Source organism: Pinus tabuliformis, chromosome 2_2, assembly GCF_031772625.1.
Source record: "Pinus tabuliformis cultivar Carrire ecotype Pingquan chromosome 2_2, CPIR1, whole genome shotgun sequence".
NCBI classification, from domain to species: domain Eukaryota; kingdom Viridiplantae; phylum Streptophyta; class Pinopsida; order Pinales; family Pinaceae; genus Pinus; species Pinus tabuliformis.
In genome coordinates, this window is record NC_142300.1 from 886,975,722 (window position 1) to 887,047,810 (window position 72,089).

Sequence of the window (72,089 nt, forward strand, 5' to 3'; positions counted from 1 at the left end):
GAATCTTCACTCGAGGGGTAGATGAAGCATCGTCGTCTGCTCTTTATTTCTCATGTTCCTCCCTTGTCATCTTTTACTCTTAATATGCATACACTAAATATACCATTTTTGACATCCTATAGAAGGCCTCGTAAAGATCTCTGTCATCCTCCATTTTCTTTCTAGCTATACTCTTAATCATTCACACTCGCAATTCAGATTATGAAGAAGACTTCTCTGATACCAAACTTGATCCAAGTACTCTTAGCTACCAGAATTAACCAATATCTTTTACTTCTGTGATGTTAGTAAAATTGCATGTAAAATAGTATGAAAAACCGCTTGTGCATATTTTAAGGAAGATGAAACATAATGACAGCCATCAAATTAAAGAACACAAACACATTGATAATGCAGTTCACCCAGTGTGGGTTATGTCTTCATGCTCGGTGTCAAGAGTGGGGAGGTCACTTCATTAAATGCTAAAATATGATGATGATGTACATGGTATATTCTTTGTCTTTACAAGGAAAAACTCCCTCAACTAGAGTGGCATGTCTCTCCATGAGACGTCCTCCTTTAGGAACTATCACTCATATGAGCCCTCCTTTAGCATGACAAGATAATAAATTTTCACATGGCGTGGCATGCAAGTATCTTGCAACATAATGGTAACAAGGATATCAATAACAAAATCATCATCTCAACAAATCAAAAGAAAAACATGGAATCACTACAAGATATACCTCCACTTTTAGGGATGGCCTGAAAATGTAAAGCTTAGCTACAGAAATGGACATCACTATTAACTTCTTGGCACAAAATCATGTCAAACGACTATAAAATTGGTCCTTTTCTAACACCGTCAAAATATGGACCATCAATAATCTCAAAGATTTCCCCAAAGATTCATTCCTGGAGATGGGTGAAAAACCCATTGCTTGGATGAAAATTATGAGTACGCCACTATGCTCCATGTGAAATTGTGATGAAAATAAATATAAAGTCGGAATCATTCTACCTCTGTAAAAAAATCGGCCTCCAAGGGAATTGTTTAGATTCCTCAAGATTCTGTAAATATTCCTCATTGCTGACTGCCTAGAATTCTGTTGCTCATATGAGGAAACAAACTGCACCATCACATTCCCTTCAAAATTCTAGTTTGTTTGAGAAAAATTTGGCATGATTCTGTCACTGTGAATGTTTTCCCTCAAGGGAATCTTTTAGATTCCTCACTAATTTTGCATGGAATATTTTGTGGAATATTCTTGTCTTGAAAAACAAGACCGACCTGGGTGCGGTTTCTCCTCGGCTCCTAGTTCTGCACGCACTCTCCTTCCTCCCCCATCGAATGGTGAATTGAGAGTTTATAAACAAAATTTTGGGTGGAATTAACAAAGTCGAGCCACTTGGTGTAACGGTCGAAGGGTAAACTTGGAGGGCGAAGGTCTTGGGGTCAAACTCATGACCCTCCCTTGTTATAACTTTTTTGGAATTTAATTATTTTGTAGGTGCATTTTATTATTTTAATTTGGCATGGTTTAGAATGGCGTGCTTTGTATGTATCTCCACCATTTATTGTGGTGGTTGTTGAGTATTGGGGGATGAGATTGACGTGTTATTTTTTTGTTGGTGGTTTTGATTTGTGTTACCTAGAGCCACCGAAACGGGTGGGTCGACTGCTCTAGCACCGTTAGCTCCGTCTTTAGTGGTCATCGTTGTAATGACTGTGGGTTGTGGGTGGGGTCCCAGGTGATCCGCAGGCCCTAACCCATTTATTAATAATATATATCACCAACTGTTGGCAAGGTGGTGGGGGTGGTAGCCCACCACCTCATTTTTAATATTTTTATTTTATTTTTTAAGACCATATTTGACAAAAAAATCGACCTGTTTTTGGAGGTCACCAAAAAAATTAACAAGGCAACAAATTCACTCGTTCTGGCAGCCGAATTCCTTGTGCCGGTACTTTGCCAAATTGCTACCTCGTTAGTGATTTCCACTTGGCCTAGTTTGAGCATAACTTTGACCAGGAATATCTTGAGCATACAAACTCAGATTTGGGTAACGTTCACGCATTGGAATTAGGACAACGAGCACTACGATTTGGTCATGATTCCACTTCAATTTGGTGACTTTTATTTTTTCTCTATTCTAAGCTACTTCTAAATTCTAAGCATTTCTAGAGCCACCTGGATCACAAAATTTAACCAAACTTTCCATTGACAGTTTTGCTTCACCCAAATTTTAACCAAAGTTTCCAATTTGACCTCTTGCAGCTTTAGATATCCAGAAAGAATTTATCCAAATTCTAAATGGAAGGTACATTGGATATCCAATGCCGATTTTTCTGTCTAAAGTTTACACCATATTCACTAATTTAAAGAAATAATACATGCATATTCCAAATTTAATAAATTTTAATAGTTTAGGCGATTTTATGTAAGACAGGCACTTATTGCACTTCCCATTATTTGTTATATTTTTTGATGCCAGATATTGTACATATGTGTCTTAGTTTCATGCTATATTTCCCTATAGCACACAACCCTTTTCCTCTTCCTACAAAAATAATTCATTCCCCTCCTACCTCTTTCTATAGAAGCAAACCTAGAAAATGTGTTGCAATAGCTGACCAACCACAAAAAATATGTTGCAGTAGGTGACGAGAAGTTGCCACAGAAAAGACAACAACTTGTAGAAAAGAATAGCTACCTAGACGCTACCACATAAAATCACTTATCCAGAGGCGCATAACTACCACATAAAATCTAGACAGAGGCCACAACTAAAATTGTGCATCATGAACGCGGGTCTCCTCTTTTCTACTTCTCTTTTATATTTTTCAGCCATTGTCCTATTGTTTTTCTCCCAAAGTGTGTTTTCATTGAGTTGACAGTCTTTCAAATCTGCCAATAAATTAAAATTTGAAGGGTTAGAGTCTTCAAAGAATTTATCATCAATTTTCCAATCACTGGAGTGATAGTTTTAATTCTTTTTATCATAAATTTCTTATTGTTACAAGTTTAGGGATAATTTTCATTATTTTATGATAAATAAATGTAATGATAAAAAATTGCAACAATGATTAGTACATAGAAGATTGTATCTAGGCAGGGTTGTATATGATTTTATGTATTCAATGCAAAATAGGGTCTACATATTGTATTTGATTTTGAGTATTCAATACATAATAGGGTCTACATATTTTGTAATTGATTGTGATATTTTTCTAACAACATCCTATCATTATTATTGTAGGGGGAATTCATTTGAATGAACTGACAATGGGCTATTGCAGATGAGGTTCGTTTGAATGAACTGACAATGAGCTATTGTAGATGAGGTTCGCTTGAATGAGCAATGGGCTACGAGTTAACATCACTAATGAAAATTTAGTTATAGATTCTCAAGAAACAAATTGGTGTCTTTGGAAGGACTATCAAAAACTTCAAAACAAAATAAATCAATTAACCAATTATCACTATTAGTATGACTGACTCACCTTCATTCATTCTAAAATATCCCTGGCCTTTCGGGCCTTCTAACCTTTTGATATGTGCATTCGTTAATCTTCATGGCAGAGCGATCATGCCACTCCACTTACTTTGACCTGCACAATCATTTTCAACAAAACAAAAATAAAACTTTCATAATGCTCTTCAAGAAAACATCAATAAAATGTTATACTGACCTAATTTAATTTTCTCATCTCCAATGTCATCACCGTTAATTGTACTTCCACTTTATTCCTACAATTTTCATCTCAATTATTTTCATCTTCTGTCCTGAAATAAAAATCTTACCATAACTCTATTTCCTATCTTTCTTAGTTTTCTTTGAGTGTAGGTCCTAGCTAAAGCTTAGAAATTCCTGGCCCAAGCATATCAAAAAATCCAATTCCAACTTTGGCCCCATTTATAGTGATGGTTTTCCATTTTCTCCTGCAAATAGAAGTAAACCAAGCGCTCTCGGTGCGTCTGTTGTGCCTGACATTTACACCAATCCAAATTCTTTCAGGACTTTCAATATAGCTAAAAATAAAAAATATTTTGTGAAATTTGAATAAAATAGAAATCACATAAATAAGGAATCTTAATTCTAACATGTATTTCATCTAGTTAAAAGGAAAGTAGTCTCCTTTGCTTTCTCCATTGCATAATTCTTGGTTTGATGTGCTTTTCCTGCAACAATATCCTTAGCTTCCCCTACATTCTCTGTTGCAACAATACATAGTGGTCTCACCAATGAGCGATCTTCTCCTCATTCTCTATGGTTTAAAGGCCATTGATCTAAGGAAAATGGCGATAGAATGTTACCAGTATTTGGAAATTGTGTATCTCATGAATATTAGGTGGAGTTTAGTGGTCAATAAACAACTACTTTTGCCCTCCCAAGACACCATATAGCCTAACGCAACAGCTATAGGAGAAGAGCAGCCAAATGTTTCATATAGGAAGACACTTTTCCATGCACAATGCACAGTTGTTATTCATCAGCCTTGTGTCTTCCAAAATTGCATGCGAAGTTCTTTAGTGGCAGAGCCGTGGTGGGGCCAATGGTTATAAAAAATAAAAAGCAAATGTGATTCATTGTAGTGGTAGTTAAATAGTTAGAAATTACCAACTTTTTTATAAAGTAATTATCATCATTGAACGTAAATTAACTTATTGAATCTTCCTTTAAAAAAATATATTTGAACACGGGGACTATAAGTGAAGTTGATCGCCAAATAATTAATTTATTGATCAATGAACTATCTTGTTGTGTTGTTTTGGAAACAAGTATCTCCAATATAGTTCTCGAATAAATTTGCAGAAGAGAATGGAGACGGGCACTGTTGTTTCCAATATAATATCAGATCCATCCATATGTATAATATAAGATATACGACAATTGCTAATTGCATTCAAATTGTGGATGAAAATTATCTTAGTTTTATGTTGTGCCTTATGGGTTTTGCCTTTGGAAGCCAATTCTAATCAATGTAACAAAAAAATAAAACAACATCGCTAACATATTAACTTGTGTTCGTATTGCTTAATACCACGTCAGTGTTGATAGAAATATTTGATTCCAATGATTTAAATACTACGTCACTGAAGTGTTAGGATTATTTTATTTCTCAAAGTAAAAAAACTTGTTGGATTCATCTTTTGTAGTTGTTTTCCAATAAACATTGATGGACTATAAGACGGGTTAGTGTAGCCTCCATTAAGATTACAATGTTGAAATGTTAATGAATGGGTTAGCCAAATTGTCTGCCACTAAATATTTCAATCGTCAAATAAAACGTAAGAATTTCCTTGATTGTCCACTCAGCATCATCCCAAAACCGTCAAATGAAGATGTTGAAATAGTTTACAATTTCTAACTTGGATTGCTTCCAAATTCTAACTATGATTGAAAACTCTGCCAAGCTCTTCATTTTTGTTTGAATGTAACTTTTGAAAGTTAGGTCTATCTTTCATATTTAATCCAAAACATACTACTCATTGTTAGGTTCATTATCCTCCTAGCTATTACCTGTAATATTAGTGTTTCACCTTTATTTATTCATGTGTCACTCGAATTTAATACATCTCCCCACAAATGATCCCTCATATATTTCAAAGTAACATGCCACAACAATTAAATATGTGAAAGACACACAAATTTTAAATTTGTAAACTAATTCTATTTATTATTATTTTTAAATAAACATATGATGTTGTTTTCATCGAAAATTTAAATGTCACATTGTACATTTTCTTCGAGTTCTAAAAATAGTTCGTGACACTCGCACTAGCTAGACAAAGAACTCATGAGACTAACACAAGCCCATCTAGCTCAGTTAGTAGAGCGCTAAATTAGTTAGTAGAGCTCAAGGCTCTTAACCACGGTTGCGTTAACTTGTTTTTTCATTTTATGCCTGGAGGCTTGTCAGTGTTACATTTTTAATTTGAAAAAATAACCTTGTAAATTTCCTATGATTTCATCCATAGTGGGACTGATTTCATTAGTGGAAAATTGAGATCAAGAGCCCCTACATTCAACAGAGGTATTTTACTGTGGACCCAACTATTTCTACACGAAGCATCCTTCCCTCTCGATCCTAGAAAAGCTACTGCATGCATTAAACTTTCCTAGCTATTAGGAAAAGCTCCAAGTAAATCTAGACATCCTTGAACAACCAACCTCAACTATTTAATCTATGCATGCTTTTCCTCCTATGCATTTTCTTATGGGTTTCCGAGATCGAATCTCTTGAAAACTTAACTTACGTAAAAACCAATTTTGTGGATATGGTAATTTTTTTTAACCAGATATGGAGTGGAGCTACGTGAGGGTAGTGAGGCAATTCAAAGATAATTTTAGCTTCATCAATAAATTTAGCATCTGTATTCAAACAATTAATGTAATAAATGAGGCAATTTCTCAACAACTAGGGAAATCATGCAAGCTTCCATTAAACCCTCAAAATGTAGCTTAAGCACCCCAATACTTGGCAAATCAATTTCTTAATCTACGTGGTGTTCTTCAAACCTCAATGGTCTACACAACGAATGAATGAATAATAGAACTCTTCTATTGATGAGTACCATGATTCTCACAATGGGATAGTTTGAAAAACACATTAAAACACAATAAAAATATGAGAACATACACATAGATGACAAAGAAATTTGCAAACAAATAAAACACAATAAAAAAATGAGAACATACGTAGAGATTATAGCCATATTTGCAAACAAATAATACATATGTAGGGGTAAAATGGTAGAAATATGCCTCTTAAAACCCAAATGGTTCATTCTTTGAGTTGTTGGAAGCTCAAAGGTCACTCAAGTTACTAAATAAAGTTTTTTGCCATCAAATTTTCTCTTTTTCTCTTGTTCCCTTGTTGTCATGGTGAGGAAAGTGTGGTCCATCCAAATTTAATATATTATAACCAACAAAACGTTTGGCTAGTCCGACAAGGACTACTGCCGCCTCCATGGGGCCTTCACTCAATGAACCTATGGCATATCACATTTGTTCATGGCATACTAAACAATACCCTTAATTTGACTACAAATTGGAAAATACCTCTAAAAATCACATTATTTAACTCCCTACCAATACGAACCCAATACACCTTCCCAATATAAAAAAAACCCCTAATTTCACTACATATTGTAGGTATCTATTTTTTCATTAACATTTTTTATACCCCTTTATATTTTTTCATTAACTTTGAGCTCCATTTTTTATACTTACCAATATAGAAACCTTTTACCCCCTATTATATGCTCAATATATTATGTCATTTTTTCTCAATATATATCCCCCAATATGAATGCACGTGGTATGGTACTACTTTCCCAGTGAAGCCCCAGTGGCTTCCTCTAGCCCTTGTTAAACTATCATTCAAGATTTGCATTGGGATTGAGTTGTTTCATAAAAAAATTGTAAAACATTAGATTCTCTTTTGTGAGTTGTATATTATATTGATGGGATGCGTAGAGGTCTCTATATGAAAACAATTAATTCATCTAGATTGTTCCACATCCTTTCTCTTTTCAAATCATGCATAGTAGTCACCCAATCCATGGTCATCCAATGATTCAGTATTATCCATTCTTCAAAATAACATGTGGTCGTCCTTTTTTTAATAATTTTTTCTTCCATGTAAGTTTTTTCATGCATCACCATTTGGCTCTGAGCCTTGTCACTATCATAGAGTTGATTATCTAATTATATAGATCTCATATAGTGAATTGGGAAGATTAGAGTCAATTGGAATCCATGATGGTGGTGTCACTAATATGCATGTCTTTTGAATCTTTTATTCGTAAGAGCATTCCCTCCGTGCTAATTAATGTTGTAAGAGTTTCCAAGCTAAAAAATATTTTTTACACCCATCTGAAATAATCAAAGTAGTTATCAAAGGAGCATGGTGGACTCATGGGTGAGTCCCAAGAACATTATAATTTCTATATATATCTTTATTTAGATTAATTTTGGAGGAATATCTATAGTTCCAAGAACTTGGACATGGTGAGGGGTGGTGGCACTAGCATTGGAAACCTTGATTTCAATGAGGTTGTCGCTCATCACAAGACAATTTACATTAGCATTGTGTTTAGGAGTGCAAAAATTGATCTTAACATCTTAACATCTTGGATTTACATGATGTGGATTATGTGGCTACAATATCTTTGTGGGAGTTCATGATTAGGAATGGCGTTATGGTGCTTCATTTTACTACAATGAACCCCTTTGAGTACCTTTTACTAGTGTTACATGTCATTTTTCCGTATCAAGGCAAATGATGCCAAATCCAAATCTTTCACCATCTAATGAACTGTTGCTATGAATCCCTAAGAAATATGGAAGAAGTACCTATTATCAAGTATAAGAATCTTAGGTTGAATACTTTTTAAAACCCTAATTTTTTATATCGTTGTAGGTGCCTCAATCACAACTTGTAGTGGTCGCACCTTGCATAACAAACGATTTGCGACATCGTCACAACAAGCCTTCAATAAAGGTCTAAAGGTCTTATTACATGAGTAAAAATAAAAAAAGGTAAAGAAGATTCCATTTCTAGAAGCCTCAGGAGGGTATCTATCCGAAGCAGTCGAGGATAGGCTTGTGTTCCTCCTATCCTAAATCTCATTCCTCCCTTTATGGATCTCACCCCTTCCTTAGTGGATCTTAACTTCCACTCTTTCATTATAAGTACAATGAACTCAAAGAGAAAGGAGTTGTCATCTTTGACTCATGAACTATACTTAGATGTTGTTCAACTATGAATTGAAGACTTTTTGATTGCAATGGTTTTGATTGATGATCATTAGAAGGAGGCTTCCAACATCAAGGCTGGGCTATAATTTTCCTTTTCTTTATTCTTAATACAAAGACATATTTCTTTCCTAGACTCATTTGTCATGATGTTTGTTGTAAGATTCCTTAATAATTTACATACTTTATGATTGAATCATTGATGTATTATATGATTTGATTGTTTGCCTAGTTATGTTTTTGCGAGTTTCTTCTTAGAGCATTAAGAAAGAGGTTGGAAGCTATAAAGGACAACAATAAGGATCATCATCAAGAATTTTGGTAAAAGGTGTGAGCTATGCATCCCACTTACATATATGATTTAATCATAGATTAGGGAATGTTTTCATGTGTTTGTTTGTTTGTTTCAAGACTTGGTTTTTGAGTCTAGGGAGATTTGTATTGTCAGCAAGATATGATTTGTTCGCCAAACAATGTTGTGGATTATGTGGCTACAACATCTTTGTGGGAGAACATGATTATGAATGGTGCCATGGTGATTCATTTTACTACAATGAATCACTTTGAGTACCTCTTACTAGTGTTGGTGCCCAACAAGTTGTTGTTATTCATTGATATTATGTTCCTACATAAAAAAATACACGAGACTTCTATTAGAAATGGAGATAATAATATCAAAGATAAAATCATAGCCATGGTGGATTTGGATAATCCCATGAATCACTTGAATTTCTTAGTGTTAGGGTCCTACTCTAATACCCTTCCTTAAATACTTTATTATGTAGGAGGCCACATTCCTTAAATAAGACCCATTAAATAGTTAGTTAATAGTCACTCATTGTAAAAAAATGTAACTTTTATTAATAACACATAAATTAATTAGTGAATGCTCATTATAAATGAGATTGTTATTAGTTAAGATGAGACATTTAGCTCTTGTGGAAGTCTTATAACTCTTCAGATGTGGAAACATTATTCATATCAAGTTTTATTCCCACGATGTAGGGAAAATTTCAGGAGCTAATATTCAGAGGTGGACTCATTTTCCATGTTTTTTCTTGAAAAAGAATCGTTAATCTCTATTTTTTCCAAAAACGATTTTCCCAAATTTTATAGTATAAAATTATATAGACTCATATAAAATCATTAAAAATATAAACATTTTTACCAAAATATTAAAAAACATTTGACAATTTGCATATTAGGGACTAGTAAGATTCCTTCCTAAACTTTAAGATAAATTTCCATTCTTAAATTTTTTCATGCCATGGAGGTCGCTCAACCAAGTGAGGACAGTTATGTGGCCTTATGCATGGGTCCATTAGAGTAGGGAGTACATACACAATGAAAACGAGCCACTTGGTATAAGATGTTGGATGGCAAGGCTAAACCTTGAACTGGGAATTCACTTTTTAAAGTGAGTTGGTAGATGAAGGTAGCTCAATGAAGTGAGGATGGTTACGTGGCCTTATGCATGGGTCCATTAGAGTAGGGAGTACATACGCAATGAAAAAGAGCCTCTTGGTATAAGATGTTGGATGACAAGGCTAAATCTTGAATTGGAAATTCACTTTTTAAAGTAAGTTGTTGGATCAAATGGACAACGAGTAGCTGTCAATACATGGAAACATTGTTGATGTCAAGTTATATGGATCTAAATATTGAGTAGAAGGTTATGCAATGTTTTGTCAACACTTGTCATTGTATTTGAATATTGTTCCTGGAGGTTGCCCCTTTGAAGAGACAATGAACATAGTTATCTAATTTATATTATCAAAGAGATATTTCTTAGGGTTTATCTCTATTTTCTCTTGTGTCATTGGGTTTTGCATTACATTTTGTGTGATTGTTCTTAATTTTTGGGTTAAGTACTATTCAAGTGGAATAACTCTTTCTTGAATATGAAGTAGGAGAATTTTTAAATTTTATAGACTTTTGATTGCGCTGAGAGTCACTTTGTAGAAATCTTGTAATGTAATGCTTAACATTTTGACTAAGTCAAATTATATAAATATAAAAATAAAAATAAAATAAATAAAAATATTAATGTAATGTAAACATCAAAATAAAATTAAAAAATAAGAATGAAAATAACCATATAAAAATAAAAATGACCTATGGTAGAGAGAAATCATGGTATTGATCCATAGTATTCATGTGGTATTAGCCTATTTAAAATGGGGAATTAAACCAACCGAGATCCATCTTAACTCTATATTTACTAAGTGCAGAAAATAGCCAAATCTCTTGGGATACAAACCTTTTTATAGCGAAAATAAATTTGATCCCTCTAAATGCTTGGTAAATCCCAAATTAATATAAACCTAAACTAATTAAAAAAATAAAAAATAAAAATAAAATTTAAATCAATTTATAAAATTGGGAAAACCTATCAAAATATAAATTCAAAAAAATAAAACATCCACCCAAAATAATGTCTAGAAAGTGAAAATATAGTTATTTAAACTCAGCTTTTATAAAGAAATTCCTCCCACACCATGAATTTTACGTAGTCCAGCGATTATCAATATAAAATGAATAAGGTTTTATCCATGTCCCTCTCTCCTGATCGCAAAGTCCTGAATGCCCTGACTGTGAATTCATTTCATTGCCATGACTACATGCTTATAGTCGTCGGAAAAGTTGCAGAGGAAGATTGGAAAGATATAAAAACGACCGTGTTGACTGGGAAATAGAGAGGAGAAGAAAGTTACTTTAGTTGGTGGAATAAAATTCCAGTGATGTCAATTGTCCCGAGGGTCTTCACAGCGCAATGGTTTTTTCAAATTCATGATTTCATGATTTTGCTTTGACGTATCCCCGCACCTTGTGATGCGAAATTTCAAATAAACTTCTGAGTTCGGATGGGTTCTCGTGTTGTTTTTTTATAATTATTAAAATTAGTAGTTTTTTAAGTGTAGTTTTTTAGAGTTTTTGTCAGATTTTTAGTATAATCTAGATAAAAATTTTGTAGCTAAATCTTGATTTGTGTTTTTTAAATTGGTTTCAAAACTTTTGGGGCAGTCCGATTATGAAGAATTCACCAATCAAACTTGTGATTTCAATGAATCCCTATGGAATTCTAAACAAATTAGATCGGAAAATAAACCAGAAATCTTTCCAAAAAATCACACTCAAAGATTAATTTCTCAAAACTAAATATATTAAAAAATAATTATATTACAAATATTTATTAGTTAAATATGTAATTTAAGATGGTGGACTAAAGAAGGAAAAAATATGATTACGTTATTAAACAAGGGCTATATAATAGCTAGTACATGTTGCTTAGCATAAATATAGGTTAATTAAACTAAAAATAATAAAGACAGATTTCATCACAAAAATAAAACAACTAATAAAATATTGTATCGCTGAATGTCATCACCAAAAATTAATTAAGAAATATGATTAACTAATAGTGTTTATATATATATATATATGTGTATGTGTTTTATATATATAATTTTTATAATTAAATTTATTAAAATATTTTTTTTAGTATAATAATAGTTCATCTTAATTTGAAAAAAAAATTATAATTCATGTAAATGGAAATAATAGGAAAAAATAAAAAAAAATAAAAATGAAATAAAACTAAAAACAAAAAAATAGTAACTAATGGAAATAGAAGTTACTAAACAGCCCATAATAATACCTCAACTAATCACCTTAAATTTAAATAATAATAAAAAATAACAAAATGAATTGCCAAAATTAAACTATGGATAAGGGACATAAAATTTTGGTAAAAACAAACTATTACACTGTCAAACTGAATCCTGAAACAATATAATAAAAAATTATTATATTTTAAAATTTTATAAATTAAAATTAATAATTAAAAAATAAAAAATAAAAATTATAATTCAAGTTAATATAAAAATCTAAAAATAACAATTAGACCATGATAAAAGAATCGGTTAATAACAATAATGCCATTGTAAAAGAATCTGTTAATTAAACACTAGCAGAGAGCAGTTATAGCAGTAACTAAAAGACGGCAAGCCATAAATCCCATGCTATAGGGATTTTAATGCGCCCTTTTATGTATGATCATAGGGATTTCATGCCATGGTTACGGCAGTCTATGATGATGGATGGATGCTACGCCGGTTTGCATGTCCTGGAAGTCTGACAACGAGCCGCCGCCACTGTTCTACAAGGACGACTGAATTACAGGACGCATAAAGGACGACGGTTCTTTGCCGTTTTTTAAATGGGAAATTCAACCCTCGGACGGCGGGAAATTTTAACGTGGTAGATAGCGTTGGAATTTTGTAAGATTAATCGAATTACCTTGATCTAGCTTCTATTCTTGACCTAGGTTCTAGTTTTTTAAAAGTCGTGGGGTAGAGTTTCCATTTTTTTAGGTTAGGTATATGTGAGGTAAGCCCAATAAAGATCATAAGTAAAGAATATGTGAGGGAAGTCTAATAAAGATCATGAGTAAAGAACTTTAAAAATTGAGTTTATTTAAATGGTAATTTGTAATTTGTTTCTATTTTTTATTTTATGGTTTGATATATTTAATTTTTAACAAGATTAAAATTTATTTTATGGTTTGCTATATTTGATTTTTAATAATATTAAAAGTTATTTTTTTAATATTTAAATAGATTAAATTAAATATGTTTTTTAAATATTTAAATGGATTTAATATTATTATAGGTGTTGTAGGTATGGTATAATGTATTTAGTTTTGTTTTTGACTAAAAATTTATGGCGCTTATGCTTAGTTTAATATTAGGAATTCAATTTTTGTTATTTTATTATTATTATTTAAATTTATTTATTTGAAAGGTGATTGGTTGAAGTATTATTATGGGTTGTTTAATAACTTCCATTTCTATTCTACTAGTTACTAATTTTTTATTTTTAGTTTTATTTCCTTTTTATTTAACATTTTGGTTTTTTCTATTTTTTCTATTTTCATGAATTATAATTTTTTCACAATATTTTCTATTTAAAATGACTTATTGTTATATTAAAAACATATTTTAATAGATTTAATTATAAACAATTATATATATTTAAGTATGGGGGTTTACGCAGTGCATTATATTAGATATCATTTTGGGATTCAACTGCGTTAAGTAAGTCATTCACGTATGACCATTTCCATGAGAGGTAGTCGTAACTGACTAATTTCTCATGATTTTTGAATAGTTCACTTAGCACTCATTGCATCGGGTGATGCTCACAGGGGTGAAGAAGTGGGATTGAAACTAGTGAAATGAATCACATAGCATCAATCATCACTTCCGGGGCTTGCACCCAGTAACCAGGACTTCCGAGGAGGTCACCCATCCCAGAACTCCTCTGGCTCAAGCGCGCTTAACATCCTTACCCTTGTTACTAGACATATGAACTACAAAAAACATACATATTTTCCTGCAACTTCACTTAGCTTGCATAGTTGTGACAATCCTCACTGATGTAGGCTTCATCTTCCCTTACAAGATTCTCTTCTTTCCATTATCATTCTGGTAATCAATTTCATTGTCATAGCAATCTACTTTGGTCATGTGGAGATACAACCAATCCATACCATAAAGCATACTATATGATCCCATGGAAATACATTCAAATGTGTTGTTGTAGGCATACCATTCAACTCAAATGCTTAAGCTCTTACCCAATGATGAACTCTCTTCTTTGTACTCGTAGCCAGTTGCACCAACCAAGAATTTAAATGCACTTCTTTTCTCAAGCCACAGTTGTCCACCAAGTCATGATTAACATAGCTATAGTTAGATCCAAGATCAATCAAAATAGAAATAAATTGATCACAAACCTTACTATCCATCTCAATGATAGATGCCTGTTGATCCACCTGCCAATTGTCCACACCCGCATAAATTTGAGGAATGCTATGACCAACATCCCCAATTGTTTTCTACCAAAGGGTCGATCAGTTTTCTCTTCCTCCTCTTAATTGATCCTCAATTGACCCTATCTCTGTAACTCTGACAAGCTCTGAAGGATTATTGCATTAACCTCTACCATTTTTTCCTAAGCTATTGCAATTCTTTCTTGAGCCTCAACTGACCTGTCATTATCTTCTTTGCAAATTCTAATCTCTACCGTCAAGCTCCTTAATGTATTTGCTATGCAAAGGGAATACTCTTCTCCTTAATGCTCAACTGATCTGTAGAGGGGAGTCATGGGAATTGTAGTCTACCATTTTTATTTTCATCTTGAATTATCTTATTCCTAAAAGAATACCATGTCAGATAAACCAAACAGATACCAAAATCAAATCCCTACCTAAGTGATGTTCATAGGAGGCTTATCTCATCTACAAGATCAGCCCACATTAGCATGTACATGTATAATCATAAACATATCCATGTAATAACATAATATCACAAGAACATCATGCATGATCATACCAAGTCTATACCTTGATCCATGTGTGAAAACCGTAACCTTGACAACATCAAACTTATCCAAAAAGAATGAAACCATGCTATGATACCACCCTATGGTATTAGATATGACCCAAAGAGAATGCAACCCGCTTTGATACCACTGTGTAACTGCGTCCTCCCTCCTTTACCCACTTCCACCAGCTTGCCCAGGGTAAACATGAGTTTAGGGTCACTATGATATGAGTCAACCTTGTATGCGACCTTAAGGAAATGGAGTCGACAACTTAAGACCTTACTAACTTTCCTCATGTGTCACGTGACCTTTAGGAGTAACCCTAACCCTCTAGGTGTCAAACCTGTGAGACAACTCACTTTTTCCCTTAACTTGAGCTCTAATCACTCCCTTGCTGAGGCCTCCATGTGACTATGGGTTCCGAGTCGCTCCCATAGGCTTGCATCAATGTGACTCTTACAAAATTTGCCAATGCAGTGCCAACGACTGCATAAATTAAGGCTACTTTCTAGGGTTGGGGCCATGCCTTAGGCCATAAATCCATGAAACATCCAGAAATCATAAAATACATTAAGACAATGCTTACAAAACAAAATTGGAACTAGGATTTAACCTAACCATCCCCAACCCGGACTAACATTTTGTCAAACACTTGGTAGATATGAAAGGCTTAACATAAGGAATGAATGCAAGGTTGAATATAAGGGACTGAAAAATTAACTGAGGTTTAACCAAAAGGTTTGTCACATTAGTTCTCATATCATCAATTATGTCTTTCATTCATTACACGTAAAAGCATGAATAAAGCCATGACCGAGAAGTGTCATATAACCATGCATATAACCAGTATACAACCATTAGATCCATATAATAACCCATGCATTTCCACCTAGTTTTATATATATATATATATATATTTGAATTCATTTCTTATTGTTATGTAATTTTAGTGCGTCAAAATATTTTAATTAATAATTATAATCAAGAATTTTTTTTAAAGATTTACTTTTTACTTTTATGTAATCTTATTGAGTCGAAATGTTTACATAACATGACAATCTCTCGATGGAAAGTATCTCTCTTTTCAAAAATGTAATAAACTTAAATTCAAAAAACATTATAAAATATTTTGGTTGTGAAATGAGGGATGGTTCTTTGGCATGTATTTATGAGCAATAGTATTGGCCCATGGTATTTTTAAAAAGCTCATTTACAATTTAATAATATCCATGGTAAAGTGGAAGCAAATATGAGCGATTAAAAATGTTGTTATACCCTAAGTATTAAGCTTCTATGGGCTTTTTAATAAAATTTAAATATGATTGTAAAATTATTATTTTAATTTATATGGTAAAATGAATCTTAATTTATAGTTACTATTTATATATTTAATGTGATATAGGGTTTGGATATAATTCAAAAGTAATTATAACATTTTCCCTTTTAGATTTAATTAAAAAAAATGTCAAATTAAATTAAGATAATTTTTTTTATAAAATATTTTGATTGTGAAATAAGTTATGGTTCTTGGGCATGCGGTATTGATAATACATGGGATTGGCACATGGTATTGTAACAAATCCTATTTAAAAGTTAATAATATCCATGATAAAATGAGGATGAATATCCATGGTTAAGAAACTTATCGTATTGCTATAAAATATTATGATTGTGGAATAAGTTATAATGTTGAGCATGTGGTATTGATAAACCATGGTATTGAAATAAAGCCTATTTACACGTTAATAATATCCACGATAAAGTGGAGGTGGATATCCATGGTTAAGAATCTTTTCATATTATTATAAAATATTTTAGTTGTGAAATAAGTTATGATTTTTGAGCAATGTGGTATTGATAAGCCATGGTATTTTCCCATGGTATTGAAAAACAATTATTCATAAGTTAATAATAAAATCAACATATAAAAAAATTAATTTTATTATTTTTATCACTTTAAAGTTCTATTAGTAATTTACCAATCTATCTTAATCCTTATTTTATTTTATTTTTTAAATTAAATTTTTATTTTATATGTGATTTTACTTAGTCAAAATATTTTTAATTAATAATTATAATTAACAATTTTTTTAGTTTTACTAGTTATTCTTATGTAATTTTATCTAGTGAAATGAGGGATGGTTTTTGGGTATGTATTTATGAACAATAGTATTGGCCCATGGTATTATAACAAAGCGTATTTACAAGTTAATAATATCCATGGTAAGGTGAAGGTGAATATACATGATTAAAAGTCTTGTTATATTGTAAGTATTAAGTTTTTATGTGCTTCTTAATGAAATTTAAACATGGTTGCAAAATTATTATTTTAATTTATATGGTAAAATGGATCTTATTTTATAGCTATTATTTATATACTTTAATGTGATAAAGAGTTTAGATATATCTGAAAAGTAATTATAAACTTTATCCTTTTAGATTAAACTAAAAAAAGTGTTAAATTAAATTAAAATGAAATATTTTTAAAAATATGTTGATTGTAAAATAAGTTGTGGTTTTTTGGCATATGGTATTGATAAACAATGATATTGGCCCATGGTATTGTAACAAAGTCTATTTACGAGTTAATAATATCCGTGGTAAAGTGAGATGAATATCCATTGCTAAGAATCTTGTCATATTGTTATAAAATATTTTGATTGTGAAATAAGTTATGGATTTTTTGGCATGTGGTATTGATAGGCCATGGTATTAAAGCAAAGCCTATTTACAAGTTAATAAAATATTTTGGTATTGAAATATTTTTATGGATTTTGAGAGCGGTATTGATAGGTATTTGCCCATGGTATTGTAACAAAGCTTATTCATAAGTTAATAACAAAATAATTCAACATCTTCCATATATGTTTGTAGTAAATTATGAATCAATATTGTCTTTGTTTTATGACATGAGCATTGTTGGATTGTTCATTTCAAAATAAGAGAGAATAGACATTTAAAATGTTCAATCAATTAAAAATTCCTTACCAAAGAACTAGCTTAAAGCTATTTATTTTTTTTCATTTGAGTAACTAGAATGCATGGTCGAATTAACTAGAATTCAAACCTTCTAGATCCATCCTTGGTTCCAAGCCCTTATCGCATCTTAATATATTTTGCCCTTATATATTATTATAGGGTCATATTGTTATAGCACAATCAACTTTGTTCAATAAAATTAGGGCATTGTAATTTCTAGCACTCCAAAAATTTATATAGCTTACATTGCATCAAGATTTGTATAAATCTAAACATGAAGTGTGATGTTAAACTCTCAACCTAGCCACTTACCTTTTCATTATGATGCACCCATTGAGGCAATAAGCTGAAATATCCAAAATAAATAAAATTAGTGAAGTGCTTATTCAAAAAGCCAAAAGTCTTGCTTCTGATACAATTGGACAATCAAAAGTCTTGTTTTGGATGTAATTGGAGAATGGAATTTTACTTTAGTATCTACAACATGTTGGAGGAGGATTTGTTGAGGAGTTGTGTACATTATGTTACAGGGCTCCAAAGATAAATAAAGGAATTGTTAATATATATATATATATATATATATATATATATATATATATATATATATATATATATATATATATATAATAAAACTTAAATAATACTACACCACTTATCAATAAATTTTTCATCTCTAAATGTTAGTAGTTAAGTGGTAAAGGCTCAAATCATTATCTATTTTTGCAGATTTTCTTATATGGCATGTATAGTGTACTTTTCTTTTTCATAAATTCAACTTTAGTTTTCTTTTTCATAAATAAAAAATTAAAATAAATCTAAATCCATATATATGCTCTCTTCATGTACATGATACATCTATTATTATAACTAAGCAAAGTTCCTTGGTAATGATATGTTTTTTCATGCGTGCAACATTGAGTAAGATATAAATATAAAAGTAACTTAACTTGCAAACTTGATAACTTGTACATGAAACAAATAAATCCATTCTAACTACATTCCTCAAACCTGATGTAACATTGATAGAATATAACATCAAATCCACATCATGAATTTAAAAGTCAATGAAGACATTGTCATACACACAAGTTCAAATTCATGTATTTGTATTCCAAATTTGTCTAGTTATACATTTTTCTTTTCTACAAAATGGAACTTCATTCCCAACATAGATAATGGAAGTTCATGCCCATGAATGACATTATGGAAATGCCGCCTCATGACTGATCTAGAAATTGGGTGTATAAGTCACCATCGCCACTCTTGGCACTCCCAAGTGCATTTCCAAAGTGATATTGCTGCAAAAATTCAATAACCAATTAGTTGCAAAATCCAAAATGCATATAATCAATTTCATTAATTAATGATAAGTTTTTGGTCAACTACTCATTCTCACCATGAAGATCTAAGGCAATGGAGAAGACTACCCTTCCTGGGTAGATGGTGGAGCACTTGGTGATGGATATAGGCATGGTTCAGGGGTGATGGATAAAGGCATGGTGGGAGAAAAATTGGAAAAATGTAGTGGGTTGGGGCGATGATACATCCCTATTGGTTGTACGATAGTGGGAATAACCCTAGGGCGAGCGATCACCCTAGGGGGGGAAATTGGAATGTTGAGGGTGGATGATTGGAACAATGAGAAGGGCGGATGGTTAAAGGGGAGGGGTGGGAATTGGGAAAGGTTTGGGGAGTCGGTTATAGGCATGGGAGAAGTACTGATTGGAGAAGTGCTCCCAATGCTATAGTTTCTTTCATCGACATGCTCATCAAATAATTGGAGTCGACAAGTTGGCCTGTCAACTGTAACAACAAAAAAAGTTCATATAGTTATGCCTATGCATTGCAAATGATAGTATATCATATTTCACATGAAAAAATGCATAACATCAGATTTACCATTTTTGTGTATAATAGAATGTTGCACTAACTCAGGCATGTGGTCCACAGTTCTTTGTCGTTGAGAAGACAACTCCAGCTGTTCATTCATGCTCTTTTTTTTTGCACGAACTCGTCCAACCCTTTCAAATTGTAGTTTATCTTTCCCTGCATTTGACTTGTGACCAAAACACCTTTTCTTATTGACTGGGCTCAAGAAACTATGTTTTCTCTTGGTAGTGATCTTGGATGGAGTTATAGTATTGAAAAACATTTTGTTGTATTCTTGACATACTTTGTCTACCAAGTTGTTTAATGCATATGCCTGTTCCAAATTTGTAGGTATTATGGATCTCAATTTCTCATGAGTTGATGAGTTAACACGTTTCATCTCATCATCTTCAAATAATGCACTATCTGGTCGTACATTGGTCGTTTCAACATTATATGAGAAATTATCTAAATTATCATTGCTTGTTTCATTATGATAATTTAGAATGGGAGGAGAATCAAAGCATGGTAGAAGCTCTGTTTGGATTTCTGGGCCCAATATAGGTGACTCATTCAAATCAAATAAAATTCTAGGAATTTCTGTAGTAGGATTAGTGACATTAGGGAATACATTTTCACCCAAGCTAATGTTACTTGCCAACATCTCAACTTTCAATACATGTTTACAGATGTTTCCATTTAAGGCCCACTTGCAATTACAAAAGTGTAGAGTGGAATCTTTATATATGACATTGTACCCAATATCACGAGTATTGTTATTTTGGCTACGAACCCAATAATCGTTGTTACTCTTTTCATCAGGCACACAATCTTCATTTGGGATTTGGTTAGCTCTACACCTGGATGAATTCAACTGTTCCTCAATTTTTCTGGGTCGTACAAAACCAGCTTCTTTTAAACGTTGCATATGATTGTAATATAATACAACCTTTGTCAACAACACATAAATCAACCAATCAACCCGCCTATGGCATGCATTGTTTTTCTCACTTAGGTACCTCTGCTTGATATACCGATGGTAAGACTCAATTGCATTATTTGTATTTTGATTGGAATGTGGAAAATTTCTGTACGCTTTTGCCCACATATCTGTAGAAAGAAATTTATTGGTTATGAATTAATAACTATACATATGACATGCAAAAAAGAGTCATTAAAGCCACTTATAAGAAACTTACATATTTTGTTGTTGGCTAACCAAGTTGCTTTAAAATATTCCAAAAACTTTGTATGGTCACTGAATCCTTCAAATAAATTTTCAACTGCCTTTTTTACAGATTCATCATCTGCACATGTGTGCATGATTTCTCCTAAAGCACGGAAAATTCGGATTTGGTTTTCCCTTCCTTGGACTTTGTTTCCAACATTCTTCAACCATGCACGACGAACATGCCACACACATAATAATATTGTACAGTTGATTGAAGACCTGGAATAACATAATTTTTAGAGAGAATATACATTAAGAATATTTTTATGTCTCTTATAAAAAGAATAAACACATCACCTTAATGCTTCAATTTCAGCAGTAGCATCATCTGTAATGAAGGCTTTAACATGCCAATCTGGTTGCTCTTTCTTCCCAATGGCAAAGAGAGTTGACATCCATTTACAAATATCAACTATAGTATTGCGTGATGATATCACCCAAGCTACTGGAACCCCATTGTGATGTTTGTCGAAGACCATTAAAGTGTAAAGTTGATACTACATTACAAACAAAGTACATAATTATATTTATATAAGATACAAGCATTAAAATGGTGTTGAATAAATGAATTAGATTTAGGGTAATTTTGTACTCACCCCGTACTTATTTGTACCAAATGTTGAATCCATTGAGATTATATTGTTGTGAGAATATTTTAGCATCATTGAACGCATCCACTTTGTCTGTATGCCTATGATAAAAGGGATGTTTTCAGCAAGATCTTGTTTCTGGTAGAAGAAAAAGCTCTCAGTGTGTTCCTTATACCAACATTCTACACTGATTGGATCACTTTGATCTTTAACATACTCTAGCCTTATGGTATCATTGTAAATGTTTAATATATCTTGTCTTGTCATGTATGTATCTCGAGATGTCCCTGTGTATAACTCACCGAATCCATCCTTCACATCAGAGATGAACTTATCCCATATCATTGTAACATTAAAACCTCTTTGGATTAAATGTTGAACAATAGATCGCATATCCCTTGTTAAATGTGGTGCATAACTGAATCTCATAGGCCTACCGATTGCATCTTTTCCATGACAAACAACATTGGATTTATCAATATGCCTACATGCAGTATATATTATTACAGCATCATCTAGTCTAAGTTGAAGTCGCCGCACAATGAAGTGACATTGGCAACCAACTTTAATACTTTCACGTTGATTGTGTTTTTTGTTTTGATCTGAGGATGCACTCATAATTCTGTTGTTGCACTTCGGACCATATGCACACCAATAACTATATATAAAACATTTACAACAAATTAGATATAAAATTTATGCATATTGAAAAGAATGATACATATATTGAAAAAAGATATAAAGACTCACATCATGTACTCCAGATATGTTGAAAAATATGTTTGTCCGATATCCTCTGCTTTTTTACTTCGTTGAGAAGCAAGAAGAAATTGAGTGGGTGCCCGTTCACTCGATTCCTCTCCTCTTATAAAATCATCAAGTCGACAATATGGAATAATTGCAACTTGGTCCCCATTAATCTTTGTCCATGTTAAATCTTCTGCTGAAAATTCAATCATATCCTCCGGGTCTTCAACTTCCAACTCATTAATCCTCTCCCACTTCTTCATTCTTCAAATACCTATAAAAATTGCATCGAAAATAATTTGGTTTGAGTAGATATTATGGTCTTGATTAATGCATATCACTAAGAATAGAAATCACATTTTTAGGTAACTATTTTATACTTTTCAGGTAAACCACTTTGGTAAAGGTAATATTTGGGTCATTAATCAACTTATAGATTTCATGCAAATTTAGACTAACCATGTATGACATATGATGTCTTTGTGGAGGTGGTGTCACCATGTTGGTCTCATGGTACAACTTGTGATGAGTGGTTGAGGTGGAAGGGGTCGAAGGGAAATACAATTATAGATTAGTTGGGTTTTATGTTTTTTTAAATCTTAATAAAATGAGATATGCTAAAGTAGTGTCTATTGTTATTGATTATGAATTGATATCTATTATTTATTAGTCATCTAATTTATATGGTTGCAATAGTTTCATTGAACTTTTCTAATCAAACATATTGTTTTTCAAAAACACAAGCTTTGGAAGTAATTTTTTTTTACTTTGATATATATTGATATAAACTTTGCGGCTAGTTGTAAGAATTAGAATCCTACTTTTGTCGGTACATTTGATGAACTCGGTAGGTTATTTATTTATTCAATATGTGTGTGCTTTTATTAAAATGTGTTAGTTGTATTTCTTTCTCCACTTATAAATAAATGTTAAGAACATTGATTTGGCTCCTAAGACATAAAACTTAATAAACCATAACCGGTTTTATATCATTTGGTAACAAATTTCAAAATCTAAATGACAAATACGTGAATTATTTCCATTTTAGTATAACAAAATTTCCATTTAGATATTAACAAGAGTATTTTCGGAACATATTTCAATTTGTACAAAATAAATTATTTTATGGCCCCTGTGGGGAAATTTAGTTTGTTCAAGTTATGATTGCTTTTATGTGTCTTCCTTCACTTATGGTGTGAAAAAGTAAGCTCAAATAAACTATGAAAAAAAGCTCTTGAAACTTGATGCCCTTTGTTCAAAGTCCCACTCCTAATGAAGTAAAAATGCTTTGGTTAGTAAAAAAATATGTGTGGATTATGGACCACTTAAGTTATGTGACTTGTGAAAAATAAAAAAACAAATTAAAAACGATGTCACACTTCGTTTCTCTTAAGAGGCTAGCTATAAACTTTCATTCACAAATATGTAGTGTTCAGTTAAAAAAACAAAATTATATCTTGAATAAATGAAAACTTACATTACTTAGGGTTATTGGTTTAGCTTACATCATTATGGGTAGATAAAATTTGGATACTAAAAAAATAATTTATTGATAGTCCACCAAAAAAATCTATTACTCTACATATATTTGTAAGTCATTAAGTTATAACTTTATCTCCTTAAGTGAATTTATCATTTCAAAAAAATTTCATATCATAATAAAAATTTTGTTCATAAGTTTCATTAGCAAACCAAAAAAAATTTCATTTCTGCAGTAATCATATAAGAAAAGTTTTGTCCCTAACTTACGAATTAATCAATAAGATTTATCTTGTCTTGAAGATGAATCATAATAATTATAATTAGTTCTAAAAAAAACTTCACAAAACTTCTTCAATGTAATTACTGCAAAAAGTTTTGAAGATAAATCATAATAATTATAATTAGTTCTAAAAAAAACTTCACAAAACTTCTCCAATGTGATTACTGCACAAAGTTTCTCAAACATAGATGACAGAAACTTAAATTTAGAAACTTACCACTTCATCAACATAGATTACAGAAACTTAACTTTAGAAACTTAGCACTTCATCACATAGAGTTGTTCTTTATCGATGTTGCTTTGGAATCCATCGCATGGGTTATTTTTTTTATCGATGTTGCTTTGGAATCATCGAATGGGTTATTTTTTTATCTATAGACATAATCAATAAGCTCTAGTTATGGAGAGATCAGGTAAGTAAGCTTTATTACCCTTACCCTGTGGTTCAAGCTGTGATAATCATCATATTCCAAGTACCACTGATTATGTAATAAAGGTGAGCTCTATTAGACTTAGAGTACTAGTAATGAGCTTATATGACATATGTTTCCGTATTCAATCAAACTAGTATGAAACCAATGTGTTCGATCTCTTATGCTAACTAGTGAAACTAGCACACATAGCTTAGATTAGCTGTACTTGTTCAAGGAGTTGAGTGTAATCAATTACGTCAATAAGGTAAGTAAACACATAATCACAGTGATTTCACTATTGGTAATACAAGAGGGCCAGCAATAGAAACCATGCTATAGAATATTTAATGCTTTAACAGTACTATGAGGGGACCTCTTTTTGTATGCAGCTTGACCATTACTATTTTATGCCATATGGGGATCACCATCCCATTCGAAATTGAGATGGATGATGTGGCATGGCATGGGATAGATGGGAGAGAATGATAATAGTCAGGCTGCATGCAAAGAAAAAGTCATCCATCCCAACTTCGACTGACATGGTGATGCTTATATGACATGGGATTACCATAATGGTAATGATCAAGTTGCATACAAAAAAAATATCAAATATAAGATAATATAATTTCTAACCTAATATAATTTCTATTTCTTGCGGTGATGTTAAGAAAATATCGCTAACCCTGCCGTTATTCATTCCTAATCCTTGCATATATTCACTAATCACGGCCTCTAATGTAAATTATGACGCCTTGGAAGATTTTGCGTCAAAAGAATCTTTGATCTGTACGTATGGTTCCATTCTGGTTTACTAATCTTCGACTTTCCTTCTTCTCGTCATAAATTTGATAAGAAGTTGGCTAGTCCTTAAGAATGATTACAGTTTACTATCATCTAACCTTTGTTTATGGTATAAAGACCTATTATTCGACCCAAAGCCATATCGCTTGGAGCCTCGGAGTGTATACACAAAATTGTTTATTCGACCCAAAGCCATATCGAATGCTATACACAAAATTGTTAGCACATTTCAAAGAGAAGATGGATGTATAAACCCTGAAATTTAAATCGTGCATCGTAGATTCATCATGGAATAAACTTACCTGTTTCAAAACGCAGACGCAGACGCAGAAATGGACCCTGGTTTCAAAACGCCGACGCAGAAATGGATGCCGAAATGGTCGCCCTTTCGCTGTTATTTAAAAGGCCCCGAATTCAGCTATCAAACGGCGGGAAATTTATAGCGTGGTAGATTTGCGGCGCCGGAAATCTCAGGCGATCTCAATCGTATTCAAAAGCCGAAAATCTCGGAAAGCCAGAAATCTCGGGCGGGCATTGCATTTACGCCATGGGGGGATGGGTATGACATGGATCCCATGCTAAGAGGCGACATGGATCCCATGCTAAGAGGCGGCATTAATGGCCCAATAGCATGGGATCTATTGCTTGCCCTAAAAGACCATACTAAGTTAAATCAGTATATTGATTGTGACATTTAAGGTGAAAGAAAGTTACACACAACAATTAAAAAAAATTGTTATTTGAGATTTGATTTAGTCATCGGAAAAGGAAAGTCATAAAGTTACTTTAAACCAATAAAGGGGAAATAGAGGGGAATTTAGGTGGGTGCCAAACGGGTGAGATAAAATTCCACTGTGTCGGTTGTGCCGAAGGTCTTCCCCGTTATTTCGGTCCATTCCGTACGTAATTCCCACTTACTCCGCTGATGGGTTTTTCAAACTCATGCTTTTGCTTTGACGTCCCACCGCACCCGCACCATGTGCAACTTAAAATAAACATTTGAGTTGGAATAGACCAGGGTTGCGATAAAATGGGTGGTTTATAATTAGTAATTATAAACCATGTTAGAAAGGAAAAGTTGTAAGGTTGTAGTATAGGAAAGGTAACATAGAAGATAAAAGTAGAAAAATTATATAATTTTATTTATTTACTATCATTTGTGTGAAAAAAAAATTAATATTTTTTTTAAGAAATTGGTTTTATTAGTATTATCTTGGTTTGTGTGAGTTTTTCATGTTACAGTTAAGTTTATATTGTATTAGATATCATGCCAATCTCTTATCTGCACATTGGAAACAATGTAAGTAATACTTAATTAAATTCATCTCTACTTTTAGTTTGTCATTAATATTCCAATTTCAATTTGTCCTTGAATTAAAATTGTGAATTAAAATCCAATTTAGTCTCACCAGCTGCTTGGAAATAATTAATTAATTCATTATGGATTAATTAGTTGGAGAAATTACCCAGATGCGGGTGATTAAATTGACGTTAATGTAGATTAGACAGAAGGACGGTAGGCGGCCAGGCCACATGGCCACCCGCATCCCCTTCCATGCCAATTTATGGCAAGCCACAGTCAGCCTGTCGGCACCATTACTCTAGTGCTCAAGTCGAGGAATTCGCAGCAGACATAAGGCCATGGCTTCCGCAAGCCATAATCCATTCATCCCATCCCTGCTAAACTACTCTTGCCCCCCTCATGCTGCGGAGCTGAGCTCACGCACAATTACAGGGAGGCGTTGTTGGATTCTCAGTTGTAGTGATTTGAGGAATGGCTTCCATTTCTCTCAAATCACTCACTGTGCTCTGAATTCCACCCAAAATTCCTCTGCTTCTCTTCTGAATAGCCTCATCAATTCCAGAGTAAACTCTGCCTCCCCTACTGCAATCACTGATAACAGCACAGTCATTTTGGCCCAGACCAACAACCGTCAACCAGCCATTCCGCATACTCGCCATCGAATGCGTAGCAGAAGAGGTGGTAGTCGTGGCAGAAGCATTTGCCTCCCCTCGATGCCCACCCCTGAACCAGCAACTCCTTCCTCATCCCCTTCTACTATTCATTCCAGAGGTCATTTCTTTGGCAGACATCCTGACACGCGCAGCAGTAGAGGTCGGGCACAGGCCCATGGTGCCAGAAGAATGAATGCTGCTACCCAAACGACCAACCTCCCTACCCCCCCCTCCCTCACTGCTCTCACCACATGACCCAATTTCGCTTTCACAGTACGTTGCATCGTCCTGATATCATTGCCACTGTCATAATGACCTTTAGTGAGGAAATCAGTCCACAGGATGAGCAAGATGTGTTATAGACAATTTTGTGCCTTAGCAACAAGCATGAATTGTCAATAATCCAAGGGATCCAAAGTTCCCTAAACATGATGTTCCTACCCCTAGGGGAACAAGGTCAGCAAACCAACAGCTCTCAGATCAGTTCTCCACCTGAAAACACTAAAAAACAAGCAATCCTGAAATCAAAGCAGGTGCTCCACTAGGTTTCTGCGCTGAAACTCAGTTGCTCCATGGTGTACCTGCGTTGCAAAGCAAGTGGGACAAAGGCCACCTGCGCTGAGCGAGATGGGACAAGTGGCACAATGAGTCATTGCTTTGGAATCTTCCAAAAATGACACTTGGATCAGGGATTTCGCCTTGTGATGAGTCAGAGGCTCTGTTTCTCCAAGTGGAAGCAAAGTTCACCAAGTGGACTCAAGAACTGAAGATCAACTAAAGATTAACTGAAGAGAGAGAGGACACAAGGCAGCTACACATCAGTTGCAAGCTGACTCATCCTTTCTCAATTCATTTATATATTGAGCTCTCTCCTATGAGCTCAGAAGGCTGGAATTTTGTGCAAAGTAATAATATGCTGTTGGTTTCACTATCGAGTTATTGGGTGATTGTTTGAGAGAGGTGAAGAGGAGCAATTCTTTCTGCTGGGAGGTGTTGCTGGGTTGGAGCCTTCAATGGTTGTAATACTCTCAGAACCTTTACTTCTTCATTAATAAAATCTATTGAGGTTCTTCTATGTGCTCTTGTTTCAATAATATATTGTGATGATTGCATGTTTGGTTTACACTAATCCATAAACCAGTTATGATTGCATGCCTCTTGTAGTTTCCTTCTTTGTTATTTTGCAGGATCTCATTGTAGCTGGGCAAGCAAAAGAACAAGGAGCTAGGAGCAAGCGGCCAAAGAGAAGAGTTTGGATTCGACATTAAGCGCAAGGCAACAGTTAGTGCATTTCTCCATTCTCTTTTGCTTTCACAAAGAAGTAAACCTTAAGTAGTTTGTTTTACAGTTGTTGCTAAGGAACTATCACCCTTAGAGTGAGATAGGGTCATCCGAGTCGGATACTTTTCCCTACAACAAACTGGCGACTCCACTGGGGATCGTATCCGTTTGATTGTGTTTGTAGTATTTTGCTATTCATTTCTTGAACAAAAGAGTACCAAATCGAAAAGCTTTTGACTATATCAAAAGCGAAGTAGAGGGCAGCTACTCTAGCTCATTTCTGAGCAAGTTCATGATTTGAAGAGCTGATCTACAAGGATCCTTGTAAGCTCTTAGTGATAGCTTTGCACCTTCCTAATCATCCCTTTGAGTGTGCTTGACTGATTGCTTCTGATTTGAGAAAAAACCGTGCATTTTTTAGAAAATTATGACCCGGAAACTGTGAAAACGCAATTCTCGTTTTCCAAAGCAGGTAGTACACAGGCTACCTGCTTTGCAACGCAGGTCCCGAAGGGGATACCTGCGCTGAGAGCCAGATTGGCTGTGCAGCACCTGCGCTGGCCCAAATTTGCCTAGTGCATTTGGGGTTTCCTCCCTTTCTCTTGCCTGTTTTCACTTAGATTTTGCTGCTAAGTGTCAGTCTTGTGCCTGTTCTGAAACCAATATTACTTGCCATCATTCTGCCTCTGTTATATAATGAAATTGTACTTGTTCTTTGTATTTCTTACTCATTTACAATTTCCCATAACGAAGAGTAAACTAGTCTTGCTTTTGGCCTCTTAGATCTGAACCTGTGTTAGGCATTTTGTTGGTCTAAAGAGTTAGCTTGTTTGCTGTCCATGGCTGATTAGTCATTTTACTTTCGTCATTATGGTTTGATTTCATGCATTTCCAGTGATTAAGCAAGTAAATCTTAAGGTGTCTTTTGATTTTGGACAAGCTTGTTTACTTTCGCTTTAAATCGAAATCAAAGTTATATAACGACTTTCTTTTTGTAATCCATCCACATTAAGAAAGGGAAAAGAAAATACATGCATTGTGCATTTTGCATTTGACTGTTTGCTTGACGATTTAGGAAAAATTTGCATTTTAGTGTGTGCTCTATGATCTGTGTGAAAAGATTTGCCTTTCTTTTCCCTCAGTAGTTAAGGTTTTCAAAGTTGAAAGATTGAAAAGTTTGCTTCTCATCTTAGACTGCATTCAGGAATTTGTTATATACATCTCGTGGTGATCCTTAAAGGCAAACTGTTAAGCAAGATCAACATTAAAATAAATCCAATTTACATAACAACGCTTTGTAACATAACACAAACACATAGAGGTCTAGGTAGAGACGTGTTCCGGCGTCGTTAAACATAGTGACTATCGATCTCTACGAAGGTGGGTGATTCCTCCTGAGAGTCGGTGGCACTAATACAGACTTGTGCTCCCACGTACCGTCGCGTATATATTGGGAGACCCCTATAGGCAATTATCCTTTATCCATAGGAAGCCGTGTCGACCGCCCTACTGATCGCGATGCAGTGAACACAGCATTCACGAAGATCGACCACCCGTACCGTAAAACGTATTCTGTGGTTTCGCGAAAAGTTTGGCACACCCTCTGCCTAGAACTCCAGAGAAGTTTCTTTTGGCCTTTTTCAAACTCTATAACTGAAAAAGTCCATCCGAGCATTTGTCACTTCGGGCTCGTTAAAACATCGAAGGTGACTAGAGTCATCTTTAGCTTTTTCTCGACTCTTAAAACATGAAAAAGCAAGTTTGTGTCTAAAAGCGTCGTTAATAAAATTTATTTTAAACGGAACAAAATCACCTGTTATTCCCACGTTGATCTTTCAGTTGAAAAGTATGGAGCCCACCAACCAAGGAAGTAACCTTGGCGGAAGTCCAAATCCCTTCTCCTCTTGGGGAGATGTTGGTGCGCCTCATATGGCCACATTGTCACTTCCAGGATTGACAATTGGCCTACCTGTATGGCTCTTTTCAACTAATGTAGTCCAGATCGCCACTAATCCTGAGCAGTCGAATCAACAGTCAGACCAATCTAGAACTACCCACCAGCCTTCCACTTCTTACAATTCTTCCTCTGATCCTTCATCTTCACAAGGTAGAGCCGGCAAAAGTCAGCCTCCCATGGAGAAGAAGGAAAAGAAGAAGAGAGAAAAGAAGCAGAAGGGGCCTATGGCGAAGGCGACTGGGGGCAAGCAAAAGACAACTGACAAAAACCCACACACTGCACCGACCGGGCCTAAATCGCCATGTGTCATTTGCAAAGGGGCCAACTTCCATCGTGATTGTCCTTGTATTCCCCGGATACTAAGGGACTGGTCCCCAAGGTTGCACAATCCGGTAGCATCAACCTCTAGTAGTCATGTTGATTGCAGTCCGTCAACTAGCGAGAGTGAAGGACGAAGAGGGAGACCAAGATCACCCTGTATATTGTGTGAAGGCGATCACGCCATCCACAAATGTCCATTCTTAGATGAGGAAAAGAGAGTTTTGGAAGATCGTCCGGTTTCACCGTTACTACTTCCTCCTGGATACCAAAAACTCGCGCCTAATCCCTCGATAGTTGAAAATCCAGCTGACCCACTCAAGTGGTCAGCTGAAGTGTCAGTCATTGAGAATGAACCTACTGAATCCAGACCAGACGAAAGTCTAAAGGTCGAAACGGCAGTTGACCCGGTTCTTCCTTCAGAGGTTTCATCATCCAATGACTCCGTCATTGAAGACCCATCTTCAAATGACACCCTCACTGAAGAGGATAAAGATGACACCGTCCATATCCTTTTCATCAACACAGACTCTGATGAGCATCAGGGCAATGCGCCCATTCCTTTATCGCAGGAAGGAACATCGTCAGGGTCGTATCCGGCCGTATATTCGGTCCCACCACCAAGCAACCTAGTTGTATCCTTTGATTGGAATCAACTAGGCAGACCCCGTTTACCAGCCAGTATCCCATTCAGAATCATAGTCCAAATCTACAGAATGGTGATGGCTGGAACTATCATTGATCAAGGGGCATCTGTGAGTATACTTTCCTCTGTTGCTTGGAAAGCACTGGGTTTCCCGGCGCTTTTACCTGAGATGAGAAATCTATCAGGTTTTGATAAAGGAACCAGTCACCCGTTAGGGATTCTCCCCAATGTTCCAATTACATTGAAAGGGAAAACAGTTCATATGAACATCATGGTCGTCCAGGGACCCTTAGTTTATAACTTACTCCTTGGACGAGACTATATATATTGCATGGAGGCGATAGTGTCCTCCCTCTTCAGAGTTATGTGTTTTCCGCACGAAGGAAGAATGGTCAAGCTCGTAGACCAACTTTCATTTCCAGGATCACGCATTGCAAATAGTCAAATACCATCCCTTAATGGTTTATTCACTCAAGGAATGCCACCACCCCCGGTTCTACTTCCCGATGAATGCGAGTAATTCGGAAAGAAAAGAACTGGGACCCAGGGGGCATGCACCCTGGCCTGCCTCGGGCAGAGAAAACCTTAGGTATAAAGTTGATTTCCGCAGAAGAATGGACTAGTCCGTACCCCGTCCGAAAAAGGAAGAGAGGGTTGTTCTAGGATAAAATTCTTTTGTCAAAGTTATGTTGAAGCGAAAGAATCACTCCCTTTGTCTAAAAAAGTAGGCTCTCCTAAAGAGGGGATCTATTTGTGGCAGCAAGAAGGCACCATCTTTGAATGTCAAGCCTCACCCATTAAAACAATATGTTTTGAAAGAGAGTAGGGGCAGTCTTCAAAGAAAGAGAGGAAATTGCTGCAACAAGTAGTTACCATCCTTAGCAACCTAATGATAGACATCGCCGAAAAGAGAGTTTTAGTTTGCGGCAGCAAACAAAGCCATTTTTCGGATAATAAGTAAGAGGACAGAATCTCGAAATTATACTTTATACCTGGGGGCATGCAAACCTTTTGGAGTGCAAGCACGGGACGACTATTTATTTTTTAAATTTTTAGGTCCTCCCTTTAAACCTGTAGGTCTAACCCGTTAAACTCGTAGGATTAGCCGTTTCCAGCTTGCATAAAGAAAGGATGAAGGGCAAAAGTTAAAACCTGCCAAATTGGAGTAATTAGTGAGGTATCACTCCTTAAATAAGATTACCTCACCTAAAGCATTCCTTGTATTAAGACTGGTATAAATTGAGCAGTTTTAGCAATGTTCATGCTCGTTAAAAAATAAACGCAAGAATCGAGCAGTTTTTGTGTAGAGTTCATGCTCGTTAAAAAATAAACATAATTTGTGAGCAATCTTTCCCTAGCAGTTCAAGCTCATCCAGAAAAAATGAACCGGTAAACAACCTCGAGAAATGTAACCTTTGAAAGCCATATTAAAAACCTTTGGTCGTGTTCTTGCAGTCTCACCTCCATCCATTCATTTGGCCAATCGTTCACCTCCATATGTTTGTTTACCCATTTTGAGGAACAGCTGCGAAGAGTGATTTCACTTAGCCATCCTTGTGACACTGCCGTGATTGGAGAATTCCAACCTGTACCTGGAATCTGCTGCTATCCCTGTTCATCACTCGTTCCTCAAAAGACGAGTCTTCTTTGAGCTCTTTTCACTGACTCGTAAAATATGAAAAGTTTGCCGAGTTTTGGCCTTCCAGCTCGTTAAAAGGACCGGAAGAGCTATCCCTCCTCTAGATTTTAATCTTTTTGGACCTGAGGGATTATTACACAAAAAGATCGAGCGCTTGTTTTGTTCGGCTCGTTAAAGAAATCGAAAATTCATCCCTTCTGTATTGTTTTATACTTTTTCGGACTTAAGGGATTACAAGACGAAAAAGGAATTTTGGAGTTAACTTTTCGTACCTTTTCAGACTCTCTAAAAATGAAAAGGACCGAGTTTTCCTTGTCGTTAGACTCGTTAAAATGATTAAATAGCGACAAACTTGTCTTTAGACGAGAACGAGTTTCCCTATCGCTAGGCTCGTTAAAACATAGCGATGGGCTTGCCCGAAGGGCAGGTTATAGAACAAGCATATGTTATCCTCCTCAAGCTTGACAAAAATAAAGAGGTACTGGTTAGCAATGACTGGGGAAAAATTGGGAGAACCTCACAGCATTAATGGTAGCAAGTCGCTCTTGAACATGACACTTTGTCCTCCGTATCACATCGGGTTGGGTTGTTTCATTCGCCGGTCTCATAACCATGGTCCTCGCCACACCATCCACAATTGGGGTAATGCTACCAATCCATCACATCAGTGTCGTTATATGTTCAAGAGATGTGGTTCTGTAAAGAGTCAACTGGGTCCCATCCACTGCCATACATTATCCTTCATCCACTTCATGACCGCCACCCTGAATCATACATCACAGTTTGTTTTCACCTCATCACAATCACTAGCTCCGTTCCGTGTCACTGATGTGGGATTCATTAAGGCCCTCCTTTGACGGATCGCTCCTTGTCGACATCAGCTCATTATCCAAGGAGTTGATCTAGGAACACCCCCTCAGTACTTTGAAGCTTGCATGCCTCAATGGCAAGTTTCTCACTTCCGGCGACAGGTATACATCAATGACCTTCGACCAGAAGATTTTGCATGGTGGTCGACGCCAAGTCCTTTATTCCCACCGTGTGGATTGTACTGCCGTACCTTGAGGGTCATCATCCTTATCGGTGATTCCTCTCGCGCTTGTTAACGGTTTACATCATTGACCGGTAATCAAGCGATGTCTTTCCATGTTCGACTTCAAGAAATTCTCACATGGATCGACTTGTACATCGAGTGAAGATCGGAAGAGATTGAAGACCCCGGATCTAGTTTCATCCATCCGGGCTGTGATATATATTCAGGACATAAAGACATTTGATATGTACATCATTACAGCAGATGATCATCCTTCTCAAAGGATGATAATTTCAGCAGAGAATTATCAGTCTACAATCAGACGATCGTCTGTTCTATGTACCAAAATGTATTTATAAAGCTGAGCATGGGAATGCCCGCCTCAGCTAGATCATGAAAAATGTATGAAAAATAATGTATTGTATTGTATCTTATTATAGGACACTTCTCAGCAGATTGAATGAACTTCGGATCCTCTCAATAAAGCATTTCACCCGATAAACGACCTCATACTTTAGGGGGCATCTGTTATAGACAATTTTGTGCCTTAGCAACAAGCATGAATTGTCAATAATCTAAGGGATCCAAAGTTCCCTAAACATGATGTTCCTACCCCTAGGGGAACAAGGTCAGCAAACCAACAGCTCTCAGATCAGTTCTCCACCTGAAAACACTAAAAAACAAGCAATCCTGAAATCAAAGCAGGTGCTCCACTAGGTTTCTGCGCTGAAACTCAGTTGCTCCATGGTGTACCTGCGTTGCAAAGCAAGTGGGACAAAGGCCACCTGCGCTGAGCGAGATGGGACAAGTGGCACAATGAGTCATTGCTTTGGAATCTTCCAAAAATGACACTTGGATCAGGGATTTCGCCTTGTGATGAGTCAGAGGCTCTGTTTCTCCAAGTGGAAGCAAAGTTCACCAAGTGGACTCAAGAACTGAAGATCAACTAAAGATTAACTGAAGAGAGAGAGGACACAAGGCAGCTACACATCAGTTGCAAGCTGACTCATCCTTTCTCAATTCATCTATATATTGAGCTCTCTCCTATGAGCTCAGAAGGCTGGAATTTTGTGCAAAGTAATAATATGTTGTTGGTTTCACTATCGAGTTATTGGGTGATTGTTTGAGAGAGGTGAAGAGGAGCAATTCTTTCTGCTGGGAGGTGTTGCTGGGTTGGAGCCTTCAATGGTTGTAATACTCTCAGAACCTTTACTTCTTCATTAATAAAAGCTATTGAGGTTCTTCTATGTGCTCTTGTTTCAATAATATATTGTGATGATTGCATGTTTGGTTTACACTAATCCATGAACCAGTTATGATTGCATGCCTCTTGTAGTTTCCTTCTTTGTTATTTTGCAGGATCTCATTGTAGCTGGGCAAGCAAAAGAACAAGGAGCTAGGAGCAAGCGGCCAAAGAGAAGAGTTTGGATTCGACATTAAGCGCAAGGCAACGGTTAGTGCATTTCTCCATTCTCTTTTGCTTTCATAAAGAATTAAACCTTAAGTAGTTTGTTTTATAGTTGTTGCTAAGGAACTATCACCCTTAGAGTGGGATAGGGTCATCCGAGTCGGATACTTTTCCCTACAACAAGATGCTCAGACTGCGAACCTGGACTAGAGAAAGGGAACAACAACAAACAACAAAAGGCAGATAAGACGAACAAGGATGGTTGTGAACCAGAGAAAGGAAACAATAGCAAGCAGCGAACGACAGAGAAGACGAGAAAGGCTAGTCATGACAGCATTCTGCATGGCGAGGATATGGTTGGAGGCAAGCATGCAATCGAAAGCAGTTCGGGTGGCATGCAAGCAGTTGGTGGCATCCCGGGTAGCACGTCAGGCAAGCATGCAGTCTAGGGCAGTTCGGCCAACTCGCAAGCAGTCGGTGGCATCCCGCACGGCACGTCAGTAGAGGATGATGATTGGTACGAGTATGCGTGTCGTATTGTCGAGGAGCCTCCACCAGACGATACCTAGGGGGTCAAGTTGCCAGGTTTCGATTCGCCGCTCTCTTGTTGTTTCATGGGTTTGTTTCATGGGGTTTTTTCTCTACTGTTTTTTCAAACCATGTGGCTCATTTTGATTGGTTTTGATTTAGGACCCCTGTGTGGGCCTTTTTAGGTTAAGAATTGAGACCCCTGCATGGGCATTTTACAATGGGTTCACTCAGACTGGTTTCCCCTTTGTGGGTAGTCGAGTTTTGTCTTCTTGATTAAATTTTGACATAACTCTATTCAACACCACAGAGGCCGGAGCCTCGCTGTATTTTTAATTTTGTTTTTATCAATAGAATAGTATTACTTAGAAAATAAAAATAAAAATTAGTTGGAGAAATTCAAGTTAGAAGTCTCTATGAAGTCATGCAACAGTTATCCCTTAAATTAAGGAGATTATTCCTTAATTAAGGAGATAAGATTGAGTTATATTTGAGTTGTAATTAGTTAGCTCTGTTTACTGAGTTAAGTCCAATTAAATTAGTTCCAAACAGTTTGAGGAACTAATTGTGAGTTATCAGTCAGTTGAAATTCAAGGGATGCATCTAAGAAACTATTCTTTAAATTAGATGTCAAATTTGATCTTCCCATGTTTAATGGTGAAAGTAATGCAGAAAAGCTTAATAACTGGATTAGGCAAATTGAAATCTACTGCAAGATTCAGCAAATTGAAGAGGACGAGGCAAAGATTTAGTTGGCCTCTCTTCGGCTAAGTAGCACCACTCTTTTCTGGTGGGAGAGCAAATTGCGAAGCAGTAAGAGTGTGGGTAATCTTCTTTCCTCATGGCCTAGTTTCATTTATGCATTAAAGGAACAATTTTATCCCTTGGGTTATAAGAAAAAAGCCTTAATGGATTGGCAATACTTAAGGCAAGGCAGAGGTCAGGATGTTCAAAGCTTTACAGAGGAGCTTAAAAAACAAGCAATTAATTTGGGCATTGCACTTGACTCACCTGAAGTAGTAACTAAGTATATTGGATCATTACATAGTTACATTAGACATTCATTATTATTGTTTGAACCAACTAATATTGACTCAGCCAGTGTAAAGGCCATTCATCTTGAGAACAGGGGAAAAAATGGAAGAGATGATCATTTCAAGAAACCTCCAAATGGAAAACCCAAAGTGAAAGGAAAGGGAAAGGAGAAAAGGACGGCATCAACCAAGAAAGATGAAGGAGAAAGGCCTTATTGCACCCACTGCAAAAAGGAAGGTCATGACGACGATCATTGTTAGAAATTGTACCCGGAAAAGAGACCAAAGAAGTATGGAGGAAAAGGCAAGCAGAAGATAGTGGCAACTGTGTAGCAAGACCTTGGATCCGATTCCAGAGATGAAGCATTGATCACAGTAGCAGGAACAAAAGGTACTCTTACACCTCATGTTAATTCTGAATCACATGAAGGCACTAGTTCAATAGATGAGTCTCTTCCTAATGAACGAAAGAGAATTGAGTTATTTCATATTAGAGTTATCATAAATCATACAAAAGTGGGAACTCTATTTGATACTGAATCCCAAGAAAATTTAATTTCAGAATCCTTGGTAAAGAAGCTAGGCTTAAAAACCAAACCACATCCAAAACCTTACCCGCTTGGATGGATACATGATAAAGCAAAATTGAATGTAACTAAGCAGTGCAAGGTTAAATTTGTGATCGCTTCTAAGTTAGTGGATGAGGTATAACTTGATGTGATACCATTGGATATCTGTGGCATGGTGTTAGGGAGTCCATACCTATATGATAGAAAAGAAATCTTCTTCTGCCATTAAAACAAATACCAAATCACAAAAGATGGGGTAGAATATATTGTAAGGGCTCATCAAACTAAAATCAATGCCAACCTTGTAAGTGCACGACAAATGAAGAGGTTGGTGAATTCCAGTAAGGGTTGCATGCTTATGGTTGTAAGGGGGAAAGATGCAGAATTATTCGATGCTTTCCATGGTTGTGATCATGTGCATAAAAAGGAATTATGTGAATTAATTTATAACTATGATGAGATATTTTAGGAACCAAGGGGATTACCTCTGAAAAGGGAAATCCAACATGAGATCCATTTGCAGCATGACGCTCCTTTACCAAATATTGGCATGTATAGGATGTCGACTATTGAGATGGAGGAGATCAAAAAGCAGGTGCAGGAACTATTGAACCAAGGAGTCATCAGACCGAGCACTTCTCCATGCGGCTCACCGATTATCTTAGTGCCGAAGAAATATGGCACATGAAGGATGTGTGTTGATTACCGAGCACTAAACAAAATCACGTTGAAAAATCGTTACCCTCTCCCACACATTCATGATTTACTAGATCAGTTAAAGAATGCCATCTATTTCACCAAATTGGATTTGCGTAGTGGTTATCACCAGGTTCGAATTGCAAAGCAGGATGTGTGGAAGACCGCCTTCAAGACCAAACATGGGTTGTTCGAATGGATGGTGATGCCATTCGTACTTTTCAATGCTCCATCAACTTTCATGAGGGTCATGAATGATCTCTTTAGGCCTTTCATTGATGAATTTGTTCTTGTATATCTAGATGATATTCTTGTCTTTAGTAAAAGTTGGAATGAACATGTATGCCATGTAAAGAAAGTGCTTGATGTATTAAAAAAAGAAAAACTCTATGTAAAATTGTCAAAGTGTGAGTTTGGGAAAACCTCTTTGGTTTACCTAGGTCATATTGTTTGTCATGGTAAGTTAAAAATTGATCCTTTTAAAGTTGAAGCAATTGTAAATTGGCCTAAACCTACTACTGTAACCAAGGTTCACAGCTTTTTTGGTGCAGTATAGTATTGGAGGAGATTTATTGCCAATTTATCTATTACTGCAACACCTTTACACACATTGACAAGTGTAAAGCAAGTCTTTCAATTGGGAGGAAAGCAGCAGAAGTCCTTCGAAGCATTGAAAGAAAAGATCAACACTACACCGGTCTTGGCCTTACCAGATCTCCAGCAGCCATTCGAGATCGAGATAGACGCTAGCGGATATGCCATGGGAGATGTACTGATGCAACAAAAGAAGCCGATATGTTACCATTCAGAGAAATTCTCTTAGGCTGTGATAACTATCCCACTTATGACAAGGAGTTATATGCCTTGGTCCAATGTGAAAAAGTGGAAACATTCCCTCATCGGCAAGGAGACCATCATCCATACAGATCATCAACCCTTGCAGTATCTTCAGTCACAAACTAAGTTGCAACAAGCTCATCATTTCAGGTGGATGGGTTTTCTTCAACAGTTTCATCCGGTAATAAAGTATAACAACTGCACTAGCAACAAAGTGGTCGATATTCTATCTCGCCCTCCTATTTCTACTTCTGTTACTTTTCATAATGCTTCGTTATCTTTTGAAAGTTATGCTGAACAATATGCTAACGATGATGACTTTAAGGAGATTTATGAAAAACTAACCCATGGTTCACAGGTGGACAACTATCACTTGCAGGGGAAACTATTGTATCACCTTGGAAAATTGTGCATACCCACAAAGGAAAGGGTACATGTAATTCGGGAGGCCCACACCTCCCTTGTGTCTGGTCATTTTGGTGTTGAAAAAACTTTGTGTCATGTACAAAGATTTTGTTTTTGGCCTCATATGAAGAGCATTGTGACTTACTATGTAAAGGGATGTGTGATGTGTTCTGTTTCAAATCCCTCTAATAGAAAACTCGGGCTCTACACACCATTCCCTATTCCGAGTCGTCCATGGGAAAGTGTGTCGATGGATTTTGTAGGAGGTTTGCCTTTGTCTAGAAAAAGTCACGACTATTTGTATGTCGTCATTGATTGTTTTAGTAAGATGTGTATTTTAATGCCTTGTAAAAAGTAGATCACTGCAGATCAGACTGCTTATCTTTTCTTTCAGCATGTTTGGGTCCATTTTGGGTTGCCCACATTGATTGTGTCAGATTGGGACTCTCTCTTTCTTGGAGAGTTTTGGACCAACTTGTGGAAGCTGATGGACACCAAGTTGAAAAGAAGCACGACATTTCATCCTCAGACTGACGGACAGACAGAGGTTGTCAACCACACCGTGGTACACTTGTTGCGAGGCTATTGTGGAAAACATCCTAAGTTGTGGGATGAGAATCTTCCATATGTGCAACATTCCTACAATTGAGCAGTGCACTCATCTACGCATCATTCACCATTTGAGGCATGTTTTGGCTACCTGCCCAAAGATCCTTTTGATATGGTCTTTGGAAGGGAATATGACTCCAGTGGATGTGATGACAGGGACAAAGCACATCGGTTCATTCAGCGGATCCAATTGATTCACCAAGTAGTATAAGAGCAGTTGGAGAAAATTCAGGCTCGGTACAAGGCTCGACATGATAAACACCGAGTCGACCATCAATTTCAAGTGGGCGACAAAGTGTGGTTCCATATCAGCAAGAACAGGATGAAGGGAGAAGGGAAGAAGTTGCGACCAATCCGGTATGGTCCATTCACCATCTTGGAGAAGATTGGAAACAATGCCTTTCTTTCGTCTCAATTTGCCAACATATATGAAAATGGACTCCATAGTGAATGTGGAAAACTTAAAGCTTTATGAGCCACCATTGATTATGGAAACTGAAGAGGTGGGATCAGTTCCTACAGTTGATGATTTTGCACCAGAGTATCTCGATGAGTTCCCTGAAGATATCTTCCTTGACAGAAGAACCAGGACTTCACGATGGGGAGATGTGGAATACCTTCGAGTTGGTTTCAAGGGGATGCACCCTAGCAAGGAAAAATGGCTGGAAAAAGAATGCGCATGCAGTTCGAGGCAGATAAATTACATGTGGTGGAACTGTGAGCAGGGTTGTGATAGGGGGCGGAACCTTGCCTGAGCACATTTTCCAGGGGGTTAGATTTGGTCCAGTGTCAGAATTGGGCACGTTTTATATCGATTTTGGACCTCTCGGCAATAGGAAATCAATGGTGAAGCCAGTTTCTGCAACATAGCTCTCCATTTTCTGGACATTTTCCAGAGTGGAGGTATAAGACTCCTTTTTTGTAAATGTTGATTGTACTCTTCTTTCTCATGCCACTTAATGAATGAAGGCCTCCACATTGATTGAGCAGGGCCCAGAGACGTAGTCCAAATTGGATGAACTTTGTTATCAAGTCTTTTGTCTTCTTTCATGATTTTATGTGTTTCTCCTCTTCTCTCTTGTGCACATTCAATTTCTATGTTTAAACTACAATTTATCCATGTAATTATTTAATACATCTATAAGAAAAATATCTTGGATCACTTCAGACATGATCAAAGTTCTAAATTAAAAAACCAGGGCCGAGTTGGAATAGTTTGAAATTATGGATAGAACAGAAACCATCCTGGAAATCAAGAAGGTGTTGCAGAAAAAGGACTTGATGACTGAGTTAGAAACTAAGTGTCAAACCTTGAAGACTTTTGTCCAAAGATTTAATTTTAAGTTTAATTTACTTAATCATAGAGGACTACTAGGATTAGTGGCCCCAAATGAGAGGTTGATCAATTTAGAAGAATATTGCCAGAAGCTTTATACTATGGCAACTGATAAATCAAACTTTGCAGGTATAAAGGGGCATATTACAGGGAAAAAAGCATTAGAAGCTTTAGATTTTTATTTGACTACTAAGCATGAAATTAAACATCTTTTTGTAAATAAGCCCACTTTTGAGAAGTACACCGAGGTTGATGAAGTTTACAGGAAATTGGTAAATCTTGCCATACCAAGTGAAGACCAATGGGATCACTTGTGCGAAGTTATTGAGTAACTTTCATCAACAACTGAGGGACAGTTGGGAAACACTTTTTGGGGACTACATCATCAACAAATTCCTAAAGAATAGTGGAAACACTTAGTGGTTTTGAAATTCCTATAGTTTTGTACTATTTTGTATTTTTGTTTTGAAAATATCTAGAAGAAATCTTGTATAAATAACTCCTCCTTCGAGTTATTAGGGTTGAACCCTTGGATGAGCTTTGATAACAGAATTGTAACCGAGCTGGAGATTTTCCAAGTTAATGTAAGGATTCTGAATTTGCCTTCTGTAGTTTTGTCTCCTTGTAAGTTTTTAATATGTGCTTATTTCATTATGTATTGGTTCATATATTTAAGTCTTTATGCAGATATCTGGGTAAGATCACACTGAGTATCAGTCAATCTTAAATCCCCTGTGAAGTTATCAACAACAACTAGGGACTAGCTTATAAGACTATATGTTATTATAAACTCCCCTATATCAATTAATTGTCACACAAATATGCATTCGTTTAAATATATTTTATTCTACAGGAAACATTGTTTGCCTATGTTCTTTACTTATAACCAATCAAATATTATTTCTGAATATTTAGCAAGTTATACTTCATCAATATCCTACTATTCATTCACTTTAAATCAATTAACTATAGCTAGATAAATAACAACCCTTTCATCTAGCTTAGTAACTGTTAAGGATTAAGCACCTGTTTTCAATAATTCATATCATTGGTCATCTATAAAATTTAAAACCAACAAAACATTTTATATTCTCTCACATGACTAACTCACCTAGAGTCATCTTAGAGGAAAACATCAGACTGGCGCTGTTGCCGAGGAGCGAAAATTGAACTATTTTCCCTGGGACAATGATTAAAAACGTTTTCTTTAAGGTGATTAAAGAATTTGTAGGTTAAAAAATCATTCAACTAGTGACTCCACTAAACCAAACTGGCTCCTTTAAAACATACCAAATCTCACTCTAACTCTCAAATTATATCTCCTTTATCTGATCCAGAGATATTGGTGAGAGATGCCTCATTTAGAAGGAGACTTGAAGATTCTGCTTCTTCTTCTGTACCATTACAGCCTTAATATATTCCAACTTCTAATTGTTGAAAAGTGTGCAACAAGAAATTCTTGTTGAAGATACAACTAGATGATGGAGCTTAGTGGAAAGGAGTCGCCTTCACTAAGTGGGCCCGTAGGCTATTTTTGGCGCAAGTCTATTTTTAGACTATGTCTATTTTTAGACATATGGATCATGTCTATGAATTGCAGGTTGTTGTTTATGGATGATTGGTCAAGTTGGGAAAAATAAATGGACTTTTATTTTTAGATCACAGCAGAGTGACTGCTTAGTCTAAATATAGAACAATCAAATATTATTAGCTCATAATAATATTTAGACTATAAACTTAATCTTATTCTCTTGGAGCACTTCAGGATGAGCTACGGATGTCGTACATGCAGATCCCATAAGGAAATACGTGGTTACCTATGGGATCACTAATATTTGCATGCATGACTTCAGTTAGAACTCAAGTGAGTTGAGTTTAGTGGACTGGAGGTGCAGTTGATGGAGTTTTGTTCAGTTTAGCTTTGTTAAACTGGTTGTATTTAGTCTAACTGATCAATAGACTAGAGATGAGTTGGGTGAATTAGTTATTAATTAATTCACAATTTATTAACTCATAATACAACTATAGAATACATCAGTTAACGCAGTTGCATGTCAGTGCATGTTCAGTTCAGCAGGGACAGGTGTTAGAGGATCAGATTGCTATCAGTTGTGACTATAGTTGTGCATGATGATTTTCACAATCAAAGGGGATTGAGTATGCCAATGATGGGGCCAATATTGAGAATTGTAGCTTGTGCTCACGTCCAACATTGTGTGAGTGACTATTTGCAGGTGAAAAACGAGTTTGGTAAACCATTCTCATCAGTTCTTGAGCAGGTATTGAACTGTGAAGGCAGGCAAGCAGTGGGATAGATTTGGAGATCAAATCTGAGCTGTATTGTGTGTAACAGGTGGAGCTGGTACTGGATTGCTTGTGATAAGCATTGTACTTTGTAATGTTACATGATTCAATCAATATAATATACAGATAGTGTGGGGTTTTTAGCGAGATGCTTTCCCCGAGATACATACTGTGTTAATGAGTTTGATTGATGCTTCTATGTGCGCCTGTGAATGTTTCTGCTTCTGTAAATTGATGATCAACGTAGAGGAGATTATGTATTATACATGTTCCGCTTATAATTGTATGATCAGGATAATCTCTGTGAATATGTGTTAAATTATTCAAAATTTCTACATGGTATCGGAGCTAGATAATTGTAGAAAAAATTTCTACATGGTATCAGAGCTGCTTGATTTGTAGAAGAGATTTTTACAGGATATCAAGCGAGGATTGATCATCAGATCTATTATTCAGGTAGTGTTTACATTTTATTTCTTCACGCAGAGTCTCTAATCGGGCCAGGTAGCCTCTGGATTCATCCTTCTTTTGGAAGGTGAAATATCCGGTGAATGCCCATACAGTCGATCTCTGTACAAGAAATACTTTGTTCTCACGAATTCTAGATCGGAAGCGGTTGAGTTTGGAGCTGGTGGAATTCGGATTTAATTCCAAAGCAAGAGATAAAATCAGAAACATTCAGTGTGAGAATAGAGACAGTATACCCAGTATCTCGCGAAGTTCACCCAATGCCGGGATGAGCTGGGAAGTGTGGGGGTGACTTTCGGATGAGGATGGTGAGTCTAGCACTCCTTGACCTTCCTAAGAGTTGGCATAGCTACCAGGACTCGGTGAATGGAAGGGAGAAACTGCCAAATTGGGAACGACTATGGTCGGATTTGATGCAGGAGGAGATTAGACAGAACACCAGAGACAGTTCTTCATCTATGCATGATGCGGAGAACTGTGCCTTAGCGAGTAAGGCGAAGAAGGGGAAGGGGAAGGTTTCTCTTTTCGAATCTTGTTCTTCCAATGATGGGAAGAAGGTTGACAAGGTGAAGGTGAGATGCTTTCGTTGTCATGAGTTGGGTCATTATGCTACTAATTGCCCAAGGAAGAAGTCCAAGAAGGGATCCGAGGAAGGATCTGAAGGTGAGGCACTTGCTTCACAGTTTGAGTTGGATTTCACACTCTTCGCATGCATGGCTTCATCCATGATGGGAAGTGGTTGGTTTCTTGACAGTGGAGCTTCTTTCCACATGACCGGTGACAAAAGTTTGTTCAGTACTTTGGAGGAGAAAGATCTCCAGATACTCATAGGGATGGGTAATGATGAGAAGTATATTGTCTCAGGTGTAGGCACGGTTATTTTTCAGAGGGAGCATGGAGCTCGCCTTACCTTAACCGATGTCAAGTATGTACCAGGACTGAAGAGAAACTTGGTGTCGATAGCGATGTTGGAAGACAGAGGCTATGATGTGGTCTTCAGTAAGGGAAAGGTTTTCCTTAGACACATCATCACTAGACAGGTGAAGCAGATTGGTTCACGAGTCAAGAACCTGTATGCTCTTGAGGTTCAAGATGCATGCAAAGCCTTGAGCAGTGAGGCAACTGATGGAGACTTGGTGGTTGAGAGGGAGCATATATTACCTCTCAACATACAGAGCCAGAAGAAGTCTTAGATGATTGTGGAGGAGCCACGATTGGTGCAGCAGCTTCAGGAGGTTGTGGAGGAGCCACAACAGGGGAAGCTGAGAGGAGATGGAGTAGAGACATCTACTCATCCAGAGACCTCCAGTAGGGGGAAACTTCGAGCCAAGTGGGTTGAGGGATTACATGCAGCCATACCTCCAGGCAGGAGGTGGGGTGATGTGGATTGATTGTCCCAAGGAGGAGGGGCAGGATCCTTGAGGTACCCAACCTGTTGGATGAGACCTTCCTATGGGAGCCCCAAATGTGTAGTAGTAGGAACTGACTGATTGGGTAGAGACAGATGCAGATGAAGCGGCAGAGAGAGCGACAGTGCAGGGAATCCCAGGACAGCGCATAGCTAGCAGGCTGCAGCAATGCGAGAGGCACAAGTGTTTTGCATAGTGCTAGGTAGCACAGAGAGGTGTGAAATGGTGCGAGATGCATGGAGATGTTGCAGTAGCACAGATGTCAGAGAGGGAGCACTTGTCAGCAGCAGGTAGAGCTTCAGCATCAGAGGGTGTTTCTAGCCCAACAGGGAGGTCAGTTGGGAGGTGCAGTGCAGATGCAATGCTGGGAGATAGAACCAGCAGCAGCACAGATGCAGTCAGAGATCAAAGTGACAGAGGCTAGAGTAGTCAGATATTGAAGAGCACAGAGATGCAGAGTTTTCAGTCGACAGAGGCAATAACAGTCAGAGACTTTGATGACAGAGCAAGTGGACCGACCAGATGTGTTGCATGGAGAACATTCTAGAGTTACAGGATCGGGTTTGAGAGGAAGCCTTTCTTGTTGAGAGGGAGTGTTGAAAAGTGTGCAACAAGAAATTCTTGTTGAAGATGCAACAAGATGATGGAGCTTAGTGGAAAGGAGTTGCCTTCACTAAGTGGGCCCGCATGCTATTTTTGGCGCAAGTCTATTTTTAGACATATGGATCATGTCTATGGATTGAAGGTTGCTGTTTATGGATGATTGGTCAAGTTGGGAAAAATAGATGGACTTCTATTTTTAGATCACAGCGGAGTGACTGCTCAATCTAAATATAGAACAGTCAAATATTATTAGCTCATAATAATATTTAGACTATAAACTTAATCTTATTCTCTTGGAGCACTTTAGGATGAGCTACGGATGTCGTACATGCAGATCCCAGAAGGAAATACGTGGTTACCTATGGGATGACTAATATTTGCATTCATGACTTCAGTTAGAACTCAAGTGAGTTGAGTTTAGTGGACTGGAGGTGCAGTTGATGGAGTTGTGTTCAGTTTAGCTTTGTTAAACTGGTTGTATTTAGTCTAACTGATCAATAGACTAGAGATGAGTTGGGTGAATTAGTTATTAATTAATTCACAATTTATTAACTCATAATACAACTATAGAATACATTAGTTAACTCAGTTGCATGTCAGTGCATGTTCAGTTCAGTAGGGACAGGTGTTAGAGGATCAGATTGCTATCAGTTGTGACTATAGTTGTGCATGATGATTTGCACAATCAAAGGGGATTGAGTATGCCAATGATGGGGCCAATATCGAGAATTGTAGCTTGTGCTCACGTCCAACATTGTGTGAGTGACTATTTTCAGGTGAAAAACGAGTTTGGTAAACCATTCTCATCAGTTCTTGAGCAGGTATTGAGTTGTGGAGGCAGGCAAGCAGTGGGATAGATTTGGAGATCAAATATGAGCTGTATTGTGTTTAACAAGTGGAGCTGGTATTGGATTGCTTGTGATAAGCATTGTACTTTGTAATGTTACATGATTCATTCAATATAATATACAGATAGTGTGGGGTTTTTAGCGAGATGCTTTCCCCGAGATACATACTGTGTTAATGAGTTTGATTGATGCTTCTATGTGCGCCTGTGAATGTTTATGCTTCTGTAAATTGATGATCAACGTAGAGTAGATTATGTATTATACATGTTCCTCTTATAATTGTATGATCAGGATAATCTCTGTGAATATGTGTTAAATTATTCAAAATTTCTACACTAATCCCTTTAGCTCTGTTCCATCCCAATTAGATTTGGCTGATCTAACACCTAGGGTTTTAGAACCTTTATCTAAAGGAGTTGATCTGTAGTTAGCTCTCTTAGTCCAATCTTTGGAATCATACAAAATTCCTGAAATATTTTCATATTCCCCCAAGTCTGATGAATAAATAGATGTACATTTACCGGAGCTAAAACCAAATGATTTTATCTCCCCCAATCATTATACATTCCCATCCACTTCTGCCCTACTTGAAAAAACCTTCTCTGTATATTCAAATCCATTGTTTGAAAGTAAAGAGCAAGTTGAAACAGAGGTTCAGAAGTTAGTATTAAAAACACCTTTGAAAACTTTTAGGAATCCTCCACTTTTCCATTCTCCTCCTCCCACTTTTACACCTCCATCTTCACCCATTTCTTCACCACCTTCCTCTTCATCCTCCACTACATCATCTCCAACCTCTTCTACTGAATCAACTTCTTATTCATCTTTAGATATGGCCTTTCAACTTATAATTCAAGCTAGATATGATGCACTGCATCTTCCCAACCACCTAAACAATTTCCCTGATGGGTATTTGAAACGCTTGCCCAGGTTTAATGGTGAAACCAACCTCTCTGCAGAAGATCATCTAGCTGCATTCCCGGATTTTGGAGATAATTTGAATATAGAGCATGAGGATGTATATATGTGTTTTCAATATTTAGAGGGAAATGTTAGGATATGGTTTAGGAAACTGAGAGCTGATTCAATTCAGTCCTGGAATGATTTAACTACTATATTCAAGAATAAGTGGGGTATCAAAAAGGATCCATTTTACTATCTTACTGAGTTTCAAGAGCTTAAAAGGAACCATGGAGAACCTGTGGCAGATTTCATTAAACGATTCAATAAACTCTACTAAAAAATGCCTCATAATTGTAAACCTCCAGTCGCAACAACAAAAGTTAGGTTTTCCAAATCCTTTGGTGATGACTTTGCAGTCATGTTGAGGGAAAGGCCATATCCTACCCTTTAGGATATGAAAACTGATGCTATATAAGTTGAGGCTAACAGATCAGCTTCATCTAAACTCAAAGACAAGGCTGAAAAGGCTGAAAGAAAAATGGAGGGTAAGAAGGAAGGATCTTCCTAAAAGATCAAAACCGATGATGAGAAAATAGATGAGATAACATCATTACTTAGAAACATATCTAATAGGATTTCTAATATTGAAACTCAGCCTAGAACCAAACAAAAAACTGCTGTCAGACCACAAACTGAGTTTATAAGAGCCCCTCAAACTCAAATTTTACAGAGACCTAACACTGATCAACAGATCCAACCTCCTGTGATGATTGATGACCAACAACCAGATGATATTGGTCCTCTAATTTCCGAAGATATAAATAATTTTGATTCTTCATCTGTACATAATGCTATTGTTTCTCACCCTTCAAATCAGTCTTCCCGAAATCAAGAAGACAATCAAATTTCTAAATACCATACCTCCTCTAAATTCCTAATTGGAGAATTAAATCGAAGATACGATCTTAGACCTAGGCCAGGGCCTGGTAGACCTCCAAAAAGTCCCACTCTAAATGAACCTCAGATAAAATCTATTGAAACCCAGACAACTATCATTCAACCACTAGATCAAATAGGTGAAACAAATCAAATTGGTAAAACGGTTTTGAAAACCTTCAATGTTGAAAGAGAGTTGGAAAGAGTTGAAATACCAATTCCCCTAGTTGAACTGTCAAAGAATGCAGGGTATAAGAACCAAGTTTCAAAATGGATTTAGTCATCAAGTGTTGATGCTGAAGGGGATGTGATAAGCCTGCACGACGAAAAACCCTTAGTAGTTTTTGGTCCTACCTCTGACATGATAGATGAGAATGTACCACCATTTTATGTGACTTTGAAAATTAATGATTTCCTATTATATAACTATATGTTATATTTTGGTGCTTCCCATAATCTAGTGCCTAAAGTGATCATGGATTAGTTGCAATTAGAAGTCACTAGAACTTACCATGATCTTTAGACTTTTGACTCCAAGAAAGTTCCTTGTCTTGGACTCATTAAAGACTTGGTGGTTACCTTAGCACAGATCCCTATCAAAAGTGTGGTTTTAGACATATTAGTCACTGAAATTCCTCCAAAATTTGGCATGATGCTATCAAGATCTTGTTGTGCTAAACTATGCAGAAGCCTACAAATGGATATGTCTTATGCCGATATTCTAGTTTATGGGGGTGAGCATCTTAGGCTATATAGAGAAGTTAGATTTATGAACAATGTTTGTAGAGATGATCAAGCTACGAATCATTCTATTTATGTTGTTGACCAAGACTTCGGTGTTTTGAACTATTCGTAACTAATTTAAAAAATACTCAACATACTGTTGAAGATATTATTGATTAACCTAAAACTGTTGAAAATGATATTTGGAAATTGTACTTTGATGGTTCTTTCTCAAAGGAAGGCGCAAGAGCTAGAATTATATTAATTTAACCAGATAAAGAAAATATTACCCAATCATAAAAACTTGAATTCGATGTAACTAATAATGTAACAGAGTATGAAGCTTTTCTACTAGGATTGGAGTTAGCAAGAAGTATTAAGGGGCAAAACTTAAGTGTATACAGTGATTCTGAACTTATTGTCAAACAAGTTAGGAATCAGTGTCAAACTAGGAACCCCAGAGTAAGATCTTATAGGAATGAAGTTTGGGATTCAATTGAAAAATTCTTTTCAACATTCAATATTACTGCTATTCCTAGAGATCAAAACATGCATGTAGATTCCTTCGCTATCTCTACAAGTTCCTTTAAAATACATGATAAAATGCTTATCCAATATAAAATTCAAGTCAATTATAGACCATCTATTCCTGAAAATCTTAAGCACTGGAAAATATTTGATGATGACGAGCAATTAAAATCCTTTTTGCAAGTCATTGATGAATTCTCAAATATGCAAGTTGAGGAAGAACAACGTGATGATCATGAAATTGACAATGAAAATCAAACACCACAATTTGATCCTAAAATTTCTGATCATAGCATTATCCAATTTTATTCCAAAATGTTTAATCCCTCTTGAGAAGCTATTTTATAATAATGATGTCCCCAAAAATCCAATATTTGATTCACATGAGGAAAACATTGAAATTTATAACATTGGAAGTTCTGAAGAGATCAGAAACGTTAAAATTTCCACATCTATGTCAATGGAAGCCAAAGACAAATATTTATCCCTCCTTAAACCCTACAAAGATTTTTTGCCTAGTCTTATAATGAATTAAAAACATATGATACATCTCTTATTGAATACAAAATTCCATTAAAATGAGAGGCAAAACCTTTCAAACAAAAATTGAGGAGAATAATCCCTTCCTTCTTCCTATAATTGAGAAAGAACTAAAGAAGCTACTGGATGCTAAAATAATACTTCCATTAATATATTTTAGGAATTTGAATAAATCTTCCCCGAAGGACAATTATCCATTACCTAAGATGGATCAATTACTTTAGAAAGTTTTAGGAGCCCAAAAAATCTCCATCTTAGACAGTTTTTCGGGATATAAACAGATTATGGTTAGTCTAGAGGATAGAGAAAAAACTGCATTTACAATTCCATGGGGCACATTCATGTATGCCCGGATGCCTTTTAGAGTAACTAACGCTGGAGCCACATTTCAACATGCTATGGACCTAGCATTTGTAGGTAAGACCAACAAATTTGTTGTTATTTATTTAGGTGATTTAACTGATTTTTCCAATTCTGATGAAAATAATATGAAGCATTTGAGAAAGGCTTTTGACAGGTGCAGAAAATTTGGGATTTCCCTTAATCCCAAAAAGTCTTTGTTTGCACTCTAAGAAGGAAAACTGCTCAGATACATCATTTCTAAAGAAGGAGTAGTCATTGATTGTAAAAGAGTCTCAACAATTCAAGCACTCATACTACGAAGGAACAAAAAGGAAGTTCAAGCTTTCCTTGGCAAAATAATTTTTTTTAAGAAAATTTATCCCTAACTATGCTGAAATAGTTAAGGACATAACTGATATGCTGAAAAAAAACCATGAAGTCAAATGGACTGTTCCGGCTAGATATGAATTTGATCAGATTAAAAAGGACATTGCAGAAGCCCCTATCTTAACTAGTCCAGAATACTCTAAACATTTTAGTGTCTTTTATTTTTCTTCTGAAACTACTGTAGTTGCTATTCTTTTGCAAAAGAACAAAGATGGATATGACCAACCCTTTGCCTTTTTTAGCAAGTTTATGAGATATGTTGAGCTAAAGTATGACATCATTAAAAAACAAGCCTATTCTTTAGTTGAAGCTCTGAAATCCTTTAGAGTCTATCTCCTCCACTCTTCTATCATTGCTTATGTACCTAATAGTGTCGTTAAAATTGTCTAATTCAGCATGACACTGATGGAAGGAGAGGGGGATGGATAACTAAAATTTTATAGTATGATCTCATCATCAAGACTAAAAAATGGTAAAAGGTCAAGGCCTGAACAAGCTCCTTGCTGAATCGAATTGCAAGATATTAGGAATAAATTATATTTTTGACATCCTAGATGAGAAGAATACACAAGAACCTTCTGCAACCCCCACACATGAGAATCCACAAGAACCTTCTACATTAGATCAATCAATTCTAATTCACATTTGTAGAATTTTTCTACAAATTAGATAGCTTTGATACCATGTAGAAATTTCACCTATAGATCAAACTGATATATGCAATGTCCTAAAGTATAATACTTGGTCTAGTTCTACAAAACATTAAGCGGAAGCAAAATCGATTTCATGAGCATCATCAAGCATAAACACATATAACTGATCAAGAGAAATAATCATACATAACACAAGATATATCACTGGGGAAAGCACCAGCATAAAACCCCAACACTGTATTATCAATCAAGTGGAAAACCTCTTCTATCTACAAAAAATATCAGCTCAAGAACTATCCTTTACTTCCTGCAATCAAAAGATGAAAATCATGGACTACCTAGGCCTCAATATATAGGCTGAAAATTTTCCTAATCATACCTACTGTTACCTTAGGTCCAACTATGTAGTCATAGAAGAAAATAGATTCCTTCCTCATGCAAGGAATACTTACTAGAAATATCCTAGCATCTGATAGTACACTGTCCCTCATCTGATCTCAACTGGGTCTTTGTCTGAACTGCCATGCATCAGTTATTCATGAGAGAATACTCAGTTATCTGAAATTAATAGTTGTCACATGCGTGCAAGCATTAACAAACTATATTTCATTATTTTAGCAACTTGTTAAAATAATCTAACTGGACTTGAATAAGTTAAACTAAGTCAACTAATCCTCTCAATATAGAACTGAACCTTATCTCCTTTAATTAAGGGATAAATTCCTAAATCAAGAGAGAAAATAATTGCATGATCTCACAAAGACTTCAAGTTTGATTTTCCATAACTAATTAACTCATGGAGATTAACTAATTAATATTTTAAACTGCTGGTAAGACCAAATTCGTTTTCACTTCCTATAGTTAGACTAGGGACTGCTAAAAATTGGAAGGGACCCAGAAATGCTATTTTTAGAACTTTCTATTTTTAGCAGTTTCACCTCTCACCCAAGGTGGCCAATGACCTCACTGGCCAAACTACTATTTTTAGACATGATATTTTTAGGAGTCCTATTTTTAGCACATTCTAAATTTAGCATTTCTTGTTGCACACTTTTCAACACTCCCTCTCAACAAGAAAGGGATTGTCAACAACCCCAATCCTATCTCTGTGGAACTCAAACTTGCCTTTTGACAATGCCTTTGTCAAAATATCTGCATCCTGTTGCTCAGTCGAAATGTACTGCAACATCATGATCCTCTTGACCACACAATCCTATAGATGATGATAGCGGATATCTATATGCTTGGACCTGTCATGAAACATTGGATTCTCAGAGAGTTTAATGCAACTCTGATTATTACAATATATCACTGTAGGATCCATCATCTGACCAAACAATCCCACTAGAATCTTCCACATCCAGATGGCCTCACATGCAGCCTGACTAGTTGCCATGTACTCTGCCTCTGCTGTGCTAAGTGCAACTGATCTTTGTTTCCTGCTATACCAAGAAATCGCAGCTGACCCAAGGATGAAGATTCCTCCAGAAGTGTTCTTCCTATCTGATGGACTACCTGCCCAATTTGCATCCGTGAAGCCTTGGAGCTTCACTCCCTATGTCCACCTGTACCATAATCCATACTGTGTAGTGCCTCTGAGATATCTCAGCACTTGCTTTGCCGCCTTCCAAAATAACTTGGTTGGCTGAACCATAGCTTGACTCAGCCAGTTCACCGCAAAGCACAAATCCAGTCGTGTGTTCACCAAATACACGAGTGAACCCACAAGCTACCTATAAATAGTAGCAGCTACTATCTCACCTGAGGTAGCATCCTCCTTGCTCCAGTTTCCTGCTAGAGGAGTCTCCATGGGCTTGCACATCTCCATGTGGAAGCGCCTGAGTATCTCATTGGCATACTTGCCTTGAGACACAAATACTTCCCCATCTCTCTGCCACACCTCCATGCCTAGAAAATAGTGCATGAGGCCCATGTCCTTCATCTCAAACTCTCTTGCAAGGTCCTCCTTGCAAGACTTGATCAATTGATCATCACTTGTCAAAATTAGATCATCGACATGAAGTACAATAATCAATAGCTTACCTTCTACAATGATGTGGTAGAGGTTCGCATCTGCTTCACTCTTGGTGAAGCCCAACCCGGTGAAATAGCTGTCGATCCTGGTATACCAAGCATGGGGTGCTTGCTTCATCCCATACAATGCTCACTTGATCCAACACACATGTGACTTACGATCGAAGGTCTCAAATCCCTCTAGCTGCTCTATGTATACCTCTTCCTCAATCACCCCATTGAGGAATGTTGTCTTCACATCCATTTGATGGATCTGCCAACCCATCTATGCTGATAGTGCTAGAATCGATCTAATCGATGAGTACCTTGCAATAGGAGCAAAGGTCTCATCATAGTCAATCCCCTCAACCTGTGAGAAACCACGGGAAACAAACATTGCCTTGTGTTTCTCAATACTACCATCAGCTGCCTGCTTTACCTTGTAAAGCCATCAGGAAGTAACCACTGACTTGTCCCCCGGTCTAGGAACAACATCCCACACACTGTTCCGCATGATAGAATCATACTCCTCTACCATTGCATCAACCCAAATTGGCTGCTGCACTGCCTCCTCAAAAGAAGAAGGCTCGGTCGCCACACATTCCCCAACCAGGGCCATGTAGCCAGTGTATCTCTTGGGTGATCTCCTCTATCTGCACTGAGAGGATGGCTGCCCCACATTCTCTCTCGCATCCTGCATCAATCTGTCAGCGTCCTGTGAGTGTTTCCGCCCATCTCTGGAAGACTCTCTAGTAGTGGTGATCTCCACTAATGGAATCTCTGCATGCGGCTGATCTGCATCATCAGGAGGCTCCTCCTCCTTAGGAACTAATAGTACCTCATCATCACCATGGAACTTGAGCTCCCTCTCAAGTGACACTCGTATGGCTCACTGCTCATCGAACTTCAGATCCCTGTGCACTACAGTCCTCTGACTGGCAAGCAGAAACACACGATATTTTTGAGGTGTATCCGTGTATCCCACAAGTATTCACAACTCAACTGTTGGGTCTAGCTTCCTCCGAGCATCTTTGGTCACATGACAAAGACTGGTGATCCAAATATGCGGAAGTGACTCACATCTGGTCTCTTCCCTGAAAAAGCCTCCATAGGTTTCTTCATCCCCAAAATACGATGAGGATTTCTGTTCTAAAGATATATTGTTGTATTGCATACCTCAACCCACAAATGAAGTGGTAGGCCTTAGTCATGCAACATCGATCGAGTTGCACCCACAATAGATTTGTTCTTCCTTTCGGCCACCCCATTCTATTGTGGGTTATGAGGTGCCGTTAGTTCCTGTTTAATTCCTTCTGAAGCACAGAAGTCCTTAAACTGCTGGGAAATATACTCTCCTGTTATGAAACCAGCTCAAGAAAAGATAGAAAAGATAGATCAACGCCTTAGAATTCAGCCTCTTCAAGGGGGCAACCTCCTTTACATCACATAAATGAACAATTATTCGATGATACAAATGACAAAACCTCCTTTCTATATATAGGAGTCTAAGGAGTCACAATATAATCCAGCCAACCTAAAAATAATAATATAAAGCCACAAAAATAACAAAAGAGGGATTCTATGGGGCACAAAAATAACAACATGGGGGTAGTAGGGGCACAACAATATAAATAATGGGTATAACTACAATAGTAATGGGGTAATCACTAATATTATAGGGACCCAACATGCCCCTCTCCTTCAAAAAAGTGTTGTCCTCAACGCTTGAGTAGTTTTGGATACTTCTGCATAAAATTCTCATCCTCCCATGTGGAATCTTCAGCGGATAAGTTCTTCCACTTGATAAGATACTCTGAAATTGATCGATTTCGTAGCTGTCGAGTTCTTGTTTCTGTGACTGCTTCCGGTTCCAATATAATTTTTCCTTCCTCATCAAGTTCTGGCAATATTGTTTGAACTGGGAGCTTGTCGCCTATAACCTTCTTTAAACATGAAACATGGAAAACTGGGTGCAATCGAGAAGCTACAGGAAGTTCCAATTTGTATGCCATAGTCGCAATCTTTTGCAACACCTTGTATGGACCATAATACTTTGGTGATAATTTATTATCCTTCTTAGCTTGCTTTAGGGACATTTGCTTATATGGTTGTAGCCGTAGGAATACCCAATCACCTACATGAAAACTTCTTTCACTGCGATGTTGATCTGCCTGTTGTTTCATTCTATTTTGTGCCAACACGAGGTTATCCTTTAAGAGTTGGAGGACTTGTTGTTGATGTTCAATGTGATGTTCCACTACCTGAACCTTAGAATTTTCTCTTAAATATGATGTGATGGATGGTGGTTGATACCCATAAAGTGCCATAAATGGGGTCATTTTTGTTGCTGTATGGAAGGAAGTGTTATACCACCATTCAGCCAGAGGCAACCATTTGACCCATTGTGTCTGTTTATCAGATACAAAGCAACGAAGATATCCTTCCAAACATTTGTTTACTATCTCAGTTTTCCCATCAGATTGAGGATGATAAGATGAGCTATGAGCTAACTGAGTACCAAGACAAGAAAATAATTCTGTCCAAAAATTTCCAGTGAAAATGGGATCTCTGTCACTTACAATAATCTTTGGGTTTCCATGTAGCTTTTGAATTGTTTCCATAAATGCAGTAGAAACTGTACTGGCTTTAAATGGATGTGATAATGCACAAAAGTGTGCATACTTGGTAATCAACTACCACCATGATGACACTCTTTCCCTCAGACTTGGGTAAACCTGTGATAAAATCCATTGAAACCTCCTCCCAACATTGGCTTGGAATGGATAAAGGTTGTAATAGACCCGGTGTCTTAATTGTTTCAACTTTATTTTGTTGGCAAACCAAACATTCTGCCACAAACTTTTGAATATCTGATTTAAGGCCATCCAAAAAAAATTCCTTCTTAACCCTGTGGTAAGTTTTTAAAAATCCTGAGTGCCCTCCTAAGGGAGAAGTGTGCAATTCCATAAGAATCTTTTGTTTTAGCTGGGAATTCTTACAGAGGTATAAGCGATCTTTGTACCATAACGAATCATTTTTCCAGCTAAATGTATCAGACGTACTGGAATCTTGTTGTAGCTTTCGAATAAGTGCCCACACTTCTTCATCATTCTTCCATTCCTCCCTTGCTTCATTTATCCAATCTGGTTGGATAATAGAAATGGCGCACAACAATGCTTCCACATCCTCATCCTTTCTTGAGAGTGCATCTGCCACCACATTTTGCTTCCCTTTTTTGTAGATGATTTCAAAGTCATAACCCAACATCTTTGTGACCCACTTTTGTTGCTCTTCAGAGGATAATCTTTGTTCTAAAAAGTATTTAAGGCTATCATGATCCTTTTTACCTTGAAGTGTCTTCCCATTAGGTAGGGTCACCATTTCTTAAGTGCATGGAGTATTGCCAACATTTCCTTCTCATAAATAGCTTTTCTTAAAAACTTTCCCTTGATTGGATGACTTTAATGGGTCTTTCATCTTGCATTAGAACAACACCAATTCCATTTCCTGAAGCATCACATTCCACAATAAAGGTTTTTGTGAAGTCCGTTGTAGCTAAGACCGGTGCTTGGCACATTGCCTCTTTAAGATGTTCAAAGGCCTTTGTTGCTTCTGGAGTCCATGAAAATGCATCTTTCTTCAATAATGTTGTTAGAGGTGCTGCTATTCTCCCATAATTCTTAACAAACTTGCGATAATACCCTGTCAACCCAAGAAATCCTCGCAGATGCTTTATGGATGTGGGGATTTTCCATTCCTTAATGGCTTTAATTTTGCTAGGGTCTACCTTAACTCCTTCATGAGATACAATATGACCCAAATATTCCACCTCCTGGACTCCAAAGAAACATTTGGATCTTTTTGCATATAATTGTTTCTCCTCCAATAGTTGTAGCACCTTGTCAACATGTTCAACATGATCCTTCCAAGACTTGCTGTAGATTAGTATATCATCAAAAAATACTAACACAAATTTTCTAAGGAATGGTTTGAAAATTGAATTCATCAAACCTTGAAATGTTGAAGGTGCATTGGTAAGGCCAAAAGGCATGACCAAAAATTCATAATGACCCTCATGAGTTCTAAATGCCATTTTCGGAATGTCTTCAATCTTCATTCTGATTTGATGATATCTCGAACGAAGATCCAACTTGGTGAAGTAAATTGATCCATGCAATTCATCCAGTAATTCATCAATGACAGGAATGGGGAACTTATCTTTAATAGTGAGCTTGTTGAGCTCCCTATAATTCAGACACATGCGCCATGATCCATCCTTCTTGTGCACCAATACTACTGGAGCAGAGAAAGAACTTTGACTTGGTTGAATTATACCAGCCTCTAGCATTTCTGCAACCATACGTTCAATTTCACTTTTTTGGACATAGGGATATCTGTACGGCCTGATGTTTGGAGGAACACTTCCTGGAATCAGATGAATAGCATGATCATGATCACGCATAGGTGGGAGACCTTTGGGAGTCTCAAATACCTTGGAATGATTGTCCAGGACTTTTTGGAGATCTGGAGAAATAGATGATTCCAATGTGGAACATCTAGCGAACATAATTGTGCAATTACACCTCTTTGCTCCTTTTTTAGAAGCTTTGTCATACCATTAGAGCTGATTATCTTTCCTGGTTTCCCTGCAATACCCCTTAATTCAACTTCCTTTCCTTCCGTAGAAAATTTGATGAAAAGTTCTTGAAAATTAAAAGCTATTGTACCCAAGGATTGTAGCCATTGGACTCCTAGTACAACATCAGCACCTCCCATTGGAATGGAAAGCATTGGGCTAGTCAATACATATTCTCCCATGGATAGCTTGATATTATGGCACTTTCCAAAGAAATTTATTGTTCCTCCATTTGCAATCATCACTTGACACTCTGGTGCTGGATATAGGAAGCAATTCAATTCTTTTGCTACCTTACAATGAATAAAATTGTGGGTGCTTCCTGAATCAATCAACACTATTACCTTTTTCTTCTTGATTTGTCCTTCTATCTTGATGGTTTGAGGAGTGGTAATTCCTGCCAATGCATTACAAGATATGGTTGGATTTATTTGTTCTTCATCTAGGCTTTGTTCCTGGAGTATATCCTCTTCTTTTGACCTTTCTTGCTCCCTTTCTTCTTCCTCTTCACAATCTATGTAGAATAATTTCTTCTCAGCACACTTATGACCTTTAGTGTATTTTCTATCACAACTGTAACAAAGCCCTTTTGCTCTTTTTTCTTCCAATTGTTGTGGTGTCAACCTTATAGGTTGTGGAAGACTAGGGGCAACAACACTTCCGTCTTTATAGTTGTGAGTGGTATGCTTCCTAGTTGCCATAATTTTTCTTTCCATTTTTCTTGCTAACCTGAATGCCTTCTCTAATGAATCAGGTTCCCAAAGGCGAACATCATGTTGGATATTATCCTTTAAAGACCCTATGAACACATCAATCCTATGCTCCTCTGGAATATCTTTTACCCTTATGTTCAATTTTTGGAACTCCTCAATGTGCTCCATTATTGAACCCTTTTGTTTGAGACTTATCAATTGGCTAAAAAAAGTGTTGCTTTTTGTATCCTCATAATGTGCTATCAATTCTTCCATAAAAATTGCCCAAGTGATAAATTGTTTACGAGAGCAAAGCCATTGATACCATACAAACTGATTTGGTTCCAAATATAAAGTTGCCATACGTACCTTTTGTGTGTTTTGCACATTATTGAGATCGAAGAATTGCTCCATCTGTAATATCCATGTGGCAGGATCCTTGCCATCAAACTTCCTCATATCGATTTTTGGAATATGGTGAGTCTTCGATCCAACATTAGTGTCTATGGAATCATGATTAACATTTCTTTTATTCTCATCATGAGTTTCCTTTAGTATCCTTTCACCCTTAGTGCCCATTTCTTGTAGCAACTTATTCATATTTATCTTCAATTCGTCCATGTCTGTCTTCAAATATGTCTTCAAATCTACCATGTCTCTCTTCAGTTCTGTCTTCGAATCATCCATCTTAGCTTCCATGCCCTTTATCTTAGCTTCTGTTAGCTTTTGTGAGTGCGACATTTCTTGCACTTGTTCTTGTAATTTTGATATATCATGTAGCATTTCTTCCTCTTCTTCATGAGTCATGCTAGAGCTTTCAGGTTCCTTACTAGGTGTTTTCATTTTCTTTCGGGGCATCAGTTACCGATAATAATGCTTTACTATGCCCTTTGAATTCCTTCAAACCAAGCTTACGCAAAAATTAAAAAAAAAAACTACACACCTTTTTTCACTTTGTAGAAGCCTGATATTGAATCTGATGTATCTCTGTAATTTCGGATCATCCAGTTTTGAAATTGTGATCTGTAGTAGCCTTCTGCGTCCTCTTTCCAATGCCACAAGTCTGAGCCAAATTGGATTCTCCAAAGAAGAGTTATGTGAAACCTCCCACAGTGACTTGATTTTAGACTAGTTCAGTAGAGCAAACTTGTACGACGTGCCACAAGTCACTGTTTCGACCTATGGATCTGAAAAAAACATATAAGAAACTACAGTCCATCCTATTTCTTTACCTTCTTACGAAATTTCAATCCAATCTTCAGAGAGAAAGTTATGACGATTTTCCCCATGTCACCTATTTAGAATGTAATTCAGAAGTCTGCAAAAGGACCAACTTCCTCAGATCATATCTCTGCAAATATAGCGCAATAAGATCTGAAATTCGGAGCCAAGGTTCAGCGCGATTTATTCTCAAATAGGTTTTCTTTGCGACTTCTGAAACATCACAGAAAACAAGTTATAGTGAAAATGCCATGATGACCTGTTTGGAGTAGCGAAACCCTAGAATCGAAAGCTCTGATACTAAATGTTATGAAACCAGCTCAAGAAAAGATAGAAAAGGTAGATCAATGCCTTAGAATTCAGCCTCTTCGAGGGGGAAACCTCCTTTACATTACATAAATGAACAATTCTTGGATGATACAAATGACAAAACCTCCTTTCTATATATAGGAGTCTAAGGAGTCACAATATAATCCAGCCGACCTAACAATAATAATATAAAGCCACAAAAATAACAAAAGAGGGATTCTATGGGGCACAGAAATAACAACATGGGGGTAATAGGGGCACAACAATATAAATAAGGGGTATAACTACAATAGTAATGGGGTAATCACTAATATTATAGGGACCCAACATCTCCACTGTTATCACTCCACAAGTCCTTTATCTTCCTCCCTGATTCTTTCTCTGCCAAAGCTTTGAACTCACAAAACTTCAAGAAGGTTTGATCCTTCTTTTGCATAAAGTAGATCCAACATCTACGAGAAAAATCATCAACAAAAATAACATAATACCTTTGCTTCATGATGGAGGCTGTAGAGAAGGGCCCGCGTACATTTGAATGAACTCGATCCAAAACTCTCCTGCTCTACCATCCCGATCATGAAAGGAAGATTTTGCATACTTACCCAAAGTACAACCTTTGCATGCGCTCATTTGCTCCAACTTGCACTTGGGTAATTGATGAGCCCCAAATTTGGTAACATTTTTGGCTCATTTGGCCTAACTACCCTTGCTCAACCCTTCATTTTTCATGACTTATGCATCATTTTTTAGTATATTTATGTTATTTGTGCGAATGAAGGGCAGTCACTATTCCTAGGTGGCTAACACATGTTTATTTCAGGTTTTTTGACATTTAATGGAGCAAAACCACGCAGATGAAGGCTAGGAGACAGCCAAGGTGGCATTGAGATTTTGTAGGAAGGTTGTCCACGGCATTGAATGGCCTTCCTCGTGATCTCCACCCACAACTCCGAGCTCCAACAGCCACCACCACCGAGCTAGAAGGCAGCCAAACGAATTTTGAGGGAACAGCAGATTACTTTTAGTTTGGTCAGCCAAACCCCACTAATTTAGGAGGCCAGCTTGGCCCTCGTAATGTATAAATGTTGAGGCTGTAGCCTTCGATGGGGACTTTTGAAACTTTGTTGCATATTCTGAATTACGAGCTGATAGCTCTGTTTTGCTCTTTGTAAGCCATTTTTGGCATGTTATCAGACTTATGACTATTCTCTTTTAATGGAAAAGCAGGCAGATTTGAGGTAGCTCTGAGTTCTTAAAGGAGCTTAAGCTCTCAAGGTTGGGCGCAACCTAAGAGCCTAAGGCTTCCTTCCTTTGTATTGTTACCTTTCTTTCTTTCAACATTGTATTTCTTTTCCTTTACATGCACTTAGAAACACAGTTTGCTGAGTTGAATTTCTTGGTGTGGTTATGTAGGTTAGTGTCATGAACAAAGTTGCTTCAGTAGTTCAGATTAGAGTAAGGAGATTGAAGTGAATCTGAGTTCCAAAAAGGGTTGAATGCACACTCACTTGCACCTCTGTTTAGGGACTGGAAGTGCAGACCGTGCCACCTACCAAAAACACAGTTTTACATGTTCATGCAAGATTTAACGTAATATTTCCGTTTGTAGAAGTGTTCATGAATTTAGATCTTGTGGAATGACGCTTTGTTTCAGCACCATGCACGATTTCCCTTAAAAACGACATTGTTGTTCTTTGGTTTGTAATAAAACAGTTAGAATAGCATGATGAAATTTCGGTTATATGCAAGACGAGGGTGATTTGTTTCATTTACACTGCGCAACACCACTCCATCATTTCCTTCTCCTTCTAAGCCGTGCCTAGGCCATCTACTCACCTCCCAGTTAGATCATTTGCCTCCCAACTCTTCTATTATCCACATTGTTCTACCTTTTTGGCCTTCCATTTCCTCTACCCTCCTCTAGATCAACCAGCTTTGCACACCCCCTCTCCATCTCATCTCTTTGTCCACAAGCCATCACAAGCTCCCCTCCTACATCCCTATCCAGCCATACAGCTCATTCACCCATCCATCACCCAAAACTCCGATTGCAGAACATCCTGTAGAAATTACTAAAATTCCTGTAGAAATCCTAAACTTCCTGTAGAACCCTTGCAGACATCCTGTAGAAGCTTGCAAACACGGTTTCCAGACATCTGAACTTTGTGAACTTCTCTGGAATGATGTTAGGAATTCCTTAGACCCTCTCAGAGTCCTCCTGACCTTTTCCAAGCCTTCTTCCCCTTGATCTACCCCTGCACAGTCAAGACCCAGTGAGAAGCACAGTCATAATAATTCCAACAACTTGAGCAAAAATACAAAAACATGTTCTCTTCAGATGAAAGTAGTTTAGACACATGCATCTCATCTTAATGGAGGTAATGGCATCACTTTCAGTAGTTGCACCCCCACCATTGCATCATAAGGACTAAGCTGGTAGAATTAGGGTTTGCTAGGGTTTCCACGTCTTGTTGGCTTTCAGTTCATTTATGCAAAGTAGGTTAATTTCCTTTGAGGTAGTTTTCATTCATCACTTAAAAAGCTTCTTCTGAGAACACATAGAAGTTGGCTTGAGCCCTAGCGGACTTGTGCCAGCTGACCAAGTGACAGCTGCGACAAGAGCTAGTACTTGTGCATACAACACCGTCGCTTCCAAGTTTGTTACGAACTATCGGGTTGATAAAATTAGAGAAGGAAGCTCCAGGAGTTGTAGCATTATTGCTACAATACTGGAGCCCACCATCTTTTTGGCGCTGTTGCCGGGGAAGCGTCAGAGTATTAGTAATTGTTGCTTTTCTTCTATTTTCCTACTCTCTCCTTCTGCTAAGTAGTTTATTTCATTTCCATTCTGCAAAAGTAGCATAGACATTTCCTGCTTTCATAGATTAACATTTCAATTCCGCAATTTCATTTTTGCAAATGTAGATTAGCATTTCAATTCTGCAAGCGTAGACTAGCATTTCAATTCCTGCAATTTCATTTGAGCAAAGTAGATTAGTTCTTTCCTGCTTTCATTTCAATTCTACATTTTCCTTTCAGCAAAATAGTTAGTTGTAGATCAATCTGTTTCAGTTTTGCAGGTACCAGAAAAAACAAAAGCAATCAAAAAAGTCTTTCCATTTCATGCCTCGTAGGAACCGTGATAAAACAGGCAAATTCTTACCCAACACCCCCACCACATCACTGAGTCACCCTTCTCTCTTCTTTGGTGACAGTGATCCAGAAGAACCTATAGGCGAACCTCCTGAGATATACGAAGATCCTATAGCAGAAGAAGAGTTAGAGACCATTCCACCTGAAGCTATGGCTGACAATAGGGAAGAAGATGAGAGAATAGAAGGTGCCTTCCCCATCCGAGAGACTAATGGAGACATTTAAATGAAGAATATCAGCCCCTCCGCTTTACCTCACTTCCATGGGCTGACTACTGAAGATCCTAATACCTTCCTATTTGAGTTTGCTGTCCTGTGTCGAACCTATGACTATACTGAAGATGAGCAGAAGCTGAAACTCTTCCCCTCAACCCTTAAGGATGCAGCATTACGTTGGTTCATGGGCTTACCTGGGAACAGTATCACCACTTGGGCTCAGATGCAGCAAGCTTTCAACACTAAATACCGGGACTATGTAGGTCCAAGGAAACCAAGAGAGAAATCTTTCGGATGACCATGGGAAATGATGAGTCCTTAGAGGATTACGAAGAAAGGTTCCAACTCAGTTATAAACAGGCCAGGTGCACACTTGACCCTGAATCCCTCAAGTTGGTCCTGCTTTGAGGAGTCCCTGAAGACCTCTTAGATATCCTTCACATGTTAGCTGGAGGAGATATTTACCAACTGCCTTATGAGGATATAAAGACCGTGTTTAGAAACCACTCTAGGTCATCCCGGAAAAGAGGTAGAAGAAACCTCCTCTCAGCTGGTATTCCTTTCTCCAAACATGAGTTTGCAAATCAATTAGAAGATCTCAAGAGTGAGGTGAGACAGACCATTGCCATGCAACTTGACACATTCAGGATCCAGCAGAAGAAAGAAGCTGAGAGGGCCTTGGCTATCTTCTATCCTAGGTGCACAAGGAAACACCCTAAGAACGAATGCCCATTACATTCGGTTGAAGTATGTTTTGTTTGTGAGGAGGACCACCCCACAAACCAATGTCCAACCTTACCTGGGCTTAAAGCCATGTATCAAGGGACAGAAGCCCCCACCGAACCTTTCTATTTCCTCAACCAAAGGAGGCCACATTGACCTAGACCTTACCAGTAGGGGATGCAAGGGGCACCCCAAGCTTATTACAGCCCCAACCAATCTATTCCTATGCCCTCCTGCGGTCCCCCTTGTCACACGGAATCTGTCAAGGGTGCGGACACGACTGACCTTCCTAGAAGTCTAAGACATTCTAATGACAAACAAGACAAAATGGAGTGATCTTTCTCTAAATACACCTTTTACAACATGAAAACTACAAGTGTTTAGGCTTACCTTATTCCAAAACGCTGTTGTTGAAGTCCGTTCTTGACGATCCGGATGAGCTCCTCCTTCAAGTCAATTCCTGCAACCACAAACAATCAAACAATTACCAAGCACTTGCATTTCATATAATAAAACATATATTCAACATGCAGACCAAGGAACACATGAAATAACTCATTAACACAAGCTATTGAGAAAAATAAACCAGTTTGTATTAATAACGAAACAAAGAAACTCTTACAACCTGGCCTTGGTGTTGTGCAAGTTCCTCCCAGGGTCCATCAAGGGTTTTCCTCTACTTTGACAAAGCTCACCCTCTCCCAAGTAGAATCAAGTGAAGACAATCTCTCCTCACAAAGACTCTAATGGAAGACCTAAATCCTGCAGCATTTACCCAAAGAAAATGTATAGCTCCAACCTCTCCTCCTTCTGGCTCAATGCCTTTATTTATAGTGCTGTAAAGAGGTTATTCAGGTCCACTATCAATGGGATCATCCCCCTCTATGGGTGGGATAGCTCCCTTATTGATGGGATAAGTTCCCCCTTAATAGAGATACATGAACCAACTGGAGGCGCATCCATTTCATCAAACCGACCTCTAGAATGTTCTAGAAGTAACCACAAGTAACTTTTTCAAGATAAAACTCGCGCATTTTGCCTTTTACAGAGGGACGCACCTGTCCCTTAACATACAGAGCGTCCATGGACGCAGATTTTGTGAACATGGTCAGCGTCCCCGCAGGTAAGGCTAGAGAGAACCTGCGACCCCAGAGATAAACATAGTTTTTACAAGACTTTCTCTCTTCTTTGAGTTTGAGATGGATAACAGAGGCATGAGACTTGCCTAAGAGGGTAGCATGACTGTTGATTTGAGCCATACTAACTGTAAGTAGTCAAGGTGACATTTTTTAGTGTAACAGATTGCCCCCTAAAGTGCGAAGCCTGGAATAGAATAGGGTTTTGTAATTCTAGGAAGGGTGAAGCGCTTTATCATTTCAAGGATTGCCTTGTGGATGGCCTGGTTGGAACCTGCAATTTTCAACACAAAATACATGGATAAGATTATATCATCACTGAGGTAGGCATTCCCATACTCAGATTCAAAACTTTAACTAATGGACTAACTATTCTGATACAGGAATGATCTTGCAGTACATCATTTTTATAGACTTTTGTAGACACAGTATGGACGCAGCCATCTGTTTATGATTAGTCTACATAGATAATGAATACAAAACTCCTCGCAGCCTGGATGGTAGAAACTAGATCCAGGGTCTTCACTTCTACTTCCCGAATTGGTACGATTCTAGCCATGTGATTAAATGATTCGATGTCGAACATGGTAGAAACCACTTGATTACCAGTCAATGATGTAAACTGTTAACAAGCGTGAGAGAGACCACCAGTAATGTCAATGGTTCTCAAAGTACCAAGCACAACCCATGAAATGTGAATAGATGTTTTGATGTCGAACACTTCACGGAATCCTTTGATCGAAAGTCAATGATGTAAACTGACGTCAAAGGCGAGAAACCTGCCATTGATGCATGCAGACTTCAAGGTACTGTCGATTCCTAAGTCATCTTTCTAGATAATGTGTCGATGTCGATAGAAAGCGACCCGTTGCAGGCAAGCCCGCAACACGAAATCATTGTTCAAGTTGAAGAAATGTTGCTGTAAGGACTGACTCAGGGATGGTCAAATGGATGACAAGTATTTGCAGATGAAAGTTTTTTCTTGCAGACCTCTTGAACACATAACGACACAACAGATGGCTTGGTGACGAATAACTCAAAGTTAACCCCTGGAACCCGGTTAAAGACTTTCAAAGTGATTTGGTCAACTGTGAGGTAAAAGATTTCCCAACCCAGGTGAATGAAAAGTGTCGTGTTCAAGAGCAGTAATAAAGTTTCTTCTGAGACAAAAGGTGACAAATAGGTTCATTCTTCTCTTTTTTCCCCCACCATTTCTGGCAAGTACCTCTTTATTTTTAACAAGCTTGAGGAGGATAACATATGCTTGATTATAAGCTCATCCTTCGGACGAGTCCAACCTAGTTTAAATTCGAACCCTAGGAAGGAGTGGTTCGTTCCTGTTTGTAATTGAACAGGTCCTCTACTGTAAAAGTTTAACGAGCCCAGTATAGGAGAAACTCGGCGTTTTTCAATTTTAGAGAGTCTGAAAAAACTAAAGGAGACTCCACGTTGAACTTTTTCGTATATTTGTGTCCCTCAAGCCCGAAAAAGTATAAAATAATACCTGGGGGAACCGCTTGATCTTGCGACCAAGGAGTACTTTCATAATAGTGTCGTTAACCTGAAAAGTAAAAAGCGATCAAGGACACGTCGTTTTATTTCCTTATCGAGTTCGAAACGACAAAAACCCGGCAATCTTTTCCTGATTTTGCGGTCAGAAAAGAGCTAAAAGGGGACCGTCTTTTAATTCCGTTTTAACGAGTGAAAAAGAAACACTCGGCGATCTTTTCATGTTTTAGGAGTCAGAAAAGGGCTTAAAAGATGACTCTGAAATTTTGTTTGTGAAAAATTACAATTTCCCTCGAAATCCCTTTGTCCTGCACAAAAGCGACACATTACTCATACCTGTTTAAAATAGGCAAAAATACATTCAAAAACATCTTTTCATGGTAAAAAATGAACTAATTCATCCAAAAAACCTATAAAAAGACCTTTTACCATGTCATTTTTACCGTTTCACTGTTGAGGTTGAAAAAGGAGCTTTTGACAAGAAACTTCCCGTGGTCGCTGCGGAAAATCTGACCGTTGGAATCGAACGCCGTCTCATCCAGGTATTTTACACATCCTACTCTGCATTTCTATCCGTTTAGAATCAATTTTTAGGTTTTAGTTTCATTTTTTGGGGGGGTTTTGGTTTTGGAATGCGCCTCTCGGCGGACGCAGGTGCCCTTCGGGTGACCTGCGTCCCCCGACTTTTTCTCATACGGGAAAACGGTCGGAAGACGCAGCCCGCCTTCAGGCCAGCTGCGTCCGGGCGCCCTGTGCTACAAAGCCGGGGTGCGTCCTCCGAGAAACGCGCATTTCAAAACCCCAACTCTCTCAAAAAACCACCAAAAATTCCCAAATTAATTTCTAATTGCTATTTTTGATATGCAGGGCATTAATCATGTTAGACTGGAGAGAAAGAGAGCATGTAGAGGAAGATGAAGCTGCAATAAATCATCAACCTTCTCTGGATGCCCTAAGAGCATGCGGATTATACAAATATTGGACCATACCGGGCATGAGGGGCCAGGTAAGATTCTTGGAATGGCTGGTTGAGCGATGGAACGTACAAGAACAATGCTTTTACATAGGAGGGCACCAGCTCGAGATAGAGCCCTCGGATGTATACTTTCTCACTGGCTTGCCAAACAGAGGTGAGCAACTCAGTCTTGCGGGGACTAGGCCGGGTGGCCAATCCCTTGATAGTCTCCGCGAGAATTGGTGCACACCTGGGGCTCACCATTCAAAAGGCATAGAGATAAAACACATCACTCTACCGGAACTCAAAGTCATAGCGTTCACGGTTACCAGAATTTGCGGCGCGGCCGCTTTACACATTGCTTCCGGATCCCAAATGCGGATGGCAATTGACTGTTACCAAGGCACCATTTTCAACTGGTGTGAAGCTGTGTCGGCTCATATGAAGAGCCAACTGACCAAGGCAAAGAACGGACGACTAAAGACTTTTGGATATGGGCCTATAGTCGTGAGCTTTGCCTTGGAGAGAATTCCAATGCTGATCCCTCAGCAACTCACTGTTGATATCTTGGGTCCCAGCAGCCAAAGCTGATACGATGGGTTGCGGTGATGGCCCGGCATCCTGACGAGGGCGCGACAGTAGTTCGATTCTCAGATAGTTATTTTGACTGGTTAGAGGGCCAGCTTTTTGTGATACAGGACTTTCCGTATGCCGGAATGGATTTCAGAGGTGATCCGGACATGGTTCTTCCACAGGGAGAACAATGGGACGACAGAGGTACTTTTTATTTTCACAAGTTTTCTAGTTATGTATTTTTTGTATTTTTTATATATATCGTCTCAAAACTAATAGTAAATCTTTCAAAATGCAGATGTTGGTCCACAGCGTCCAGCCAACCTCCGGCCTTATGATAGACTACATCCAGCTGCACCGGTACCGGCCCCACAGGATGCGACAGCAGAAGTACTAGCTGAGTTGGAGCATGATCTAGAGCGTCTCACGGCAGATATACCTGAGACTACTATGGACGACATTCCTATCAGGCTTCAGCGCTTCGTAGTCGCGGTCCCTGGACCGTTTAGGAGATTTTTGCGTAAGGTAGCCCGCGCAGTGGTGTCGTACAGAGAGCACCACCAGTGATTGACTAGTCACTTTTGTAGTCACATGTGACATTTTTGACTTTTGTACTATCATTTTGCCGATCATAAGGTGTTTTAAACCTATGATCGAAGACGATGTATATATTTTTTGACACACTTCTATCTATATATATCACTATTACCGGCTTATCTTGTTTAACATATGTGATGAAATGTTTTTAAATTTACTTGCATGATTATTGTAAATGTCTGTCCAACATTCGAGAAGCAATTGCATCTGCTAATGTATTCAAAGACCTTGGAATATGTTGATATTCAATGTAATCAAATTCACGTTCCAAGAGACGCACTCTCAAAAACAACCTTAATAACACAGGATTTCTAATGGCATAAACTCTATTAAGCTGTAATACAACAAGTTCAGAATCTAACCTCACTATCAAACGTCGAATTCCAAATGAAATAGATTCGGATAATAATTCAACCACTGCACTGTATTCTGCAATGTTATTCGTTGTTTGACCGAGGCTTACCCCATGCATAGAAACTAACTCGTCAGAGGGCGAATAGATAACCCAAGCTGCGGAAGAGATATTCCGTGTATTACGACAAGCACCATCAGCAAATCCAATGTATGTTTGGAGAGGCGTCGACATCTACAATATCAAGAGTAAAACCAAGATAAGCCAGAATAATGACGAAAAACCACACTTGCTAAGCTAAGCACACTGACTAAACTAACACACTTGCTAGCTAGAAAGAAAATCTAACCTATCTAAAAATTTCTCCATACCCATCATTTTAAGCATAATACCTCTTTAGGTAAAGTCCATTTCTGGGTTTACCCAAAGAGTCCCCATCAAAATCAACTAACTCATAAGCCCCTTTTGCTAGCTTTCGCTTTACAATGTAGGGCCCATGCCACATGGGAACGAATTTTCCGGCACCTAGCTTATCGTTAGCTTGATCATATAATAGTACTAGGTCTCCTTCCGAAAAACTTCGAGGGGTTACATTTTTATCGTACTGAGCTTTCATTCGTTTCGCGTGAGTCTCGATAGCTAAAGTAGCGTCACGTCGAGTCTCATCTAATTTAGCCAAGTATAATAACCGTTTCTCCTCTTCGGAAGTAGCTGGAAGTAATTCGACAGCCATTTGAAGTGATGGGATTTCGCATTCAATAGGTAACACAGCTTCTAAGCCATAAACTAGCTGGAAAGGGGTGAAACCTGTTGAATTTTTCACTGAAGTTCGATATGCCCATAGCGCCGAAAATAACATGTTATGCCAATTCGTTCGATGGATACCAATGATCCGTCGAATCATGATGACTAGAACTTTGTTGATTGACTCAACCAAACCGTTGGCTTGCGGATAATAAGGAGTAGAGCTATCGTGGCGCAAACCAAGCTGGCTTGTAAGCTCAGTCATCATGACGTTTCGAAAATGGCTCCCATGGTCAGTAATGATTGCTTGTGGGACACCAAACCTAGTTATGATATGATTGAATACGAAAACTGCAGCTGTCTTGCCGCTTGCGTCGAATGTAGGCATCGCCTCGGCCCATTTTGTAAAATAATCAACCGCGAGGATGATATACGCATGCCCCCCGGCCGAGTGAGGGTTACAAGTAATAAAGTCAATGCCCCATTTGGCGAATGGACCAGCGGCAATTATAGGGTGGAGAGGAGCAGGTGGAGCGCGCATCTTTCGATCAAACACTTGACAGTTGTGGCATGTTCTGACAGCAAGGATACAATCTTTAAACATAGACGGCCAGAAATAGCCAGCGCGCAACACCTTCTGAGCTGTGGCATACCCAGACATATGACCGCCACATGCTCCAGAGTGACAATCATTCAAAACTCTCTCAGCCTCTTCGTGAGTTAAACAACGTCGAAAAACTAAGTCTGCCCCCCGGCGATAAAGTGTATCTCCAATAATTCTGTATTGCTGGGATCGAAACCGAATTTTTCGACGGTCTTCCTTGGAAGCTTCAGGCCGAAA

At 37.3% G+C, this 72,089-nt stretch overlaps 2 protein-coding genes across 2 annotated transcripts; both read right to left on the reverse strand.

Moving 5' to 3' along the window:
- Positions 1–19,223: 19,223 nt before the first annotated feature.
- LOC149195869 (uncharacterized) lies at positions 19,224–20,690 on the reverse strand. The gene is made up of 3 exons (XM_089408889.1): positions 20,011–20,690; positions 19,508–19,914; positions 19,224–19,409 (listed from the first exon to the last, which is right to left on the reverse strand). The coding sequence occupies exons 1-2, from the start codon at positions 20,642–20,644 to the stop codon at positions 19,535–19,537; spliced, it is 1,014 nt and encodes a 337-aa protein (XP_089265015.1). The 5' UTR covers positions 20,645–20,690; the 3' UTR covers positions 19,224–19,409; positions 19,508–19,534.
- On the reverse strand, positions 20,646–26,177 carry LOC149195870 (uncharacterized). Its single transcript, XM_089408050.1, has 7 exons — positions 25,827–26,177; positions 22,552–22,822; positions 21,808–22,459; positions 21,509–21,708; positions 21,180–21,430; positions 20,739–21,090; positions 20,646–20,649 (listed from the first exon to the last, which is right to left on the reverse strand). Exons 2-7 carry the CDS (start codon positions 22,809–22,811, stop codon positions 20,646–20,648), a joined length of 1,719 nt encoding a protein of 572 aa, XP_089264176.1. The 5' UTR covers positions 22,812–22,822; positions 25,827–26,177.
- Between the last annotated feature and the right edge of the window lie 45,912 nt (positions 26,178–72,089).

Bases quoted from the DNA above. Each gene is read 5' to 3' on its own strand.
- LOC149195869 (XM_089408889.1), bottom strand. From the start codon at position 20,644: ATGTTGGCAAGTAACATTAGCTTGGGTGAAAATGTATTCCCTAATGTC. The intron at 19,915-20,010 runs GTAAATCTGATG...TTGTTGTTACAG, and splicing joins TTCTATTATACACAAAAATG to TTGACAGGCCAACTTGTCGA.
- LOC149195870 (XM_089408050.1), bottom strand. From the start codon at position 22,811: ATGAAGAAGTGGGAGAGGATTAATGAGTTGGAAGTTGAAGACCCGGAG. The intron at 22,460-22,551 runs GTGAGTCTTTAT...TTTTATATATAG, and splicing joins ACATATCTGGAGTACATGAT to TTATTGGTGTGCATATGGTC. The intron at 21,709-21,807 runs GTGAGTACAAAA...TTTGTAATGTAG, and splicing joins TTGGTACAAATAAGTACGGG to TATCAACTTTACACTTTAAT.